Source organism: Mercenaria mercenaria, chromosome 1 (genome assembly GCF_021730395.1).
Source record: "Mercenaria mercenaria strain notata chromosome 1, MADL_Memer_1, whole genome shotgun sequence".
Taxonomy (NCBI): domain Eukaryota; kingdom Metazoa; phylum Mollusca; class Bivalvia; order Venerida; family Veneridae; genus Mercenaria; species Mercenaria mercenaria.
The window spans coordinates 77849245-77921333 of NC_069361.1; the positions used below are offsets into that span (position 1 = coordinate 77849245).

The 72089-nt window shown below is 35.7% G+C and overlaps 2 protein-coding genes across 2 annotated transcripts; one reads left to right on the forward strand and one right to left on the reverse strand.

The window, feature by feature from the left end:
* Positions 1-4846: 4846 nt before the first annotated feature.
* On the reverse strand, positions 4847-49228 carry LOC123533161 (ribosomal oxygenase 1-like). The gene is given in 21 exon segments (XM_053551684.1): positions 4847-6673; positions 8872-8971; positions 13325-13448; positions 15892-16036; positions 18543-18629; positions 18632-18649; positions 19459-19542; positions 20071-20170; positions 23719-23757; positions 24549-24656; positions 25658-25764; positions 27286-27399; positions 27951-28050; positions 28317-28441; positions 28740-28990; positions 32796-32888; positions 34734-34796; positions 40204-40354; positions 42019-42135; positions 43318-43417; positions 49149-49228. Coding segments are annotated over 20 exon segments (2172 nt in total). The 5' UTR covers positions 43360-43417; positions 49149-49228; the 3' UTR covers positions 4847-6469.
* A 345-nt stretch (positions 49229-49573) lies between these two features.
* LOC128547350 (KICSTOR complex protein kaptin-like) lies at positions 49574-57573 on the forward strand. The gene is made up of 6 exons (XM_053519869.1): positions 49574-49790; positions 52894-52976; positions 53469-53553; positions 55101-55155; positions 55459-55534; positions 57496-57573. The coding sequence occupies exons 1-6, from the start codon at positions 49574-49576 to the stop codon at positions 57571-57573; spliced, it is 594 nt and encodes a 197-aa protein (XP_053375844.1).
* The last annotated feature ends 14516 nt before the right edge of the window (positions 57574-72089 follow it).

A 72089-nucleotide genomic window follows, 5' to 3' on the forward strand; every position in this document is an offset into this window, starting at 1 on the left:
CCATTTGAACAAACTTAAGGGAGTTCTGTGCAAAGATGCTACAGGCTAATTCTGGTGATGATTCATCTAGAAGTTCCTGAGAATTTGCTTAGAAGCTTTTCAGTTTTGAGCTCTGGCTGCCCCTAAAAAAAATCATTGAACAAATCTGAAACAGGTCCATATCATGATGCTACCGGCAAGGTTTGGTGTTTTACTGGTTCATGAAACATTTTTCTAGTGCCTCTAACAGTCCAAGCAGAACCATCTGCGCGAAGACCATACAAAGTTGTCCATGTTATGATGCAATTATCACTTTCATTCATTCAGTTTAATCTTATGCCCAACCTGGCCACGACTGAAAATTAGTGATTCACAGCTAAGCAAAAATTGAAAGCTCAAAAATTTAAGAAACTGATGAAACTTTGAATTTGCTGCACGTATTTACATAGAGCATTAAGCAGAGTAAAATTGTGCTCAGTTTGTCAAAAAGTTATCCAGAACATTTGTAAAGGAACAGGCAAATGATAATTATAAGATACTGCACTAGATTTATACAGTACACAGAAGTGTCTATTGTATATTCTAAATGTTATGTGAATGTTACAAACTGCCTCAATACACTAAAACATGTCAGACATTATGCTTAACAGCTATTGCTATCTGCCACTAGCACAACACTAAATAAAATATGCCTACAGTGACTTATTTAGGCTGTAACTACGTCAATGGTGAAAATGAAAAAAAAACAAGAGCTGTCTCCATAGGATGACACATGCCCCCGATGGCACTTTGAATGAATAGTTATGGCCGATGTTAGAGTTTAGGACCTTTGACCTACGGACCTGGGTCTTGCGCGAGACACGTCGTCTTACTGTAGTACACATTCATGCCCAATAATTTCAAAATCCATGCATGAATGACAAAGATATGGACCGGACACGCCCATCAATGCACTATCATGAAATATGACCTTTAACGTCTAAGTGTGACCTTGACCTTTGAGCTACGGACCTGGGTCTTGCGCATGACACGTCGTCTTACTGTGGTACACATTCATGCCAAGTTATTTGAAAATCCATCCATGGATGACAAAGATATGGACCGGACATGAATGCACTACCATGAAAAATGACCTTTAACGTCTAAGTGTGACCTTGACCTTTGAGCTACGGACCTGGGTCTTGCGCGCGACACGTCATCTTACTGTGGTACACATTCATGCCAAGTTATTTGAAAATCCATCCATGGATGACAAAGATATGGACCGGACACGAATGCACTATCATGAAAAATGACCTTTAATGTCTAAGTGTGACCTTGACCTTTGAGCTACGGACCTGGGTCTTGCACGCGACACGTCGTCTTACTGTGGTACACATTCATGCCAAGTTATTTGAAAATCCATCCATCGATGACAAAGATATGGACCGGACACCAAAATTGCGGACAGACTGACAGACCGACAGACAGACTGACAGACCGACAGACCGACAGACGGTTCAAAAACTATATGCCTCCCTTCGGGGGCATAAAAAATTAATGAAACTGACCACAGCAGGACTTTCTACAGGTGCTGGGAAATTATTCATTTCATTATGTGACATATGTTGCATGAAGTCAAGCACAAGAAAAAAAAGTTATTTGGGAATATTTTCTGTATCCTATCGCTATTAAATTATCATTGTGTTAATCATCATGTCTGGGAGACTGACACTGATTCTTAAGGGACTTACAATTAAGAATGTAAAAGATCAAGTTTGTTGAAGGTCACAAATCATGAAAACAAGTTATTTAAAAAAATATTTTTAGCTATTGTGGCCCTAAAAAGAGTCAAAGGGGAACTATTTGAACAAACTTGAGTGAGGACTTTACAAAAAAAAAAAGAGTCAAAGGGGAACTCTTTGAACAAACTTGAGTGAGGACTTTACAAGAATTCTACAGACAAAGTTTGGAGAAGATCCAATCAGTGTAGTGTACTAGATGAACAAACCTGAGCTGGGTTCGTACATGGATGCTACAGACCAAGTTCAGTGGAGATCAAAGAGGTGGTTCATGAGAAGTCATTTAAAGGGTTTTCTATTCTTAGTTCCGGAAGTCCCTAAAATGGACAACACAGACCCATTTCAACAAATCTGTGTCAATACAAGGATGCTACAGACCAAGTTTGGTTAAGACCCATTTAGTGTTTAATGAGAAGCTGTGTTAAAGAGTTGTCTACTTTTAGCTCTGGTTTAGCTGAACCATTTGGATATATCTGAGAAAAGGTCAAAGTCAGTATGCTACATACTCAGGTTGGTGTAATTCTGACAGGCTGTTTCAGAGGGGAAGATGTTTAAATGTAACACATGATGGAAGATGGAGGAAAAAGAGGAGATGCCAGACCATCCAACTATATTTTTTGTTCACCCTGAACATTATTAACTTGAATTTGTTTGTTTTATTATCTCTTAAATTCTATGAAGATATTTGAATTTTTGCTACTTAACTGTAAATATCATTAATGGCTTTGAAAGTTTGTGTTTGGGTTTAGCATCTTGTGCTGAGACTGAAAAATGTTTTGTGAACACGGGGCCAAAGTTTATAGTGCTGCCTCACTGGAATATTATGCTGCCAACATGCGACATGATACCCCAACCAGTCATATTATACTGAGACAGGGCTTAACAGTCCTACAACTATCCTGTTAATGCTGACTGCCCAAGTGAGGAAGCTACTAGTTCATGTCATTGGTACGACTTGGTCAGGGTGCAACCCAAAACCTCCTGCACCCAAAGCAAGTGCTCTACCATTATACAGTCTACCCAGGCAGCAAGACGCTTCAAAATTACCTAATTAGATAAAATCCCTTATCTGCATTTGAATGATATATAATTCATAGAAAGTTTGTGACTAATATAATTATATGTAAAGAAAAAGGGTCATCTACCGACCATAAATTAATTGGCTAAGATGGTTGTAGCTTTAACCATTTTCAACTATACATCTTTAACACTTCTTAGTCTCAAGGTCAAAGACATTGACCTAAACACCACAAATAAAATATGTGTCATCTACTGTTTATAAACAATCATGCTCTGCTGTTTCATGGCCACATGTCAAAGCAATAAACATCTTTAGTTTTAAAGTGACTGTGGCTTCTGGCCACAGGTACTGTAAAGCTGGTTATATTCACGGAGATTTAATTTTCACTTTATTCACAGTCAACACTGACAGCGCGAAATCTAAACACCGCATTTTTTTGTTACCCGAACATACACATTTCCACATGGGAAAGCGATAACATGGTGATCTAGTATTTTATCAGTAATTGTTTCAAACCTATAAATATAGAAATTATGCACATGAGAAATAAAGTTGTGAAAAACATTGCATTGTTATATAGCAGTTGTCCTTGACAAATTGATTTTTGATAATTGTATTTGCCTTTTCACCATTATTTAATTTTGTTGGGTCCGAAAAAGTTATCAAAGGCGGCCTTTTAATACCGCACTTCTCTTTATGTAGCCAATTTCCCATAATATCCGATATTTTTGTAGACTACAATACAAGTAACACCAAGAACATAAGAACCAAATGTGACAAAAGTTATCAGCACAAACATGTTCATAAAAAAGACGGAAATTATATGTGTACAACTTGTCATGTGTATTGAATCAGTCAAATAATAAGCTTAGCAGACGCGGTGAGATAATGTTATTTCTATTCATTTTCATCGTAATTGCTGAAATAAATATAAACACTGGGATTGTATGTTTATTTATTTATTTATTTGGGTTTTACGGCGCACCAACACAGTATAGGTTATATGGTGCCAAACAGGACTACAAATTTTGGTTCCACATCTCATTTACATCAGGGGGATTGTATGAGTACATCATAAGGAGCTACTTACCATGTATTTCGATAGGTGATTAAATATTAGTAAAACAGCGGTTAGATTATTTCAATGCATTACAGAACTAAATTTCGCACAAGTGTTGAATTATTACAAGTATCATACGCTCTATTCAGACGACAGCGACAGACTTATTTGTGGCATGTCTAGGAAGAGTGACCTCCCTTTCTTTTGTCTACAACTAAGGTTTATAATTCGTGGTCGAAGTAGTTTCCGCAAAATAAAGATACCGTGAATTCAAAACTCTTAAAAAAACGCGAACATTTGGCACCGTGAATATATCCCACTATACAGTAGTCATCCAATGTAAGATAGTATTAAACTACAGCATTCTGTAATTGAACAGAAATTACATTTGACTTCCTGACTCCCTTAACAATATGGGTCACTAACTGACTGTAATAAATAATGCTATAAGTTTTGTTTTTCTAGCTAGTGTTAACAAACCACTTTAAGCCCAAATGTCCATGCGACCTTGACCATTTAGCTTACTGGCCCTAAAAACACAAGGGTCATCTTTTGACCATTTTCAGTCTTGAGGTCACTGTAACCTTGACCTTTGACCTACTGATGCTTAAAATAGTAGGGGTCATCTAGTGACCATGGGCAATCACCTCTTAGGACCAGTCTAGGCCCAAACATTCTCGGGTAATTGATCAGAAACTGTTTTCTGTCTCACTGTAGTGACATTGACCTTCAACTCTTAAATCAATATAGATCATTAATTTTTCCATAGGTTAACTGTCTTAAGGAGTTTTACTACTGCAGGCTCAGGCACTTCTTATTCAGAAATCAAATTGTCTACCAACAGACAGACCAACCGATATGAGCAAAACAGTATGCCCCTTCTTCAAACAATTAACATAATACTAGCCTCTTAATCTATTTACTTGTATAAAATAATAAAACCTGTTCCCCTGTCTAAGATGAAATGTAGGCTACTGAGTAACAAGACAACAAACACAATATATGTTCCTTTTCTATAAAACATAATTTATTCAAGAAAATTGTCAATTCCCACTCTTTAAAGTGGAAACAGCATGCTATTATAACATCACTTTGACAGATAAAATGAAGAGAAGATATATTCTAACTTTTCTTCACTGTCAATCAGGTTGTACCATAATCAACTATAGGATACCCTGTGTTAGGGGAGGTACACTTTGCTGGGATTTTGAACCTAAGGATATCCTGCAAGTTAGATTTTGTTTGATTTGTATGAATGCCCCTTTAAGGGTTCTACAGTATAGTTTATATGACAAACTTGCAGACCTGAACCTAACATTGCATTGATACATAGTACTTGGGTACTTCTAGCCTTAGAATGTACATTATTGTTCAGTAATTTTAATATATATGGAACTCAAGGGGATCTGATTATGTTATAATAACTGGAATAAACTAGTACAAGTTTGCATTCCTGACAACATTGTCATTCTCACATAACGGGTAATTTAACAGGGTAACCTGAAATTCAAATATTTTTTCATTTTTATTCTATATGCTGGTAACAGAATGCATCCAGCTTATAAGATGTGCGCTATCCAGAGGAAATTACAGTAACTGCGAGGGATTACTTAAGTACTGGTACAACCACTTTTAAAATAAACTTTATCGGACCAAGTGTCTTTTACAAATTTAAAATCATATTTTGTTGAATTAATTAAGAGATGCATTCAAAAATGAGACAGATAATTCATGTGAATCTAAAAAATAATGGAGTTTAAAAATCAGTATTTGGGACAAACATATTATTAAAGCACTTTGTAAGCATGCATTTTAAACAATAAAATGAACACATTTCTTCTAAACAGAGATGCAAGTTATTCAAATTAGAACATGTTTAAGAATGAAGTATCAATTCAATCTTTCCTTTGCAACGAACCTTTAAAACTGCACTCATCAACATTTCTGCTTTTCAATTTCATTAATTCATACACTATGTAATGGCATTTAGTAAAACAGTCTCAATGTTGTACCAAGTACATGACTGTGTAACAGATAATTTTGGTAGATACGAGGGTAAAATCCATCTTATCAAAGGGAATGTTTTTGATGCCTAAATTTCTCATTTGTCTCATAAATCTTATTCTTGCATGCACGACTTTCCAGTGTTTCAATGTAAATGTGCCAAGGCGGATTATATATCTATTAATAGTTCTTAAATTCATCATACAGTCGACTTTCTTTCACTTGAACTCGACGGGACAAGCAAAAATTTGTTCAAGTTATTGGTTGTCTGAGCCATCGAAAAAATATACATCCAACAGATACTTTTGCTAGGACCTGACGATGAGTTCGAGCAAAGGCTGGTGTATGGATTATCTTAGTTCCAGCGAAAGAAGTTTGTATATAGGTGTACTGCCAATAAAGAGATGTGCCCTATTGTCAAGCTATTACAGTAAGCAAATATTTTATTGCATGGACAAATGTGGACAGCTGCCAACCACGATTTGGCCAAATATTACCAAGAAAATCCTAAGTAGTAAATATTAAGCGAAGCGTAAAATACAAATCATTCTTTCCACTGAACTTGACTGTGTAAAAAAGATTATCGGAAAACTTGCATCTCCGTTAGATATCGCCATGACAACTTCAACTGTTATCATCACAATTTTCATCGCTACTCGAATCATTATCTCCATGAATAGAGTCTAGAGGTTCACCGGTTATCAATAGTCCTTTGTCATACAGCAGGCTTGCTATCTCGACCCTCTCCTCGACTGACGCTGCTGGGAGACTATCCACACTCACATATTCTGGGTAACTGTGTATAAGGAACTCGACAGCTGGAGCAAGCTGCAAAAACATCGAATTTCAAACTAAGTATATATGAAAGCTTGCACATCTTTTATTTTGTTCAATAATTTGAAAGAATCTTTCTGTATACTGTAATGAAAAATCATTCAAAAGTTAAACAATAAACTTTCAGAATCTTTGACTCAACCCTTAGCCTGCTAAATTTCTAAAATGGACTGGTTCATCATTCAATTTGGACAATATCACTTATTACTCAAAGGGGTGTTCACTGAAAATTTACTGACTGAAAAGCAGACAGTGCAGACCATGATCAGCCTGCACGGATTTGCAGGCTGATCTTGGTCTGCACTGGTAGCAAAGGCAGAATCACTCACCGCCAGCAGGCTAAGGGATAAACAGGAGTACAGTTGAATGCTAAATGGGGAAAAATACTTCATCATTTTTGTGTTTTCTGTAGGATTTTATGTCAAACCCATTTTTGAGTTATCTTTGGTACTGATGTGCATAAAATTGTTTAGAAGTCTGATCTTTATCTCATATTATTTTATTTATTGTTAAAGTCATAGCCGTGTTAAAATGGTAAATCTATAATATGCTAAAATAATTCAATCTATCTACTAGCATAGTATTTTCTGACTTTCAATGGTAAAGAAATACCCTAGTTCCCCTCCAGACATTATTTACGACTGGGACCAAACCCTATGCAAAACCACCATCCTTCATCAATCAAGCTGATTTTGACGACCAAACAGGGCTCAAACCCACAGAGATGAGAGGCAAGTGATTCTAACACTTAGCCTTAACACTAAGCCATAGAGGCTTCTTAGTACTTGTTTAATTAATAAGAATTTATCATCATTATTTCAAAAATAACAAGAGTGCAAGAATGTCACAATATACGCCCGTCACAGCAAATTTCTTTACTCTAGCACCTGTATTTGCAAATGGAATTTTAATTTTGTGGTTGTTTAGTAATAACTAAGTGTTTTGTTTTTCTAAGTCCACAAAAAAACTCCTTACCAGGTAGAGATACCTTAAAATACACCTAAAATTGGAAAGTAACATCTATGTTGTACCACAGAAAAGTGGTCTTGGTTTTTCCCTACGGTCAATTATAAAAAAGTTACAATATAAGTTATTTATAGTAACAACTAAGGGAAGTTAATCTTAAAAAAAAAAAAAAAAAAAAAAAAAAAAAAAAATTGTAAGTCCACACAAAAATCTTTACCAGGTAGAGACTGGTCAAAATACACCTCAAAATTGGATGTAGCATGCATGTTGTACTACAGAAAAGTGGTCTCGATTTTTCCCTACGACTAGTAATGAAAAAGTTACAATATAAGCTATTTATAGTAACAACAAAGGGAAGTAATTCTAAAGAAGGGAACTGCGCATGACACTTTGTCTCATGATGGTGTATAATTGTGTCAAGTTACATCAAAATCCCTCCATGCATGAAGAAGAAATGCTTCGGACAAAGTCATTCTTGTATCTGACCTTTGGCCTCTAAGTGTGACCTTGACCTTAGACCTAGGGACCTGGTTCTTGCGCATGACACTACGTCTTGTGGTGGTGAACATTTGTGCCAAGTTATATCAAAATCCCTCTATGCATGAAGAAGAAATGCTCCGGACAAGGTTTTCATTCTTGTATCCTTTGACCTCTAAGTGTGACCTTGACCTTAGACCTAGAGACCTGGTTCTTGCGCATGACACTCCGCCTCATGGTGGTGAACATTTGTGCCAAGTTATATCAAAATCCCTCTATGCATGAAGAAGAAATGCTCCGGACAAAGTTTTCATTCTTGTATCCTTTGACCTCTAAGTGTGACTTGACCTTAGACCTAGGGACCTGGTTCTTGCGCATGACACTCCTTCTCATGATGATGAACAATTGTGCCAACTTTCATCAAAATCCCTCTATGCATGAAGAAGATATGCTCCGGACAAAGTCATTCTTGAATTTGACCTTTGACCTCCAAGTGTGACCTTGACCTTAGACCTAGGGACCTGGTTCTTGCGCATGACACTCCGTCTCATGATGGTGAACAACTGTGCCAAGTTTCATCAAAATCCCTTCATGCATGTAGAAGATATGCTCCGGACAAGGTCTGTGGACGCCGCCCGCCCGCCCGCCCGCCAGGGGCGTTCCCATAATACGTCCCGTTTTTCAAACGGGCGTATAAAAACCTCAGATATAACATTTAACATTTTCTCATAATTGCTATTTTTACATACGTCTGCTATGATATCTATAAACTGTGGGTCTCTGCCATGATAAACTCGTGCATTCTCTATATTGTGGTACACTCTAACAGCATCATCCTCTGTGACCAGTCTGAAATGATAGGAAACCAGTCTGAGACTAGCAGAAGGTAAATTTGTAAACCAGTCAATGACAATATGACAACGACAATTTCTTTATTGATATATAGGCCACCAGCCCGAAACAACATAATGTTTACCAGACATCCCAACTTTTTCTGAATGCCAAGTGGGAGTTTTTGCTTTCCAAAGTGGGAGATTGAGGTGTTCAAGTGGGAGATTTTATACCGCGGTAATAATGTTCAAGATAACGAAGCTTTTAACAAATCTAATGATAATATAAACTTATTTGCCCTTATAAAATCACTAGTCTTAAAAAAATTCACTTATCTATATCTTATTATTCATGCATTTTTAATGTTTTGGAACAATAATACATGAAGCCTTCTGTGCAAAATTAAATAGTTACAGACATCCCAACTCTCCCGATCCGATCGGGTTTCTCCCGATTCTGGTTGTAAAACCCGATCACCCCGATCAGAAGTCTCAATCTCCCGATTAAAAACAACAACAACAAAACAACATAAACAACAACAAGAGGACCATGATGGTCCTGAATCGCTCACCTCTTCCCACATGACCCAGTTTTGAGTATGACGTCGTTTTCTCTATTATTTGACATAGTGACCTAGTTTTTGAGCTCATGTGACCCAGTTTTGAACTTGACCTAGATATTATCAAGATAAAAATTCTGACCAATTTTCATGAAGATCCATTGAAAAATATGGTCTCTAGAGAGGTCACAAGGTTTTTCTATTATTTGACCTGTTGACCTAGTTTTCGAAGGTACGTGACCCTGTTTTGAATTTTACCTAGATATTATCAAGGTGAACATTCTCACTAATTTTCATGAAGATCTCATGAAAAATATGGCCTCTAGAGAGGTCACAAGGTTTTTCTATTTTTATACCACTGGCCTACTGACCTAGTTTTTTAAGGCATGTGACCCTGTTTCAAACTTGACCTAGATATCATCAAGGTGAACATTCTGACCAATTTTTATGGAGATCCATTCACAAGTATGGCCTCTAGAGAGGTCACAAGGTTTTTCTATTTTTAGACCTACTGACCTAGTTTTTGACCACACATGACCCTGTTTCAAACTTGACCTAGATATCATCAAGATGAACATTCAGACCAATTTTCATACAGATCCCATGAAAAATATGGCCTTTAGAGAGGTCACAATGTTTTTCTATTATTTGACCTACTGACCTAGTTTTTGAAGGCATGTGACCCAGTTTCGAACCTAACCTAGATATCATCAAGATGAACATTCAGACCAACTCTCATACAGATCCCATGAAAAATATGGCCTCTAGAGAGGTCACAAGGTTTTTCTATTATTTGACCTACTGACCTAGTTTTTGGTGGCAGGTGACCCACTTTCGAACCTGACCTAGATATCATCAAGATGAACATTTTGACCAATTTTCATGAAGATCTCATGAAATATATGGCCTCTAGAGAGATCACGATTTTTTTCTATTTTTAGACCTACTGACCTAGTTTTTGACTGCACGTGACCCAGTTTCGAACCTGACCTAGATATCATCAAGATGAACATTCAGACCAACTTTCATACAGATCCCATGAAAAATATGGCCTTTAGAGAGGTCACAAGGTTTTTCTATTATTTGACCTACTGACCTAGTTTTTGACGGCACGTGACCCAGTTTCGAACTTGACCTAGATATCATCAAGATGAACGTTCTGACCAATTTTCATGAAGATCTTGTGAAATATATGGCCTCTAGAGAGGTCACAAGGTTTTTCTATTTTTAGACCTACTGACCTAGTTTTTGAAGGCACGTGACCCAGTTTCGAACTTGACCTAGATATCATCAAGATGAACATTCTGATGAATTTCCATGAAGATCTTGTGAAATATATGGCCTCTAGAGAGGTCACAAGGTTTTTCTATTTTTAGACCTACTGACCTAGTTTTTGATGGCACGTGACCCAGTTTCGAACTTGACCTAGATATCATCAAGATGAACATTCTGACCAACTTTCATAAAGATCCCATGAAAAATGTGACCTCTAGAGTGGTCACAAGCAAAAGTTTACGGACGCACGCACGCACGGACGACGACACCGCACGATCACAAAAGCTCACCTTGTCACTTTGTGACAGGTGAGCTAAAAAAACCCACAAAAATTATGAAATAATCCACTTCCTTGCACCTATCTGATACTGTATCACTACTGACGAGTCTGTAAACAACAGCTTTCAGATATTTTCGCACTTTATTCTACCCGTGCTGATTATTGTTTATTTCACGATTTAACAAAGCCAGGTGTTGATTAATGTGTCACAATTGAAATTAAAATCCAGACATTAGATATCTAATTAAATTCAATCAAATTTAGATTAGAAATTATACTGGCTTTACCTTTTTCTGTAACTTTTTGAAATCGAAAGTAGATGGTCGCCGAGTCAACCTGCTAGGTTTTAAAAAACATTTCTCTTAAATTATTTTGATGAGAGGAAATGTCATGGTAAATTTTAATATCACTTACTATCAAATGCTGTTAAACTGTCTTTGCATCATAACAATTTATCAAACACATCCTTTTAACTGGAGATTTAGGCAAATCTACGAAAGTGTAACAACACCCGGACAGTCAATTTTGGATAACAGAATTTTGATCAATAAAAGTATTTGAGCCAGGGGTTTTAAATACTGGTTGACAGGGATGAGAATCAAACAGTAAATTTTCTTTGCTTGAACTTTTATTCTTTTAGCTATATACATTTTGTTTTTACAGTTCTAACAGCTGTACTGTTTGTCATGTAAAATTCACATGGGGAGTCTTCTTTCCAACAAAAGAAATAAAAGTGCAGGTTTAATTCTCAGTGGTGTTTTGAATTTAGACATAGTGCTTAAAGTGCCATAACTATTTAATTTTGCACAGAAGGCTTCATGTATTATTGTTCCAAAACATTAAAAATGCATGAATAATAAGATATAGACAAGTGAATTTTTTTAAGACTAGTGATTTTATAAGGGCAAATAAGTTTATATTATCATTAGATTTGTTAAAAGCTTCGTTATCATGAACATAATTACCACGGTATAAAATCTCCCACTTGAACACCTCAATCTCCCACTTCGGAAAGCAAAAACTCCCACTTGACATTCAGAACAAGTTGGGATGTCTGTAGTTATGGCACTTTAAGCACTATGTCTAAATTCAAAACACCACTGAGAATTAAACCTGCACTTTTATTTCTTTTGTTGGAAAGACTCCCCAGGTGAATTTTACATGACAAACAGTACAGCTGTTAGAACTGTAAAAACAAAATGTATATAGCTAAAAGAATAAAAGTTCGAGCAATAGAAAATTTACTGTTTGATTCTCATCCCTGTCAACCAGTATTTAAAACCCCTGGCTCAAATGCTTTTACTGATCAAAATCCTGTTAATCCAAAATTGAATGTCCGGGTATTGTTACACTTTCGTAGATTTGCCTAAATCTCCAGTTAAAAGGATGTGTATGACAAATTGTTATGATGCAAAGACAGTTTAACAGCATTTGATAGTAAGTGATATTAAAATTTACCATGACATTTCCTCTTATCAAAATGATTTTAAGAGAAATGTTTTTTAAAACCTAGCAGGTTGACTCGGCAACCATGTACTTTCGATTTCAAAAAGTTACAGAAAAAGGTAAAGCCAGTATAATTTCTAATCTAAATTTGATTGAATTTAATTAGTTATCTAATGTCTGGATTTTAATTTCAACTTTGACACATTAATCAACACCTGGCTTTGTTAAATCGTGTAATAAACAATAATCAGCACGGGTAGAATAAGGTGCGAAAATATCCGAAAGCTGTTGTTTACAGACTCGTCAGTAGTGATACAGTATCAGATAGGCGCAAAGAAGCGGATTATTTCATAATTTTTATGTGTTTATGTTGTTTTTTTTTTTTGTTTTTTTTAATCGGGAGATTGAGACTTCTGATCGGGGTGATCGGGTTTTACAACCAGAATCGGGAGAAACCCGATCGGATCGGGAGAGTTGGGATGTCTGGTTTACACAAGTGTAATTATGCTAATGTACAGTCAGAAATTAGTAAATAGGTATTCCATTGTACCAAGTACTATGAACATGTTCATTTATTCAACTCGTTTAATAAATCAATATGAAAAGTCACTCATGTAATATCCTCTTTTTATTTTTCCCACTTGACACACAAGAATGGGTTCAAACTGCCCTTAATCTTTTTACTATTTCAGCTTCATATTCGGTTGATGACCTGGCTGGTATTCTATTACTACAGAAATATTTATGTTCTATACTGTAGTACCTGAATGAAACATTTTCTTTTACAGAAGTGAGAAAAATTCTGTCTAACCTGAGACATCCTTTCCTGACCAGTTTAATCATGGTATCTGGCTCTACTTCAGTATTCCCTATAACTTTCTGACCCACTGGATCCCATTTCTCTCCATGTCCATGCACACTACATGATTTTTCCACTGAAAGAGTTGTTTAATTATTAAGATATTCAGCAATCAAATTTTCTGTATATGTTTTCCCCCTGAAGAAACTTACTGGTATATAACTGTTTCTTGCCAATGTTTACACTGGAGCAAGGAGCTTTCTATTTTCTATTCAGGATCTAGCCCATTTACTGACACATTGCTTCAATGACTGAAACATTTCAGACAATTAAAAATGAAGGGCCTATACAAGCCAAAGTTACAGCACCACCAAGCTCTGACGGGACCTTTGACCAATTTAGTGTGACCTTGACCTTTGAGATATTCCACACAAAATCTCGTGCCTACAAAAGTGAATGATTTCACAAACTGTAACTGCTGTACTTTTTGATGTCTTTTGAACTGAACTAAACATAGAAAGTATAAAAAAATAGCTGACGATATGAATTCAATCAGCCCTGGTACTTGAGTCACTGATGTCCCAGTGAGTGGTGTTTCAGTGTATAAGATTTGGAGTTACCAAAAACAACTACTACTGAATATTTGCTTGCCATGGAAATCAGTATAAGCATTATGTCACTCAAAATAAACAAGAGCTGTCTGTTGACAGCGCGCTCGACTATTTGAAGAAGTGATGGAAGTATTGCACTATATGGCAATTGGTAAGCAAGTGTTCACAGTTTCAAAACCACATATCAGTTTAGACAAAATATGGAATGGTATTCAAAACTTAACTAATTTCTTTGTCAAACTAGAAATGTGTCACAGACACGGATGCCCCCACAACATGAGAAAGGTTACAGGCATGGTACTGCTCACAAACTAAAAGAAGGACCCTTGGCCCTATTATTACAAAAAAAAATATTGTAGGAAAACCAGAAAATTTAGTAATCTGTATATGTAGTAAAAATTGGCCAAGGACTGCGGCCTTGACCTTTGAGCTAGTGAAATGGTTTTGTGCAAGACACATTGTCTATCCATGTCTATCACTTGTGTCAAATTATTTTGAAATCGGACCATGCATGTCAAAGTTATGGCCCAGACACGAAGACCACTTATGTAGTGAAAATTGGCTAAGTTCAACCATAGACTGTGACCTTGACCTTTGACCTAGTGAAATGGTTTTGCGCATGACAATTGTCTATCCATGCTTATCATTTGTGTCAAGTTATTTGAAACGACCATGCATGTCAAAGTAATGGACCGCCACAAAGACCACTTACATAGTGAAAATTGGCTAAGTTCAACCATGGACTGTGACTTTGACCTTTGACCTAGTGAAATGGTTGTTGCGCAAGACATATCGTCTATCCATGCTGATCATTTGTGTGAAATTTTTCTGAAATTGGACCATGCATGTCAAAGTTATGGCCTGGACATGAACACCACCCTTTCCCTAACAATAAACACACACACACACACACACACACACACACGCACGCACACACAAACAAATACACACACATGACATGGGTAACCCTATCTGCGTTCCCCCACCCCCAACTTGTATGACGGGGGCATAAAAAGGGCCAAACTGAGCTAAAGTCTGTGTCCTCAGTTATGTAGTCATGCTCCATAATAGACTATGATGGGTAAACAAGTGGTCAAAATTTCCAAAGCCACATGACAAACAGGTTAGGCAAAATATGGACTGGTATGAAAAATATAACTCATTTCAAAGTCCAAAAGGGCCATAGTTCAGCCAAAAATACTTGACAGAGTTATGTACTCTTGCCTACAGATGGAAATCATAATCATAATAAACAAGTGTTAAAAGTTTCAAAACCACATGTCAAATAGTTTTGACAAAACAATGACTTGTTCGAAAACTAACCTATTTCCAAGTCCAAAAAGGGCCATAATTCAGCCAAAATATTTGACAGAGTTATGTATTCTTGCCTAAATATGGAAATCATGATGATAAGCAAGTGTGTTCAAAGTTTCAAAGCCACATGTTAAATAGTCTTTTGACAAAACATGGAACTTGCACAGAAATTGTACCAATTTCAAGTCAAAAAGGGCCATAATTCCGGCCAATATAGTTGACTGAGTTTATGTACTCTTGCCTACAGATAGAGACTGTTATAATAAACAAGTAATAAAAGTTTCAAAGCCATACATCAAACACTTTACATAAAATGCGAACTGGTAAGAAAAACTTAACCAAGAATTCCAAGTTAAAAGGGGCCATAATTCAGCCAAAATTCTTGATGCAGTTATGTACTCTTCCCTAAAACTGGACATGGTAATGGTACATAAATTTTGAAAGTTTCAAAGCTTTATCTAAAAAGACTTTGTCAAAATGTGGACTGGTATGAGAAACTTTACCAAGGTGTGACGCCGACTCTGTGGTGAGTAGGATAGCCCTACTTATTCTTTGAATAGTCGAGCTAAAAAAACATGAAAATAATTTGAAATGTAGGCAGCAGAAGAAGTCACATTCAAAACACAGCATACAGAAAATGGCTTATTGCAATACCTTCCGAGAAGACCGGTGGTAAACTATCACGTATAAACTGCTTCCCTAACTGATCACATGCTGAATCTATAGGACAATAGTTCTGTATCATCTTTGTTAATAAGCTCGAAATCTTTTGGGTAAATGCGTCTCTTTTGGGGCTTTCCTGTGAAAAAAGACAAAGAAATGATTAAATTTGTGGATAACAAATTATGATCCAGTTATCTGATATAAAATCTGGGGTGAAACAGTTTTATCTTTTAACATGAATAACTTTATGAGACTTTAAAACAAATAATGATGAAAAGCTTTAAAAGAAGCAGTGATTTTCACTGACTTCTTTTGGCAGTTCCTGGCACCAGTCCTTGAACATCAACTCTCTTGTACTTAATAATTCCAATTGTTCTTTCAAACATTTATGGTAAGTTGAACATAGAATATTAAATTCAGGAAGAGCTCTACTATTAAATCATTTAATATCATGGGTATAAAAGTGTATATTTTCAGTAAAAAAAGATTACTTGTATTCATGGGGACATAGATAAACAATCTTAGCCAATCACATGTTCAAACTTCTAGAATATAAGGATCTTTAATGCCTGCCTGTGTAAAACCGATTTTTCCCTACCCGAGGGACAGTGTGGAATGGAAAACCGAGCGTTAGCGAGGTTTTTTATCATAACTGTCCCGAGGGTTGGGAAAATGGCTGTCTTACACAGGCAGACAGGTAAGATCAATTTTCTTGCCTATCACGTTCAAAACAAATCTTTGCATTATTTTCATAGTATTTCCTTGCATTATTTTCATAGTTTACATCATAATAGTTCCAGTACTATGTGACGTCACCTAAGTGCACGCTATTTTAGACAAGATTTTTCCCTAGGGAAAGACCAGAATATCTATCCCTGGCGCATGCTCAGACAAATGTATTCTTTGCCCGCCAGGTAGGCTAGAATGCTCTGCCTTTACCTGACGTCACAGCTTTGTGAGTCCACTGGAAACTGTTAACATGCGGAGCATGTAAGTTTATTGATGAATATGAAGAAAAACTGTATATACAGAATATTACAGGCAATACATCCAGTGCTTTGGTCAGAGTGATGAACAAACTAACTACAGACAGTGTGATTACTATATGCCATCTTTCAGGCTCAAAAAAATAAACTAGAGATGCTTTTGAGAAACAGCGCATGTCACCCACACTGCCCCTATGACAAATATAAGTTTCCATCTCTAGATGTTTTTAGACTAGTGGATCCAATAGGATGGTCTGGATGAAGGATCCAATCAGTAATACAAGGGCCCTAAATCAAAAGTGCCTGAGCGGAAAAATTCGGCTATTTATCGAACTTGGGTAAGCTCTTATGGCTCAAACACAATTTTGTTCAGTTGAGTGAAGATCAGATGAGAAAATGATCGACTTAGAAGTGTGGACAAGAGTAAAGAGACTAAATTTATTCAGAAATACAAGGGCCGTAACTCTAAAAAGCTGAACACGATTTGGCTATTTATCGAACTTGCTGAGGTCTCATGGTCAAACACCATTTTTTTCAATTTGGTGAAGATTCTGATGATAAATGATTGACTTAGAGTGCGGACAAAAGAGTAAAAAGCCGATTTTTTCGATAATTCCAGGTGCCGTCACTCAAAATGCCTGAACCGATTTAGGCTATTATCGAACTTGGCTGAGGTCTCATGGTCCAAACTCATTTTGTTCAAGTTTGGTGAAGTAACGATGAGAAAATGTTATGATTAAGAATGCGGACATGAGTAAAAAAGGCCAATTTTTTTGAATAATCAAGGGCACGTATCTCCAAAAATGCTGGACCGATTTGGTCGTACACATACTGATATGAGGTCTCATGGTCAAACCCATTTTATGTTTAAGTTTTGGTGAACGATCGGATGAGAAATGTTTGATTAAGAGTGCGGACCTGAGGAAAAAAAAAGGCCAATTTTTGATAATTCAAGGGCCGTACTCCAAAATGCCTGGACCCATTTGGCTTAGTTATCATATCCGGCTGAGGTCTCATGGTCCAAACCCATTTTGTTCAACTTTGGTGAAGATCGATGAGGAAATGTTTGATTAAGAGAGCGGACAAGAGTAAAAAGGCCAATTTTTTGATAATAATCAAGGGTCCGTAACTCAAAATATGTCTGGATCCGATTTGGCTATTATCGAACTTTGTATTGCCGATGGTCTCCAATGGTCCAACACATTTTTTTGTTTAGTTTGGTGAAGATTGGATGAGAAATATTCGAATTAGAGTGGCGGACAAGAGTATAGTAAGACCGGATTATGGTAATTCAAGGGCCATAACTCCAAACGCCTGGACCGATTTTTGGCTGTTAAATCGAACTGGCCTGAGGTCATATGGTCGAAATACATTTTTTTTCAATCGGCTAGAAAATACGGATGAGAAAAGTACGACTTAAGAGTGCGAGACCAGCTTAGTGACAGACACACACATCAGACTGGAGTAAATCAATACGTCCTACCGATACCACTGTGTGGTGGGAGACATAATAAGTGCCCCCTCATTGCAAAATGCCATGTTTCCTTGGGACCTTTAAACAGAAATATACAGTATAAGTTTAAAACTCACAAAATACTCTAAATACCTATGCTGGAGTACAACACAAGCCCAGAAATAATAAGAAACTATATTTACTTGATCAGAATTGACAACACCAGTGTATTGTAGGTAATCTATCGGAAGGCCTTCTCTAAATTCAACATCCTCTTCTATTGCTATCTCCTAATGCACCGAGGAACAAGCTACATGTACATCAAAATAAATTTGTGGTAAATTTAGATGTTTAAGGTAAATTTGTTCAGGGGGGGGGGGGAGGGGGGGGGGGGGGGGGGCATAATGTGCCACATAGTGAGAATTTTAGAGGAGGGGGGGGGGGGGGGATTTGTTTTGTGGAGGGTAGGGTCAAAGGGGGGAGTTGGTGGGGTAGGGGGGGGTTAACGTGGGGGTGGGGTGTGGGGGGGGGGGGCGGATTGGTGATTGGGTTACATATAAAAGTGAGACATACAATTCTTTTTTGTTCCTTGGGACGAAATAGAATTTTTAACCATAGTGTATCAATGTCTTTAAAAAAAAAAAGATCATGGCTCTTAAGAAAAATTCTATAGCAGAAACTGAACACACATTGGTAAGGGGCAACCGATTCAAAGTCAGCAACCTCAATCACTCGGCCACACAGCCCCTATAGTAACTTAGTAGAGAAAGTTCAAGAACATGTAAAGGTCTCAAGTTATGGTGAGTTTCTGCAAAATTATTTGAATATCCATGCATGCATAAAAAGGTTATAGAGAGGAAAAGATAAATAACCATAAATCTTTGACCTTTAAGTGTGACCTTGACCTTTGAACTGGGGGTTCCGATTTTGTATGCATTTTATGTTATTTGTGCCATATTACTTCAACATCCAGAAATGCACCAGTTATAACAGTGATTTTATGCAAACACAAATGTACACACACACACACACATGCATACACATACAGACCGGGGCTAATACTAAATGCCACTCCCCCCACTTTTAATGGTGGGGCATAAAAACATTTTGACTACTGACCTTTTGAAAGAGATCACCCCATGTGTTTTTCTGGTAGCAGGAGAAAGTTATGTGTAAAGAATGAGCATCTTCTAACGCATAGCCCTGAAAATAAGATGTCATAACAGAATTAGGTTTTTTCCAAGGAAAGACAACTTATCTGGCAAAACTGTAAAATCACAAACAGTGTAATTTCCTACTAACATCTTGACGTGGGTTATCCTAGGCTGGAACAAATACACCTGCACACTGACAAGAGCAGATAGTATCATAAAAATTTTATGCCACATTGAGTCTTTCAATGATGCTGACTTGCCTGTTGGTGATCTATATGATTTGCGAAGTCTAAATTAATCATTTACAATACTTAACGACTGTGAATCTTTTACATGTTCTTTTATCATTGTTATATGGAGGTGATGGTTATTTAAAGGAATAAACAATAATTGACAAAAGTTTCATCCATAACTATCATTATGTCTTCAAGCATGTTTAGTGTATAAGGTCTAAAGCCAGTCATATCGTCAAAGGCATTCTGTATGTGCTCACAAACAAATCATTTTTATTCATCTATGTTTAAGTTCAAAAATTAGATATAAAATCCGTGCCATGTAACATGAAATCCAAACCAACCTGGTGGATGGTTCCTCGTGGGAAATACAGAAGATCACCTGCTTGTAGAGTCACATCCAATATAGGGGAACCAATCTCTGAGAGCTGCCACTGAAAATACCTGTAACAAGATGGACCTATTGTCCTTAATCTCTCTCCCCTATCTCCACATGACCCGGAGACCCAGTGTTCAAGCTGAGTATGACAACTAGTTAATTTTTCGTATTTTGACATAGTGAACCTTAGTTTTGAGCACAATTTGACCTCGATATAATCACGATAAAAAAATTCTGACCAACTTTCATGTAAGAACCATTGAAAAATATGCCCTTCTAGAGGAGTCCACTAAGGTTTGTTCTATTATTCAACCTAATGACGCCTAACAAGTTTTGAAGGCACGTGACCCACTTTTTAACCTTGACCTAGATATCATCAAGTGCGGAACATTCACACAATTTTCATGAAGATCTCGTTGAAAAATATGGCCTCTAGAGGAGTTCACAAGGTTTTTCTATATTTCGACCTACTGACCTAAGTTTTTGACCGCACATGACCCAATTAACGAACCCTGACATTAGATAACAATCAAGCACGAACATCACAAACCAATTTTCATGAAGATGCACCAGCGAGACAATATGGCCTCTTAAGAGAGGTCCACAATGTTTTTCTATTTTAGACCTACTGACCTATTTTTGACCACCACGTGACTCCAGTTTCGAACTTGACAAATATCATCAAATGACATTCTGACGCAATATTCATGAAGATCTCATGAAAAATATGGCCCCAAAAGTGTGTGTGTGTGGGGGGGGCCCTCTAGAGAGGTCACATCAAGGTTTTTCATATTTTGTAGATCTACTGACCTAGTTTTTACCACGTGACCCCAGTTTCAACTTGACCTAGAATATCCTCATGGTAAGCACATTCTGACCATTTTCATGACAAGATCCATGTGAGAAAATATGGCCCTAGAGAGGTAACAAGGTTTTTCTATTTATAGAATCTTACTGACCTAGTTTTTGGACCCCAATGACCCAGTTTTCGAACTTGATCTAGATATCATCAAGTGAACATTCTGACAATATTCATGAAGATATTGTGAACAATATGGCCTCTAGGAGGCACAGTTTTTCTATTTTTTGATTACTGACCCCAGTTTTTTTAACCCCACGGACCCCGTTTCGAACTTACCTAGATATCATAAGAGAACATTCTGACCAATTTTTTCATGAAGATGCTTTTGAGAAATTTTTGGCCTCTGAGGGTAACAAGGTTTTTCTTTTTTTTGACCTTATGCCCTATTTTTTTGACCCAAAGTAAACCCATTTTCGAATTTTGCCCCTAGAAAATCATCAAGGTGAACTTTTCTGCCAATTTCTTAAAGTTCTCATGAAAATATGGCCTCTAGAGGGGTCACGGGGGTTTTTTTCTATTTTTTGCCCTTTAATGACCTAGTGTTCGACCCCACGTGCCCAATTTGAATTGGGACCTAGAAATCATAAAGGTAAACCCTTTCAAAACCAATTTTCTTTGAAGTTTTTTGGAATATATGGCCTCTAGAGAGGCCCACAATTTTTTTTCCCTATTTTTAGACCTACTGCCCTAGTTTTTGATGGAAACGTGCCCCCAGTTTCGAATTTTGACCAAATATCATCAATGAACATTTGACCAACTTTCATAAAGATCCCATAAAAAAAGGGAAACCTCTAGATTGGTCACAAGCAAAAGTTTAGGGACGAAACGCAAAGGACGGACGCACGGGAAAGGACGCGGACGACGGACAAAGCCGGGGATTTACAAAAGCTCACCTTGTCACTTTGTGACAGGTGAGCTAAAAATAGTAGAACATTTTTTCAGCAACTGAAGAAGTTAAAAATATAATAATTTGCTGAGGATAAATAGCTGTCTGTCAGAACTATCTCTGTTTGATTTCTTCTAGAATAGAAATATATCCATTTCTTTGATTCTTTTAACTAAACTTTGTCCTTTCAGTTTCAAACAGTGACAGCAGCAGAGGTCTAGTGGTTAAGGTGCCGGCCTCTCAACCAGGAGGTTACGCTTTTTCATATGACACTAGTACTGGTTTTTCTAGGAAGCAGGAAGTATAACAAGAATTTATTTTAACAAGAGCTGTCCGTAAGACAGCCAAGCTCGACTATTCGAAATATTGTCCCAGAAGCAGGAAAATATTACCCAAAAAGGTTAAATATCAAAAGAGTTTTAAGTTCAAAAGGGGGAATAATTTGACCAAAATGCATATCAGTTATGGGACTTGCTGCTATCAACTAGATTTATAACCCCGAAGACACATGTGAAGTTTCAAATCAATATCTGCATTAGTTTTGGAGATAGTAACTTGCATGTAAAACTTTAACCAAAATTTTCTAAGTCTAAAAGGGGGCATAATTTGCTCAAAATACATGTCAGAGTTATGGGTCTTGACCCAATGAGGTTGGTAATTGATCTAGAAAAGAAAAAATAAGTTCAAATCTATATGCCTTTTAGAAATAGCTGTATGTACTTGCACGCAAAACTTTAACCAGAATTTTCTAAGTCCAAAAGGGGACATAATTTGGCCAAAATGAAGGTCAGAGTTATGGGACTTGCTGCTATCAACTAGTTTTATAACCCCGAAGACACATGTGAAGTTTCAAATCAATATCTGCATTAGTTTTGGAGATAATAACTTGCATGTAAACTTTAACCAAAATTTTCTAAGTCTAAAAGGGGGCATAATTTGCTGAAAAAATATGTCAGAGTTATGGGACTTGACCCAGTGAGGTCGGTAATTGATCTAGAAAAAGAAAAAAATAAGTTTCAAATCTATATGCCTTTTAGAAATAGCTGTATGTACTTGCACGCAAAACTTTAACCAGAATTTTCTAAGTCCAAAGGGGGCATAATTTGGCCAAAATGAAGATCAGAGTTATGGGACTTGCTGCTATCAACTAGATTTATAACCCCGAAGACACATGTGAAGTTTCAAATCAATATCTGCATTAGTTTTGGAGATAGTAACTTGCATGTAAAACTTTAACCAAAATTTTCTAAGTCTAAAGGGGGCATAATTTGCTCAAAATACATGTCAGAGTTATGGGTCTTGACCAATGAGGTTGGTAATTGATCTAGAAAAAGAAAAAATAAGTTTCAAAATCTATATGCCTTTTAGAATAGCTGTATGTACTTGCACGCAAACTTTAACCAGAATTTTCTAAGTCCAAAAGGGGGCATAATTTGGCCAAATGAAAGTCAGAGTTATGGGACTTGCTGCTATCAACTAGTTTTATAACCCCGAAGACACATGTGAAGTTTCAAATCAATATCTGCATTAGTTTTGGAGATAGTAACTTGCATGTAAAACTTTAACCAAAATTTTCTAAGTCCAAAAGGGGGCATAATTTGCTCAAAATACATGTCAGAGTTATGGGACTTGACCCAGAGAGGTTGGTTATTGACCTAGAAAAAGAAAAAATAAGTTTCAAAGCTATATGCCTTTAATTGATGGCTGTATGTACTTGCATGCAAAAACTTAACCAAGGTGTGACGCCGACGCCGACGCCGACGCCAGGGTGAGTAGAATAGCTAGACTATTCTTCGAATAGTCGAGCTAAAAATATATATTTTTTTAATGTATATATAATTCTATCTGGTTCCTTGAATTAAGACTCACCACTGGAATCTCTGGGAAGTGTTTCTTGCTCTGACCTATAGGAAATTAAGACAACAAAGCTAGTTAATAATTAAGTATATAATAAACAATTTACATCCCACTCTTGTTTATTGCACTGCCTACTATCGTTGCCTTTGTCCCTTTAACCCTCTGGGTTCAAATTTTCTCTTGAGGCATAGCAATTACATATTTCTAGGAGTATCTAGCATGGATACAGGATGTGGTTCTACCCTGTTACTGCCCAAAACTAAAATAATGTCCAGCAGGGCACCTGTGTAGAAATGGCCACTAGTCCTGCCAAAAACAATTTTGAATCAGCCCTATGAATTTAATGCATATTTCCCAATTTTCTCTACTCAATACATATCCATACACTGAAAGAAATACTCTGTACTAAGGACATAGCTACCATTCCAAACTGATGTATTCAAATATTTAGTTGGAACTATGGTACCATTCATTTCAAATAAAAACACTGCCTATTTGTGCCAAGGTCCATCAGCAAGTGCTTGACATTAGGCAATATGCAAGACAGAGTAACAATTCCCCTTTTTAACTTTTGGGTTTAACATCGTATCAACACAATGATAGGTCATATGGCGACTTTCCAGCTTCGATGGTGGAGGACTCCAGGTGCCCCTCCCTGCTTTATTTCATCAAGGGTGGGCACCTGGGTAGAACCACCGACCTTCCATAAGCCAGCTGGAGAGTAATGGTTTTTGACCTACCGGTACTTACTCATGTAATGATGATAAACAAATGCACATATTTTCATAATGTTTTCAAGAAAAGAATACAATTCATATATATATATATCTTATATTACCTTGGGTTATAAAGTCTCCAGTGTTTTTTGCCTTCAAGTTGTAGAATAAATGCCTCAATGTCATCATAGTGTGGTGCAAAACCCTGTGTCCCTGGGGGTGTCAGATATCTAAAGAGATAAATATTAGAAATTAAAGGGGCGCAACCCAGATTTACGTAAAACTGTTCGAGAACTTAAAAAATCGTCTTTCATCGATTAGATAAAACGTAAAGAAAATCAAAGCGGTCTAAGCTGTATTTTGTTGAGAACGAATCAGTACAGAAAAACACCAAATGGGGACCACATAAACTGCTCCAGTGAGTCCAATTGCTCAAGCAACTGATACTCCAACAAGCTATATTTCACAACACTACTCTAGCAGTAACAATTTGATGCAATACAATTGGTACCTAGCTGTAACTCGTACAAACTTACTAATGCACTTCCAATTCATGGCAGATTAATTTTCAAAATTTCTGCTATTGAGCCAATCCATGAAATTAAATACCAACAAACAAAACTAATTTCCATTCATTTTATGTTGAAAATATGAAATCCATCAATCCATATCCATGTATAATACCGGTAGTCACTTTGGCCAAAATTATGAAATTTCGTGCATAGAAAATTAAATGATTTTACATTATACATTGACCAACAAATGAGAAGTGAGAAGTTTTACATCAAAATATAGGCCCCTTTATTTCAATATTAACTTCAATACTGAGAAAATCTTTAATGGTATAAACTGATTACTTCTACAACAAATATTTGTCTTTAAAAATAATTTTAACTGTTATAGACAAAAATGTAACAAACTCCATAATTATTATACATTTCAGCAATGCTACAGTTATTTTATACGTGTTTCAACACTTTTGGAGAGCAATATATATGGTTACTCTGATGTTTATCTGGATTACAGTCCCTTTAAATGTTCATATATAGTACAGGGGGAGGAGGGGGGGAACATTACACATTAGCTATATATACGTATAACTATGTAAACATGGCATGTATTCTCTTACACATTAGCTCTATATATGTATAACTATGTAAACATGGCATGTATTCTCTTACACATTAGCTATGTACACGTATAACTATGTAAACATGGCATGTATTCTTACACATTAGCTCCGACACAGCAGCCAAAGTATTCTTGCAGGGTAGACAACATCTTCCATACATTCTTCGAGTAAGTCTGTGGATTCAACATACGCACTGAACATCCATTCTACAGGTAGAAAATCAATATTTTACTTTCTTAACATATACTACAACAAGAGCACCGCCTTGCGGGTGCTGAAGCTCATCTGATTTTTTTGTAAAATAGAAAAGTTGTTCTACCCATGATTTTCTGAGTCCAAAAAGAACCATAATTCTTGCAAAAAGCAGGATGGAGCTATGTTTCTTGATGTACAGAGTCAGCTTATGATGGTGAACAACTGTTGCAAGTTTCAAAGCAATAGCTTTGATAGTTTAGGAGGAAAGTTTACCTAAACATAAAACTTAACCAATAAATCTGATATTTTCCAAGTCCAAAAGGGGCAATAATTCTTGAAAAAAGCAGGATGGACTTGTTTCTTGATGTACAGGGTCAGCTATTGATGATGAACAAGTGTTGCAAGTTTCAAAGCAATACCTTTGATAGTTCAGGAGAAAAAGTTGACCTAAACATAAAACTTAACCAAGAAATCTGATATTTTCTAAGTCCAAAAGGGGCCATAATTCTTGCAAAAAGCAGGATGGAGTTATGTTTCTTGCTGTACAGAGTCAGCTAATGATGGTGGACAAGCGTTGCAATTTTCAAAGCAATACCTTTGACAGTTTAAGAGAAAAGCTGACCTAAACATAAAACTTAACCAGGCGACGCCGACACTGATCAAGTGATGACAATAACTCATCATTTTTTTTTCAAAAAATCAGATGAGCTAAAAACATACTGATTCACTGAAACAAGGCTTTTTTAAGAGCTTGATAAAACAAACTTCATTAACCTCATGATTTTTTTTTGAGCACCTTCTCATTTCCCTTTAACCCTTATCATGCTGGATACGACTGGTTCTGCCTTTGCGACCAATGTAGACCATGATCAGCTTGCACATCCATGCAGTCTGATCATGATCTGCACTGTTTGCCATTCAGTCAGTATCTTTTTGGTAAGCACCCCTTTTAACAGTTAATGGAACTGTCCAAATTGAAAGATGGACAAGTTCATTATAGAAATTTAGCAGGGTAAGGGTTATATCCTTCTCATCCCATTACCACCAAAACTCAACAAAATGGCCATCATAGATCTGTGGCGCTCACCCAATCTTGACCTTAATTTCATATATGTATCCTGATACAATGTATCATATTACTTTGGGTTAGAGATGTGAGGGTACAGGGTGAGGGTGTATGGGTACTACAAAAGATCAAGAAAAAAAAATAATGTGAAATAAAAGAAACTGAGAATATAAAAGCATTTTACTTATTCATTTACTTTTTAAAGTGGGATGGGAAAAGAATGGGGTTGCATGAGGGAATCCTAAATAAAACCCCAGGTGCTAAACTTCACATGCTAAACAATATTCCTACATAACAAAGTTCCATGACTCCAGGTAATATATTTTTGAGGTATGTGCCACGCAAACTTTTAGACCCGTAATGCATATTTTTGGCGAGGTCAAGAACCATAAGCCAGGTGCACTACCTCACATGCTAAATTATCAGATGAGTTAAAAAATCAAGTAATAAGATACTTTTTCCATACCTGATAATAGTCCCAGACAACAGATCTGTACGCTCTACCTGGTGGATTGTGGGTCTCTCTCTTACCATCTTGATATGATGTAACATCCAAGTTTACTCCAAACTCTATATGCTCCTGAAGTAATAGAGTTAAGACATTCCTTCCTTGTACAAGTTAACAGACAACTAAATACATGTCTTAAAGTTTTGTCAAGATTGAACAGCATTTGATATTGGTTAAAACTGCATGTAAATGCATTCTAAAGATTTTGTTCTTGATGAGCGAACTTTTCAACAACACACATGTATATGATCCATCAGGAATTCCTATCACATATTATTACAATAACTACTCTATACGATATATATTTGTTTGATTTTTATTTGTTTAGAATCACACTGACACTTATTAGATCATTTATCAACCTTTCCCAGCTTTCTGATGATGGAGAAAGATGCCAGGGGCCTCTCACAGCATTGTTTCAGGCACAAGCGGGCATGTGGGTAGAACCATCGACCTTCCCGAAGTCAATGACTTCCTCATATGAAAAATTCTACACCTCGAGCCATGTTTCAAACCCGCATCTTTGAGAGACAATTCAAAGTCTGCAACCTAACCTAACCTAACCTAGGTCCCCCAATAAACGATACATATAAAAATGAGATAGCAACACTATAAAATCATACTTTTTCTAGTATTTTATTGAGCTCCTCAGTACTAAACCAGCCGTCATTATAATTACTGATGTGTCTTCGTACCAACAGTGGTTTCTTCTGCCATAACTCTCTGAAATTAAAGCAAACTACACTCAAAACATGTTACCGGCAAATAATGTAAATTAAGAAACCTTGCAACAGTTTTTTTACTAATTTCATGTATTTTTCTTTCTTTCTTACAAAAATTAGTACTTACGAAAACTATATCAAAGTTGACACACACAAAATCATATTATCCCAAATATACCCTTGTACTCTTCACGTCTATTAAAAATACAAATTTAAATGAAAGTTTGTCTATCTTAAGAGGTTTAAGCATAAATGAATCACACTCACTTGAAGAATTTGTCTGTCTGTACTGGATGTATCATACATTCAAACAGTTTCCGTGCCTCTTCAGTGGAATCATACACTGTCTCCAGTACTGCATTAGGCATCAACTTCCTCTTGTTTACTTTATCCTGTAAGGATGTATCATGATGTCAAGATATAGTATCAAGCACATTTACTTCATACCTGTACCATGATTGCACTTCAATTAATTGTGATATACATTGATCTTTTGGGGGTGGGGTGGGGTCTGGGGGGATGGTATTCATTCAGTTACCTGTCACTTGTCTTTCATCTGAAGTAAAGTTTCCATTTCTTATTAGTTTTATTTTACTTACTGGCAACTTTTTGCTGAATAAACCTGGATTTCAGGAGCCATCATGAATTGATACTATCCTGATAAACTGAAAACAATGAAATATTTCAAACCTTTCTCTGTGGATTAACTGGTTGAACAGGTGTTTGTTTGGGAGATTCCACTCTTTTCTTTTTGCTCGATGAGGAGCTTGGAGACGCATCATCAAGCTCCCGCTTGCCCTTCTTTTTTGAAGCAGATGCAGCTTCCCCATTGGTTACTTGTGTGCTGGTTCTCGGTGTCTCAGTGAAATCAGCAACAGGAAGTGGTGGGAGAGCCTTCTTTTGTTTGCTAGATTTTGAAGTATCTGCTTGCTTTGGTGAGGCTGCAATGTTTGACATAAATGGTGAGGAAACTGGGCTTTATCAAAATGTACTACAAATTCAGTGAATGATTAGAGCTAAATCTAGTATTATGCTTGTATTGTATTTAAATGACATTAAATTAATGAACATATTAAACAGCATTCCCACTGACTTTTTGAAAAGTGGGTACATGTACCCACATACTTTAGAAAATGTGGGTACATGATAAAAAAGTTGGGCACAAACCATACAAATTGAAAAAAATGTTCCAACTGAAACAAAATTATAAAGAAGTATATGGGAAGTGACACTTTTATTCAGCCTGTGTTAATGACAGTGGTTTGTTTTACACATGCACCACAGGGATACAGCTAAAAGTCACTTCTCCTTATAGAAAAGTGGAGAGACTTCTAGTTGAAAAATAGAAATTTATGAACATCATTTCTAACTCAGTATACACCCCCCCCACACACACACACACACTCCCCACCACCACCACCACACACACCCAGCAAGTTTGTGAAGCAATTTGAAAAGATGGCTATAATTTTCTTGTTTCAATATGGATAAAAACTATTGATGTGACCATTCATTTTCTTAGATACTTCATTTTCCATGCAAAGAGTTTTTCTTTATTCCATAATTCTGAAGAAAAAACACCTGTTTTCAAAAATTCAAGCAGACGCTGATAAGTATCACCCGCTGAGTTTTTATTACATTTTTTTGCTGCTATATCTTGCTGCGACATTACAGCAACAACAAGAGTGCCAGAATGTCACAATATACGCCCGTCACAGCAAATTTCTTTACACTAGCACCTGTATTTGCAAATGGAATTTTAATTTTCTAGTTGTTTACAATGTTTGTTTTTTTTAGAAATTATTGTAATTCTTTTATTTTTCTAAGTCCACAAAAAAAATCCTTACCAGGTAGAGATACCTTAAAATACACCAAAAATTTGAAAGTAACATCAATGTTGTACCACAGAAAAGTGGTCTTGGTTTTTCCCTACGGTCAATTATAAAAAAGTTACAATGTAAGTTATTTATAGTAACAACTAAGGGAAGTTAACCTTTAAAAAGAAAAAAAAAAAAAAAAAAAAAAATTACAAGTCCACACAAAAATCCTTACCAGGTAGAGATAGCTCAAAATACATCTCAGAATTGGATGTAACATGCATGTTGTACTACAGAAAAGTGGTCTCGATTTTTCCCTACGACTTGTAATGAAAAAGTTACAACATAAGCTATTTATAGTAACAGCAAAGGGAAGTAATTCAAAAGAAGGGGCCAGTGCATGACACTCCGTCTCATGATGGTGTACAATTGTGCCAAGTTACATCAAAATCCCTCCATGCATGAAGTAGAAATGCTCCGGACAAAGTCATTCTTGTATCTGACCTTTGGCCATTAAGTGTGACCTTGACCTTAGACCTAGGGACCTGGTTCTTGCGCATGACACTCCGTCTCATGCTTGTGAACATTTGTGCCAAGTTGTATCAAAATCCCTCAATGCATGAAGAAGAAATGCTCCGCACAAAGTTTTCATTCTTGTATCCTTGACCTCTAAGTGTGACCTTGACCTTACCCCTAGGGACCTGGTTCTTGCGCATGACACTCCATCTCATGATGGTGAACAATTGTGCCAAGCTACATAAAAGTCCTTTCATGCATGAAGAAGATATGCTCCTGACAAAGTTTTCATTCTTGTATCCTTTGACCTCTAAGTGTGACCTTGACCTTAGACCTACGGACCTGGTTCTTGCGCATGACACTCCCTCTCATTATGGTGAACAGCTGTGCCAAGCTACATCAAAATCCTTCCATGCATGAAGAAGACATGCTCCGGACAAAGTCATTCTTGAATTTTTCATTCTTGTATCCTTTGGCCTCTAAGTGTGACCTTGACCTTAGACCTAGGGACCTGGTTTTTGCGCATGACACTCTGTCTCATGATGATGAACAATTGTGCCAACTTTCATCAAAAACCCTCCATGCATGAAGAAGATATGCTCCGGACAAAGTCATTCTTGAATTTGACCTTTGACCTCTAAGTGTGACCTTGACCTTAGACCTAGGGACCTGGTTCTTGCGCATGACACTCCGTCTCATGATGGTGAACAACTGTGCCAAGTTTCATCAAAATCCCTCCATGCATGTAGAAGATATGCTCCGGACAAGGTCTGTGGACGCCGCCCACCCGCCAGGGGCGTTCCCATAATACGTCCCGTTTTTCAAACGGGCGTATAAAAAAAATGCTATAAAATAAAAACTTGGCGGGTAATACTTATTTAGCATGAACAGTATCAGACTCGAATAAAAATGAAAAATTGCCCGATGAAAGTCAGTCATTTTGTAAATATTAATAAACAAGCAGCTTACGAATCTTTCTTTTACAATGGAGACCAAATAATTGTGTAGTGGATGCCAGCTGACCACTTAATTATTATTCCTTCTCTTGAGAAGGAATATCTTAATTCAATAAGTCACACCTGACTGAGCTACTGATGTCGAAAGCTGTTGTAATTACAAGCTGGCCAATCAAACTCCGTGACCTTAGAAATAACCTCTGACGTTAAACTATTCTTTCTCAGTTGAGGCGACTCATGGATTAAACAATACTAAACCCGAGGATGATTAATTGAATCTTTTATTTCCTCCTGAACATAACATATGTACATTCACCAGATAGACATATATCAGCAAATTTAAATGTAAACAACCAAATATTATCGTTACCTTCAAATGCATGGTTAATATGTGAAAACAAACCCCATTGTGACCCTCTAATTATGTGCAATGAAATTCACACATCGAATCAGGTCAATGTCTTATTGCCGTATTTACTCCACTGAAAGAGGTAACAGATTTAATTTGTTGTTGGATTTAACAATTTATAATAAAAAACTAGCGTAAATACTTACCTGATAATTTTTTGGCAGTATAAAACAGACATTACAACCAAAATTTTACAAAATGGTCATTTTATATTTATATTGATGTGCCCTAGAAGGAACTTTTGGTATGCTTTAACTTGTTCAACAACTTGTTGAAAAAAATCCAAGATCGTTGTTTTTGCACTCGCACATGTTGACAATTATCGAAAGTGTCAAAGATGTAACTGCGTCGTTGCTTGGCTGAATACTATCACATCTAGTTTTACAAATTATTTGATTCGCTGTCACAGTTCTCGCGAAAATCTCACAAGTACCTGGAGTAGGCTGAGCTTAAATTATGCCATTGGCATGTAAATTCAACTCGTCTTGACATGTAGCAAATTGTCAACAGTGTGTATTGCAGTAATTTGCGTGTACGGATCAAAATAATGTCTGGTTACTTGAATTTTGGATCTTTATCGACGAACAATGTATTTTCTGTCAGATTTTTTACGCGTGCATTGTACCCGTGGAATTTTAAAACTTGCATGCAAGTGACTTTTTATGCGTGAATTACGCGGATTTTTGCATGAATGGGAATGCTGAATTAAATAAACTTCTTTATTTTTGTATGACTAACCAAAAACATATATACATTGTACTCTATGAACTGCCTGCAATAATTCCTCAATTCCCCAAAAATTCATATTGTATCTTTTCTTGATATTGAATCAGCGCAACTATAACAGTGAAACACAATTTGTTGGAGCAGCCATGGGTTCATCACCCAAGCTTGTTCAAGCAATTCATATGGTCAATGGCTATTTTCCATATATTTTCTATGTTTTGTTTCAACAAAACCCTTGATAACATAAGCATTTTGCTTATCCCCTTGTCACCTTGAATCTGTGTTTTACTGTAACTACTGTATCAAAATATTTACACAATACCTTGTTTCTTTGATTGTTTTTTTGTCTGTGAAATGCTCTGTTCTGTAGACGACAAGGGTTCTCCATTTAGGGACTCTGATGATACATTTGCTTCTATTCAAAAAAAAAAAAAGTTGTTTACTCTGCTATATGTCATAAGTCTTCTTTAAACAATTATGGTTTTATTATTATCCTACTAGAATTAATTGTTTGTGTTATTGTTTGGTTCAAGTAATGCTGACACGATTAGGTCATAATCATAATATTATAGTGACTTTTCCAGCTTTTGATGGTGGAAGAAGACCCTAGATGTATCTCCAGGTATGTTAAAGGCATCTTGGTAAAACCATCTACCTTTCTTCTCTAGATGAGCCGTGCCATGAGAAATTCAACATAGTGGCTTTGTGACCAGCATGGATCCAGACCAGCCTGCGCATCTGCGCAGTCTGGTCAGGATCCATGCTGTTCGCTTTCAAAGCCTATTGGAATTAGAGAAACTGTAAGCGAACAGCATGGATCCTGACCAGACTGCGCAGATGCGCAGGCTGGTCTGGATCCATGCTGGTCACAAAGCCACTATGTTGGTTTTCTCATGGCGTGGCTCAGATGGCTTCCTCACATAAAGGATTCTGCACAGTAAATGAGATTTTGAATAGTGCTGAGAGGGAATGGAATTACATTGCTACACCTACAAATCCCACCTGGTATACCAACATATGATTCTTTAACTTGAAAATTGGGTTACTTTTCTGAACTATATACTAAAAAAAATCCATGCAGGCAGCATACATCAAACAAGAGCTGTTGGAGGACAGCAACGCTCGACTATTCAACAGCCTTGTCAATTGAATTAATACAAAAGTTTAAAAAGGGGCATAATTTTGTAAAAATGCTAAACAGGGTTAGGGAACCTGCACAGTGCTTATCAGCTCATGACAGTGGACAAGTGTGTGAAGTTTCAACCCATTCCCATTAGTGGGTAATGAGATACCAGCTTACATATAAGAATTTAACCAAAAACTGCTAAGTTGAAAACAGAGTATAATTTTGTAAAATGCAAAGTAGAGTTATTGAACCTTTGCACTGTATGTCAAATCATGACAGTGAACAAATGTGTAAAGTTTCAATCCTTTCCCCATTAGTGGATACTGAGATACCAGCTTACATACAAAAACTTAACCCAAAACTGCTGAGTGAGTGGTAAAAGGGGCATAATTTTGAAAAAATGCAAAGTAGAGTTATGGGACCTGCACAGTGCATGTCAGATCAAGACATTGAACAATTGTGCAAAGTTTCAATCCATTCACATTATTATTAGTGGATACTGAGATACCAGCTTACACACAAAAACTTGACCAAAAACTGCTAAGTGGAAAAAGGGGCATACGGTAATTTTGAAAAATGCAAAGTAGAGTTATGGGACCTGCTTAGTACATGTCAGATCATGACAGTGAACAAGTGTGTGAAGTTTCAATCCATTCCCATTAGTGGGTACTGAGATGCCTGCTTACATACCAAACCTTAACCAAAAATTTCTAAGACGAAAAAGGGGCAAAATTTTGTAAAAAAGCAAAATAGAGTTATGGAACCTGTGCAATGTAAGTCAGTTTATCACAGTGAAAAAGTGTGTGAAGTTTCAATCTATTCCCACAAGTGGTTACTGAGATACCAGCTTACATACAAAAACTTACCCAAATTGGGACGCGGACACAGACGCACGGGTGAGTCCAACAGCTCTACTATTCCATTAATAGTCGAGCTAAAAACCTAAGCATAATTAAAACTGTATAAAAAATTTCTTTCACAAGCAAAATAGTCACAAATAATGGATTTTCATCTGGCACTGGCACCTTGGAAAATTATTTAATTACTTGCCGAACCAGATACCTCTGACTTTGAAAAATTTTCTACGTAACTGTGAAATTCAAGTTATACTTTTCAAAATTAAAAAGTACATACTAGACTGTCTACTTTTCTTTGGAAGAGCTGGGGTTCCATTGAGAGACGTGTTCACTGAATCCTCTGAAAATGTTCAAGCATACTTGTCACTTGTCTTGACTACATGTATTTCTTCAGAGTGTTTGCATGTTTGGCTGAAACAGCTTCTTTAGCAACAGTTAGTCATATAACAAAAGATTCTGAACTTTACAGTGCTGCATCACTCCAATATAATGCCATATATATATATATATATATATATATATAAGACTGAAAAAAACAAGTTCTAGAAACACCCGCTTAAACCCCTGAGCACCAAATGTGTAAGACATTTTAATAAAAAACAAGGGGCCATCATGGCCCTAGGTCGCTCACCAGAGTAACACAACATAACAAACATGTTTGACCTAGTGACCCAGTTTTTGAAACCACATGACCCAGTTTCAAACTCGTCTGAGTTTTCAAGGAGATAAACATTCCGACCAAGTTTCATGAAGATTGGAGCAAAAATGTGGTCTCTAGTGTTTTTTCTTTGATTTGGCCCAGTAACCTAGTTTTTCACCCAACCGGAGCTAACTTTTAACCTGTCCGAAATTTCATAGAGACAAATATTCCGACCAATTTTCATTAGGATTGGACCAAAAAATGTTGCCTGAGTGTAAACAAGCATTTTCTTTCATTTGACCTAGTGACCTAGTTTTTGACCCCACATGACCCACATTAAAACTCAGCCATGATTTCATAATAACAAATATCCTGACAAAGTTTCTTGAAGATTGGAGCAAAAATCTAGAATCATCAAGACAAACATTCTGACTAATTCTCATGAGTTTCAAACTTAAAATGTGGTCTCTAGTGTTAACAAGATTTTCCTTAGATCTGGCCTAGTGACCTAGTTTTTGACCCAACATGACCCAGATTTGACCTTGGCTTGAAGATCATCAAGATAAACATTCTGACCAAGTTTCATGGCGATAGGGTCATAAATGTGGCCTCTAGGGTGTTAACAAGCTTTTCCTTTAATTTGAATGGGTAAACTAGTTTTTGACCCCACAGGACCCAGATTCGAACTTGACCTAGAGGTCATCAAGGTTAACATTCTGACCAAGTTTCAGGAAGATAGGGTCTAAAATGTGGCCTCTAGAGTGTTAACACTGGTGACCTAGTTTTTGACCCCAAATGACTCAATATCAAACTCGTCCAAGACTTTATTGAATTTAACATTCTGACTAAGTTTCATTAAGATTGGGCCAAAATTGTGACCTCTAGAGTGTTAACAGTCAAATTGTTGACGAAGCCGGACGCCGGACACCGAACACCGGGCGATCACAAAAGCTCACCTTGAACACTATGAGAAAATGACCAGGATGAAGATTGAACATGACATCTCAAAGGAGGGATGAATAAACAGTTGCATAACTAAACTTAACTATTACTGAAAAGGTATTGTATCAGAACAGGATCAATATTTCCTAGCATAAATATGATCAACCTTTTCCTATGAACTCATTTCTGCTTACTTCAATAAGTTTACTATTTCGAACTCTAAAAAATAGTGAAAAGCAACAAAGTCATTATAGAGAACTGTTATGTTTGGGTTTTTATACTTAAGTCAAACTGGCAACATTCCCCTCTAAATTCTGAAGATGTGGAAATATTCAAGAAGGTTTATTTTTGCTAATACTCACACTGTACATAATGATGTCTGTATGATAATAATTAGAATCATTATAGAACAAGAGCTGTCCTTAAGACAGCCAAGCTCGACTATTCGAAATATTGTCCCAGAAGCAGGAAAATATTACCCAAAAAGGTTAAATATCAAAAGAGTTTTAAGTGCAAAAGGGGGCATAATTTGACCAAAATGCATATCAGTTATGGGACTTTCTGCTATCAACTAGTTTTATAACCCCGAAGGCACATGTGAAGCTTCAATTCAATATCTGCATTAGTTTTAGAGATAGAAACTCGCATGTAAAACTTTAACCAGAATTTTCAAAGTCCAAAAGGGGGCATAATTTGCCCAAAATACATGCCAGAGTTATGGGACTTGACCCAGTGAGGTTGGTAATTGATCTAGAAAAAGAAAAAATAAGTTTCAAATTTATATGCCTTTTAGTAATTGCTGTATGTACTTGCACGCAGAACTTTAACCAGGATTTTCTAAGTCAAAAAAGGGGAATAATTTGCTCAAAATACATGTAAGAGTTATGGGACTTGATCCAGTGAGGTTAGTAATTGTTCTAGAAAAAGAAAAAATAAGTTTCAAATCTATATGCCTTTTAGTAATAGCTATATGTACTTGCACGCAAAACTTTAACCAGAATTTGCTAAGTCCAAAAGGGGGCATAATTTGGCAAAAATGAAAGTCAGAGTTATGGGACTTGCTGCTATCAACTAGTTTTATAACCCCGAAGACACATGTGAAGTTTCAAATCAATATCTGCATTAGTTTTGGAGATAGTAACTTGCATGTAAAACTTTAACCAAAATTTTCTAAGTCTAAAAGGGGGCATAATTTGCCCAAAATACATGTCAGAGTTATGGGACTTGACCCAGTGAGGTTGGTAATTGATCTAGAAAAAGAAAAAATAAGTTTCAAATCTATATGCCTTTTAGAAATAGCTGTATGTACTTGCACACAAAACTTTAACCAGAATTTTCTAAGTCCAAAAGGGGGCATAATTTGGCCAAAATGAAGGTCAGAGTTATTGGACTTGCTGCTATCAACTAGTTTTATAACCCCGAAGACACATGTGAAGTTTCAAATCAATATCTGCATTAGTTTTGGAGATAGTAACTTGCATGTAAATCTTTAACCAAAATTTTCTAAGTCCAAAAGGGGGCATAATTTGGCCAAAATGAAGGTCAGAGTTATGGGACTTGCTGCTATCAACTAGTTTTATAACCCCGAAGACACATGCGAAGTTTCAAATCAATATCTGCATTAGTTTTGGAGATAGTAACTTGCATGTAAAACTTTAACTAAAATTTTCTAAGTCCAAAAGGGGGCATAATTTGGCCAAAATGAAGGTCAGAGTTATGGGACTTGCTGCTATCAACTAGTTTTATAACCCCGAAGACACATGTGAAGTTTCAAATCAATATCTGCATTAGTTTTGGAGATAGTAACTTGCATGTAAAACTTTAACCAAAATTTTCTAAGTCCAAAAGGGGGCATAATTTGCTCAAAATACATGTCAGAGTTATGGGACTTGACCCAGCGAGGTTGGTAATTGACCTAGAAAAAGAAAAAATAAGTTTCAAAGCTATATGCCTTTAATTGATGGCTGTATGTACTTGCATGCAAAAACTTAACCAAGGTGTGACGCCGACGCCGACGTGAGTAGAATAGCTAGACTATTCTTCGAATAGTCGAGCTAAAAAACTTTAAGGCATAATAAAACAAGAGCTCGTCGAACACGAAATTACCCCCTTGATGCATTCAGTAATTGCACAAGGAACAGAAATTATTTGGTCACTTTGCAATGGATGTTTGACCTCAAATAATTATGGGTCATTGACCAATCATAAGTAAACTCTGTATCAAATGTGATCTTAGACCAAAGCATTCTCCAGTTATCTGGCAAAAACAAGTTCTACTGTTCTGGGTCAATGTGATCTTGACCTACTGACCTCAAAATCCATAGTGGTCATCTGCTGGTCATGTTCAACATCCCTATAATGTTTCTTGATCCTAAGCCAAAGTATTCTTAAGTTATAGTCCGGAAACTGTGTTTTATATTTATGTATGTAAAAATATGATGATTATTGTGATGATGTTGGTGGTGATGGTGTTGATATAACACAATGATATGAATTTTACCGAAAATATCCAGTAAGGCATAAAAAAAAATTGTTTCCATATCCTGACCTATGCTCAATGTTTGGCCTGACCCTAAATCTCTTTATGGCCTTGGAGAATTATTTTTTTCAAATTTTTTAACAAAAAGTTGCAAAACTGCACTTTTTATGCTTTAAACATAATCAGTGATGTTAGAAATAAACTTACTGATGTTCAAAAGGCATAACCCTCTTATTTGTATCCATTTTTTTATACGAAAATAATTTCCAAAAGTCCCACTTAAAAAAAACTAGAAATGTGTCCATGGGACACAGATGCCCCCACTACATGACATTAAAATGACAATTTTTTCCCAGGCCAGAGGCCAAAAAATGACAATTTTTTTCCCAGGTCAGGGGCCAGAACTCCTACAATACTGAATTAATCCGGATGCGAAACCCCAGGTGCACAACTGCACATGCTGACCAACATTCCTGTTAACTTTGGTGACTCTAGGTCAAATACTTTTGGAGCTACGCACGACACAACATTAAAATGACCCATTTTTAACTAAGTCAGTGGCTATAACTCCTATACGACTGAATGAATCCGGACGCGAAACCCCAGGTGCACAACTGCATATGCTGACCAACATTCCTGTAAACTTTGGTGATTCTAGGTCAAATATTTTTGGAGCTATGCGCGACACAACATTAAAATGACCAATTTTTTACTAAGTCAGGGGCCATAACTCCTACATGACTGGATGAATCCGGACGCGAAACCCCAGGTGCACAACTGCACATGCTGACCAACATTCCTGTAAACTTTGGTGACTCTAGGTCAAATACTTTTGGAGCTATGCGCGACACAACATTAAAATGACCCATTTTTTACTAAGTCAGGGACCATAACTCCTACATGACTGGATGAATCCGGACGCGAAACCCCAGGTGCACAACTACACATGCTGACCAACATGCCTGTAAAGTTTTGTGAGTCTAGGTCATATACTTTTGGAGCTTGGCGCGACACAACATAAAAATGACCAATTTTTACAAAGTCAGGGGCCATAACTTCTACATGACTGAATGAATCTGGACGCAAAACCCCAGGTGCACAACTACACATGCTGACCAACATTGCTGTAAAGTTTTGTGACTCTACGTCAAATACTTTCAGAGCTACGCGCGACACAACATTTTCGAAGGACGGACGGACGGAAGGACGGACGGACAAGAGCAAATCTATATGCCCCCCTCAAAGTTGGATATAAAAATCCAAAACAAACAAGGAGCTGCGTTCAATAAACGCTTGATGCCCCCAGTGGCATCCTTGTCGATAGATTTTGCACTTAAGTCTAAAACGAGGTCAAGGTCAAACTGAGTTCAGGTGATGTTTGAAGATGAGGAATGGTCACAGGTTACATCTGTATTAGTATCAATTCATTCTTGTAAGGGGTATTGATGCTAGACGAAACAGTCCCATTTGGTTAATCAAGAGATGGCCCATATAAAGCAACCCAAGTCCAAAATGAGGTCAAGGTCAAACTGAGGTCAGGTGATGTGTGAAGATGAGGAATGGTCACAGGTTACATCTGCATTAGTATCAAGTCATTCTAGTAAAGTCAGTTGTTTAAATGCTAAAACAGGAATAAAGCCCAAGAACAAAATCAGAAAAGTAAAAAAAAATTCTATTAATATTCACCATTTTTATTTTTACCCTTGACAGCTGTCAATTTCACCTCTGAACTATCTCCAGCTACAAAAGGGCTGTTTCCTGTTCCATCAGCAAGGTTTGCTGGTCTATGTTTGTTGCCCCTTACTGTGTTTCTAAAACTACCTCCTTTGATTGCCCTCTGAAATACCAACCAAAGTCAGGAAAACATGATCAAACACTGTGACAGTACTTTTTCAAGCTTCTCGTAAAGGACTAGCCTCTGAAGATTTGGTATAAAGCTACAGTCATTTTATTATCTGCCTTTAAATAATATAACTGGTTTTTAAAAAAAAAGAAGCTTTAACATTAAGCTGGTTTGTAAAAATCAAAAACATGCCAACACAGTTCAGGTCACATGCAGCTAGACTAGCCACTAGACCGATAATAAATATATTTCTACGTTTTTACCCTTTTTGCCGAATTCAATTTCACAGAGACAAAAGCCAGTCTATTTTAGAGATTTTCACAAAGGAATGATGATATTGGACATAGGATATAGACTGGCTCAGTTCACTACATTCAATCATAAAATGTAACAAGGCAGTCTGAAAGACAGCTAAATCCCCCGCCACTGTTATGGATAGTGAAAGGGTAAACCTTTGACCTTTAGTTGTGACCTTGACCTTTAACTGATATGGCTGACTCATGAATTCTGCACAACGTCTTGATGAGGTGATCATTTGACCCAAGTTTCATGAAAATCCTTTAAGGGGTTTAGGAGATACAGAGCTAAAACCTTTGACCTTGAGTTGTGACCTTGACCTTGAGTTAACATGGCTGACTTATGAGCTCTTGATGAGGTGATCATTTAACCAAAGTTTGATGAAAATCCTTCAAGGGGTTTAGGAGATACAGAGTGGACACAAAATGGAAGGCTCAAACCTTTGACCCTCAGTTGTGACCTAGACCTTGAGCCGGCATGGCTGACTCATGGGTTCTGCACATCCTCTTGATGAGGTGATCATTTGACCCAAGTTTGATGAAAATCCTTCAAGGGGTTTAGGAGATATACAGTGGACACGAAATGGTAGGCTCAAACCTTTGACCTTGAGTTGTGACCTTGACCTTGAGCCGACATGGCTGGCTCATGAGTTCTGCACATCGTCTTGATGAGGTGATCATTTAATCCAAGTTTCATTATTATCCTTCAAGAGGTTTAAGAGATACAGAGCGGACATGAAATGGTAGGCTCAAACCTTTGACCTTGAGTCTTGACCTTGACCTTGAGCCGACATGGCTGACTCATGGGTTCTGCACATTGTCTTGACGAGGTGATCATTTGATTGACAGAAGGATGGAAGGACGGACAGAGACCATTCCTATAACCCCCCACCATTTGTGGCGGGGGATTAAAAAGATATATCATAGTCTAGGAGCTAGTCTAACATGCAGCCTATCCAGCTTTACTGGTTGAGGAAGACCCCAGGAGTCCTGCCAGGCAATATTTCAGAGATCTGCTGGCACCAACCACCAACCTTCTATAAGCCTGCTGGATGGCTTTTTTACATAACCAGAGCAGGGCTCAAACCTAGAGAGGTGTCGGAGGGGACAATGATTAGAAGTTACCATAACCACTCATCAAGGGGGTCTCTTTCATTTTTGAACTCCCTACAATATTGAATATTTTAATCCTCAACCATAACACAATACATGTACTTATAAATGACTTCCTAATTTCTTCTCCTCTTTTCAACAGCTAGTGGTCACCCCTTTCCTCATGAAACTCAAGCTTCATGATTTAAGATGACCAAATTATACTTCAGGTATATTTTTTTTTTGTTCTAAATAAAAGCACCCACTTACCAGAAGTTTTTTGGACTTGGAATCATCCTCCCCATTGATAACTGGTTCGCTTGATGCTTTCTTAATTGACCCCCTCTTGCTACTGTTTCTTTCAATAGTTGGGGTATCACCTTTGTCCTGAAATGACGAATAATACATCATTACATGTGTACTTTGATGTCTGCAACTATCGTGCTATTTGTAATTTTTTATATTGTAACTTTGATAAATAACATATATAGAATCTGTTTCATTTATTTTGAGTTATAATTTGATGTTATTCTTTATTCTCAGAGCTCAATGTGAAAATCTCCCCATTCTGCCTGAGACAGGTAAATGCTGAGTTGGGGCAGGTAAACACTGAAGCAACTTTGAACAGCATGAAAAAGTAGCCTTTATGCAAATCTTTGTAATTTCTTCTAAACTATGAAACTGGATCTAAAATTTAATCAATTAAACACTTCAACTGAATGATAGTAGAATAACTACTATGTGCTTCTCATATACATGATACTGAAGAAAGCGTAAATATGACAAAAAGAATAAAAAAGAGCTGTCCGTAAGACAGCCAATGCTCGTCTATTCGAATTGTTGTCCCAGAAGCAGAAATATTACCCAAAATGTTAAAATATCTATAGAGTTTCAATCCAGTACCTGCGTTAGTTTTGGAGATAGTAACTTGCATGCAAAACTTTAACCAGAAGTTTTAAGTTAAAAAGGGGACATAATTTGGCCAAAATGCATGTCAGAGCTATGGGACTTGATGCTATCCCCTAGTTTTATAACCCTAAAAACAGGTGTGACGCTGATGTCAACATGAGTAGAATAGCTAGACTATTCTTTGAATAGTCAAGCTAAAAACTAGAATAAACTAGAGATGCTTTTTAAAAAAGCCCATGTCTCCCACAACTGCCTAATCATCTAAATAGTAAGTCAGTCTTTATATACTGTTTACTTAGAGCATGTGTGCATGCGCATTTTTGACACCAAAAGGACCCCTATACTACCTTTGAAAGTAGTATAGGCGCCGGTTTGGGGGCAAAAATGCGCAAGAAAATCTAAGTGTTTTTTTGGTAATTCAAGGGCCATAATTCTGAAGTGCCTGGGTCAATTTGGCTAGTTATCGAACTTGGCCGAGCACTTATTGGCAAACACATTTTGTTCAAATTTGGTGTAGATCGGATGAGAAATGTTTGAATTAGAGTGCGGACAAGCTTTGTGACAGACACACAGACAGACACACACACAGACTGGAGTAAATCAATATGTCTCCCACACCACTGTGTGGTGGGAGACATAATAAGTATCTAAGAAACCTACCTTTTTCCCTTTAAATACTGAGAATGCTGACACTTTCTTCATTGTGTGTGATCTCCTTTGACCTCCTAAAATCTAATGCACCTCCTCTATCAATTTACAACTGAAAAGCAAATAAAATACAAACTAGAAATTGTGACCATAGGACACGGATGCCCCCACATATTGTGCAATCCTCTATATAGCAAAAACTATCGAAGGGCAATAACTGCAGTAAAAATATTCACAGAAAAAAATCCTTCCTTTTATAGTAATCTGCACATCAAGCTTAATCGTTTGTAAAGCAAATCAGGCTAATAGTGTGGGAAGAATTGGAAACACAAGATTTTTTTCTATATTCCATATAAAAACAAGAGCTGTCGGAGGACAACAACGGTCAACTATTCAACAGTTTTGTCAATTGAATGAATATTAATGTCGAAAAATGGGCATAATGACAATGGACAATGGTGTGAAGTTTCAATCCATTCCCATTAGTGGGTACTGAGAGACCAACTTACATACAAAAACTTAACCAAAAACAGCCAAGTCTAAAAAAAGGGGCATAATGTTGTAAAATGCAAAGTTAAGTTATGGAACCTATGCACTGCATGTCAGATCATCACAGTGAACAAGTGTGTGAAGTTTCGATCTATTCCCATTAGTAGGTACTGAGATACAAGTTTACATATAAAACCTTAACCAAAAATTTCTAAGTCGAAAAAGGGGCATAATTTTGTAAAAAAACAAAATAGAGTTAAAGAACCTGTGCAATGTAAGTCAGTTTATCACAGAAATAAGTGTGTGAAGTTTCAATCCATTCCGACAAGTAGTTACTGAGATACCAGCTTACATACAAAAACTTAACCAAATCGGGACGCAGACGCGAATGTGGACTGGACGCGGATGCGGACGCATGGGTGAGTCCAATAGCTCCTCTACCTATTCTTTAAATAGTCAAGCTTAAAACTATCAAAGGGCCATAACTGTAGTAAAAATAGTCACAGAAAAATTTTCTTCCTTTATGGTCATCTGCACATCAAGCTTGTTCATCTGTGAAAGTTTGAAGCAAATAAGGCTGTGGGAGAAGTTGGACACAAAATTTTTCTCTAGTCTTGACTACATATGTACAAATGTAGACAATGATGGTAAACAAGTGGTCCAAGTTTAAAAGCCATTATGACAAACAGGTTAGGCAAACTATGGACTGGTATGAAAAATTTAGTCCAAAGTCCAAGTCCAAAAAGGGCCATAATTCTGCCAAAACAGTTGACAGAGTTATGTACTCTTGCCAACAGATGGAGATCATTATGATAAACAAGAGTTCAAAGTTTCAAAGCCAAAAGTAAAATAGTTTTGACAAAACGTTGACTTGTACGAAAACTGTACCAATTTCCAAGTCTAAAAAGGGCCATAACTCCGCCAAAATTGTTGACAGAGTTATGTACTATGGCCTACAGATCATGATGATAAGCAAGTGTTCAAAGTTTCAAAGCCAAATAGTTGACAGAGTCATGTACTCTTGCCTACAGATGGAAATCATGATGATAAACAAGTGTTCAAAGTTTGACAAAACATGTACTTGTATGAAAATTGTACCAATTTTCAAGTGAAAAAAGGGCCATAATTCAGCCAAAACACTTGACAGAGTTATGTATTCTTGTCTACAAGTAGAGACTAATATAATAAACAAGTGTTCAAAGTCACATGGACTTGTACGAAATCTGAACCAATTTCCAAGTCCAAAAGGGCCATATTAATTCAGCCAAAATACTTGACAGAGTTATGTACTCTTGCCTACAGGTAGAGACTATTCTAATAAGAAGTGTTCCAAGTTTGAAGTATATATCTTTGCTGGAATACAGGATATTACCATTTCATAAAAATGCCAACGCCAGGGTGAGTAGTATAGCTCTCCATATTCTTCAAATAGTTGAGCTAATAAAATAATCATGAATGGTGATAATGGCGACCGACAGCATGAGCCCTGTATACTGCAAACAACAATGATTCTACATTATTTTGTATTTGAATTATCAGGTATTGTTACCCTTCTTCCTCCAACAATAATACTATCAATCACACTAAAATGCATATGCAATATAAATTTCAATGACATAAATTTATATTCTCTAATACATTTTTGTATCATAATGAGTATGAAATGATTTTGACTGGCATTTCACCTACAGTTTAATCTGATTTTATTTGAATCAGATATTTTTCTCTTTTGATTACATTCTTCTGGTCTACACCCAAGATAACAGTGGAAATGAGATTTTAATTATCCCAAATGACCAGTTTTTGGAGTAAAAGCATTGGCAGTAAAGAATCCAATTAGTGTGTCATCAAGCCTGCTAAATTTCTAAAATGGACTGGTCCATCATTCAGTCTTGGCAGTACCACTTACTATTCAAAGGGGTGTTCACTGAAAATTCACAGACTGAACAAGGAACATTGCAGACCATGATCAGCCTGCATGGATGTGCAGGCTGGTCTTGGTCTGCACAGGTCGCAAAGGCAAAATCACTTGCCACCAGCAAACTAAAGGTTAAGCTTGTTGGAAACATTTAACAGTAGTCTGGGAATTTTTTGGAAATTAATGAAAAATGGGTTGAACTGTCAACAGTTTTACCTTAAATATAAAGTACAAGTTATTGATAAAAAGTGCTATAATATGCTAATTAATCAATTCTGCAGTTTATGCTTTACTGGAAATGCATATGGCCAGAAATAAAACCAACAGTATATAGAGGTTACTACTTTTGAAGTCTGAAAGAGTGATTTCATGGGCAATGGCTCAGGTAACCAAGGACATGAAGGGAGTAACCACACTAACCTTACTCTATTTGCTTATCGCGATGCCTATTATGATCTGATATTTTATAGTTGTCATCCCTCTAAGCCTTACCTGTATCTGCATTTTACTGTTAGGAAAACGAAGACATTAAAAAATCCAAAAAAGTCATAATTACTGGTCAGACTTACTTGCTTTAATAAATTAAACATTATTATTATTTATTATTATACCAGATTTATGTAGCGCCCTTTTCATGATAAACACGTTCAAAGGCGCTTTACATATAGCAAATGCAGCCACACAGGGCGCGAAATTCATCCTCTACTAGTACAGACTTAGAGCGATCTGACCAGAGGGACAGAGTGAGATCAAGCCCACAGAACAGATAGAGAGAACAGATTTAGATACAGGCCTGTCTGGCTAACTTAGCCTAGCTCTTTGCAAATAGACAGTCTGGTTCTTTAATGTGTTCGGTGTATAGCACCGATACACAGGAAGCCGTCTTTCTTGGGAAGAACCAGTACAGGCCTCTTAGTTAGGTGGGAGACACTCAAGAGCAGACACTCAGAAATTTCCAGTACAATATTCATGTAGAAACTTTAAATGGGTTGAATTTAAATCATAATTTTAAATAAGACTTAAATCTTCGGAAATACTATGTGACAGGTGCGAGGAGATATCTACCCTGACACCAGTTTCAATAAACAGCAGACTGCCAATGACACTAAATCGCAGAAACAAAACACACAAGAGATCTTAGAACACGAAATGCCCCCCTTGATGCATTCAGTAATTGCACAAGGAATGGAAATTATTTGGTCATTGTATATAAAAGTTCTACTGTTCTGGGTAAATGTGACCTTGACCTTTGACCTATTGACCTTAAAATAAATAGAGGTCATCAGCTGGTCATGATCAACCTCCCTATTAAGTTTCATGATCCTACTGACCTAGGCCCAAGCGTTCTCGAGTTATCATCCAGAAACCGTTTAATTGTTCTGGGTCACTGTGACCTTGACCTTAGACCTACTGACCTCAACATCAATAGGGGTCATCTGCTGATCATGATCAACCTCCCTATCAAGTTTCATTATCCTAGGCCCAAGCATTCTCAAGTTATCATCCGAAAACCATATTTATAACTGTTCTGGGTCACTGTGACCTTGACCTTTGACCTCAAAATCAATACGGGTTATCTGCTGGTCACGATCAACCTCCCCATCAGTTTTCATGATCCTACGCCCAAGCGTTCTTGAGTTACCATTCAGAAACTGTTTACCTGTTCAGGGTCACTGTGACTTTGACCTCTGACCTACTGACCTTAAAATCAATATGGTCATCTGCTGGACATGATCAATCTCCCTGTCAACTTTCATGATCCTAGGCCAAAGCATTCTTGAGTTATCATCCGGACACCGTTTAACTGTTCCGTGTCACTGTGACCTTGACCTTAGACCTATTGATCTCAAAATCAGTAGGGGTCATCTGCTGGTCATGACGAACCTTCGTGTCAATTTTCATGATCCTAGGCTTAAGCATTCTTGAGTTATCATCATTTAACTGTTCTAGGTCACTGTGACCTTGACCTTTGACCTACTGATCTCAAAATCAATAGGGGTCATCTGCTGGTTATGACCAATCTCTCATTATCCTAGGCCCAAGCGTTCCTGACTGACTTTAGTTATCATCCGGAAACGGATTGGTCTACATACCGACCGACCGACCGACATCTGCAAAACAATATACCCCTCCTTCTTTGAAGGGGGGCATAAAAATATAGATTCATAAAATGTCAGCGAGGCAAGTTTATGCTTTAATGTCAACATAAATTCATTATCAGAAATGTATTCATTACAAATACTTTGTACATTTACCAGAAAGGTTCTGAACGGATTTCATTGGGGATTTCTGAAACAGAAATATGCGGGAGGGTCTTTTCACCCCGAGACACCTAAAAAAACAATAATTACCCTATATATTGTTTAGTATTAGAAAGTAAAAATAATCACAAATTTTAATGTTTTAGGTGATAATTTTCTTTTTATTCTGAGTCATAAAAAATAAAGTTCAGAACATAATAATTCAAGGGGAACAATCAAAAAAGCTTAACTATGATAATTAAAGCCTAAAGGAGATCCAGTTATTTCCCTTTCATTCAGAAATTATTGTGTTTCTAAAATATGTTAGTTAATTTGAGTAAAAAATAAAAATGTTTTTAACTGTAAGGGCGTCCGGGATCTGCAGCGACTATATCAAAGGGAAATAAATTAATATGTAATTTACATAGTAACGTTCGCTTTACCTCCCTTCACATTAATAACAAGTTTGTTTCAGCTGATGCTCTTAGATGCATTTCCTTGAACAAATATAATCTGAAGGTTATCTTAACTGTATTAGCATGTCTTTAAAATATATTTTTTTAATAAATGAAACAAATAAATTAATATTCTAGGTGTCTTGGGGTGTTTTGGGGTGTCTTTGTGTGTCTTGGGGTGAAAAGACCTTCCGGAAATATGCAGAATAAGTTTGGACGTTACAGCGACGGTCAAAAGTTATCACGCTGTCACGAAACGTCCTATATTATTTGGACAATAACCACACCTACCAAAGATATATCGAGGGTCGAGCGCAATAGTGCTGTAACTCCTATTTAAAGAAGGAGTTAAGGCAGTATTGCCCCCAACCCTCGACATAGAGGTTATCTATTTTGAAGTTTGTGCAGTACGTGGTGCACATTTTTGACTGGAAAGTCCTCTCAGGAATCCAAATTTTATTGGCTCTAAGAACAGTACAATGAGGCTCTGACTTATTCAAAATTTATAAGCATTCAAAAGTTTATTCATAAACCAAACATAAACTAACTGTCAGAAAGGCAAATTCATAGATTCATTGTATTTGTATTGAACATTCATTATTGTTCTACCGCGAAAACATATTACAATTTATTGTCCAAAATTTATTCACAGTAAAAGAAATTAGACACATTCAGGAATGGTTAAAAAACAACATTTGTCAATAATGGATTTATATTCTTATTAAATAGACATTCAAGTACCAAACTAGAGAACAAAACGTGTAAATTCAGTCACATGAAATCGGTCGCATTTTCCAACTATTCGTACGCATATATGTTCGCCCTTGTCTTTTTTTTATATGTCAAAGAATGACGAAATAAATTATGATTAAACAACCACAATCTGTTTTAAGTAGTTTTATTTCAAAAATAAAAATATTATTTCAGTGTTTACCGAAAGTTTACACAATATATCAAGTAATGTTCTTAAATGGTCGAAATTTACAGAGTACGTTTGATGCTCTTCTATTAAAAAGGTAGGATTGTCACATCCAATATTGCGGGAAATGTCAATTAAACAGATTGAGAGTTTTAGTGTTTAAAACATTAATTTTGCCTTACATTTTCAAGAACTCATCGTGACAGTTGTATGTACTAATGCTGTAGGTTATAAACATCCCCGCATTATGGAACAGCGATCATGGAAGTGGACAGATGCCCATTTCTGCAGTTTGCCATCCCAGACCTCAATATATGGGTGTACAAAAATTATGAACAATATTAATGGTACAAACAAGCTACTTGTTGCCTCTTTAGTTGGAAAGTTTTTCACTATTGATTACCAGAGAATATTTGACAAACTGACACCATCGACGAAAGAAGTGCAGTTTACATACATACCAGGTAGTCAGAATAATTTGACGTTTAGATTGTTTTTATATTTGTGACGGGGCAATCTAACGTCAAAACTTCAAAGGACCAAAATAATGGAGAATAAATCACAGTACACAGTCGTGTAAAGTTACTGGTTTTATCACTTGCGCACATATTGATATTTTACGTTGTCTACCTAGAGGTCTCAACCAGAAACAATCAAAACTGTGGTGGAAACTGTGGTCAATTGAAATTACGATTTATCAGTAGTCACGATTTTTCTTTAGCCCTAACTGCTTACCTGTTGTTTTAAATCATAAATAGTAAATAAAAAACATAAGAACACAACATATTTATCAAGAATTTCTGTTGTAAAAAATTTAAACCTCTAACGTTTCAATCATCTTCATGTAATGGCTTTCGGAGGCATGGTTGGGGTATGGGGGGTCACCCCAGAAAATTTTGTGTTACTACAACTCTTTTTGGTGCATTCTGGTGCATTTCAGAGTGAAAAACATAGTGGTATTTTCAGTGATTAATAAGCATCATTTACATGTACAACAAGAAAAGATATTAGGTGATAAAAATCCTATGGAGTTATTTGCTGAATGACAATTAAAAGTTCATCAATTTTAAGTTGCTAAAAATGTTCATTTACTATTTATTGTACATAAAACAACACAATTTTAGCACTGCACACAGATCTATTTGTATTTTAAAGTTTATGTCTTCTATAATTTCTGCAGAGTTTATTTGCTGAAAACTTATCTATTTTAAGTTTTTGAAAATGTCAACTGTTTGTTGTACATACATGTAAAACAACACAATCTGAGACTGTCATCCAGGGAAACGCTGGTTTCCATTTTGGACCAATGGCCATTTGGCGTGGCTGGGAGGGATTCTGAAATTGTGACCGGGACCTCCGTGGCCGAGTGGTTAAGGTCGGTGGCTTCAAATCACTTGCCCCTCATCGATGTGGGTTCGAGCCTCACTCGGGGCGTTGAATTCTTCATGTGAGGTAGCCATCCAGCTGGCTTACGGAAGATCGGTGGTTCTACCAAAGTGTCCGTTCGTGTTGAAATAATGCACGAAGGATATTTCAAACTTTTCTCTACAAGTTCTATTTTGAAAGTGACGACAGAAATTTGCATTGTCTTTTCGATATTCCGCCCGAGAAAACACATTTCATACATGTGAAAAACATTAATATTACGGCGATAATTGTTCAAAAGCATTTTACCGTGTTGCACAATTTTTGACTTAATTCCTTACATTGTCTTTCCTTGATTGCGAAAAACATTCTGACGATAATTGTTGAATCATCTGTCATTATATCTAATGACATGTATAATCTTAAAACTTGCGAAAACAGTCACTTTCATGTACACATCACAAGATGCCCCCTGTCAAAGGATTTAAAGGCGGAGCTACGATGAAATTTACGTCACACGTTCCACATATAGGAAGCTGTCATTGGTTTATCGGTTATCATAACTCGCATCGCTTTACCTAAACTATCGGGTAGCACGTGGAAGCTTTTCGAATACACTATCGGATTAATCGGGGTGTTTATTGGGATGATTTTATGACATGTCGCTTCGGCAATTAAGGGATGACGGGGGAAATAAGGGATGTCGAATATACAACTCAAAGTCTGAAGGCATGTCGCACGCGACAGGTGATAATAGCCTGGCGAGAACCCTGATATGAATTTAGTTGAATTATAAATATAGACATTTTCAACTAAATTCATGAAAAACGTACCATAAAAAGTACCTTGATCAGGTCTCAACCACAATGGTGGGACAAAATGTTGCAGACAGCAGTACCTATTTAAAACTTGTGTGTATAACTTGTCTTCAGATCATATTGAATAATGGTTAAAGTATATTTTAAAGTAAAAGTTGAGTCTGTGGCATTATTAATTATATGCAAGATGGAATTTTGCAGACAAGCTACTTGACATAAGATAAACTTGTGGCTGCAGATTCCAGTGTTGTTTATAACTATTTTGTTAGCTATCTCAGAGTGCCTGAAAGAGATGTGACAAAGATAATGGAGTCCAGTTCTGACTGAGCTGCTGTGATGGTTGGCAAACAATTACTATTATTATACCAGATTTATATAGCGCCCTTTTCATGATCAATTTCACGTTCAAAGGCGCTTTACATAGTTCAAATGCAACCACACAGGGCGCATAATTCATCCTCTACTAGTACAGACACAGAGCGATCTGACCAGAGGGACAGAGTGAGACAAAGCCCCCACGACAGAGAGATCAGAAATCAGATACAGGCGAATAGACAGCCTGGTTCTTTAACGTGACCAGTGTATAGCACTGATACACGCAAGGATTGCCTGGGTTCCTGCCCAGTACACCTCTAGTTGGGTGGGAAACACTGAAAAGCGTTTCTGAAAATTCCCGAATAGCTGCCGGGGATCGAACCCCCGACCTGAGGATTGGAAGGCCAGTGTGCAAACCACTGAGCTATCCGTCCACCCAATGGTGTTGCATTTAAATTGAAATCTGATAGTCCATATAATTATGTTAGATATGCACTGCATAGCGCACAGATAAGCACTCTCTAGCCTTGATGCTGCAAAGTCCATGAAAAAGCGTGATACTTTAAAAGTATATTGCATACACTGCATACTTATTTCATTTGATCAAGTAAAAGGCTTGAGCACTTGCGACGTGGCAGGATGTTTTAGAAGCTGCAAAGGTCTAGGTGTTGCGAGTTCACGTGAGATGGCTTAGTTTTGCAAACTGTGTAACAAACGTTCGCAGAACAATAGTACCATCACTCTTAAAATCTAAGGAAAGTGACTGTGATGATGACATCATGGCATCATCATTATTTAGTGCAATGACTATGTCAGCATATAAATTTCTGTTTTTGATGCACTTTTTTCAGTGACAACATCATGACAGGTATTGCTACCGTTTCAAGACAATCTTAAAAGCGTGATAAAAGTTGCGGAGGCTTGAAGCAATCAATGTCCCCTAAAGCAGCAGTATTTGGTAAAAAAGTCCAAATTACGGTATGCATTTACCTGAATTCCTAGATACTTCTAGAAAAATAAAAACAGTTGACATGAATCACTGTAACAAAATTTTTCTATGTTGTTTCAGGGGAATCTGAGATTGTATCTGTAGATGCTACAAATAAATGTCGCCATGGCAATGGTTTAACTATAGGAATCACTTTCTGGAAGGTAAATGGAAACACTAAAATTCTACTTTCAGCACTATGATTAAATCCAGAATTTCTTCTTTTAACACAAAGAACTTAAACTTGGTGGGCATTTGAGCTGATGATGATGACTGTAAGTGGACCAAAATTAAACTTGTTAATGCAGAGTGTGATTATTCAAGGATTAAATGATATTTTTCGCAAGCTTACATGTAGATAGGTACAAAACAGAGAGAGGCATCTGTGTTAACATTTAGGCTTCGAATCAATTGCCTCTAACCACTGTAGGTTCAAACCATACTAACAAGTTCTCCCATGTTACAAAACCATCATTCTGGACTGCAGGAGGTTAGGCGATAGCCCATGCCAGAAATAATACTCTTGACTTAGAGGTGCACCTTGGAAATCTCTAATATTTAAGATATAACAGTTTCAAGTGTTAGTGGTTTTGCAGTTTTGTGTTTCAACAGATCTCAAATGTTGTATGCAAAAGTTTAAAAAGATATGTTTTCAGCTTGAAGAGAATGAGAGTAAGCAGTTTCTACATACATATTACGCTGCACAGTCAGGAGAAGAATTCAACCTAGAAAGTGTAGCTCGTAAGTTGTTTTGTTCGATTGGATTATTATATGCCATAATTATTGGAAGCTAAGTCTTAACACTGCAAAGCTAACGCACCATGTTCAACCAGTAATGATGATTTACAGAAGTGACGACAGTTGTGATGATTTATTGTCATTTTTAACGGTGGAATCTGTACGTAATTTGCAGAAGATTATAACATACTCTTTACAATATCTTAGCGGGGCCTCTGTGGCTGAGTGGTTAAGGTCGCTGGCTTCAAATCACTTGCCCCCTCACTGTTTTGGGTTCGAGCCTCACTCAGGGTGCTGAATTCTTCATGCCAGGAAGCCATCCAGCTGGCTTACGGAAGGTCGGTGGTTCTACCCAGGTGTCCGCTTGTGATGAAATAATGCACGGAGGGGCATCTGGGGTCTTCCTCCACCATCAAAGCATGACCTATATTTGTGTCGGTGTGATGTTAAACCCAACAAAACAATATCTTAGCATATTTATAGCTCAGGAACAAAATCTATATGAGCACATGGCAGTGACGGGATAACACTAATGTATGGAAAAGGACGCTGGACTGGGGTATTTGCCATTTCATTTACTTGAAAATTTGTCAGTAAACTGGTGATGCCAGTTGAACATTGTGTAACTGATTGAATAATTGATTGACATTTTAAGATTGATGAAAGTTAGTCAAAACTTTTTATTCAAACTTGTATCTAAGTTCATGACATGGTCCTTTACATTATTGATGACCGATCCATTGTAAAGTTGGACAGAACTTGTAACTTCTACAAGGCTTACTGAATTTCACACAAACCGAGTTAAAGAATCAGTAAATTAATAGTAAAAAAACTGTTTAACAACTGGAGACTGGAAAGAAACCCACAGTGACATTGATACTGCTTAGTAATTGTGAATGCTTTTATGATTACATGCCTGATGTTGCATATTTTGATTATTTTACTAAAGACAGTCCCTAGATAGTTTAAAACTTCTGCCTACCATTACCCTCAATTCCTTGGGGGACTCTTAGATTTAAAAGTGTTATAGGTCTGTCTGTCAATCTGAACATATGTGTGTTTTGTGTATCTAAAAACATCATAGGATTTTTTCTGCATAAAAACTTGTGGTTTTTGGGTTTTGTCAGGGATTTCACTCAGTAAGACCAGAGTGATGGCCCTTGACTTAGACAAAAGTATGCATAAAGGGCCTAAAAGTTTGTGTAGCACATAATTCAAAAAGTGTTTGAACTACAAAATAAACTTAATAGGAATGTAGTTGAGCATGTGAAGTTGCCAAAACAAGGAAAAAGAACTTCTTTATACTATTTTAGTTCCTTTATCTTTATCTTATGTTTCTTGATGTTTTGTAGTGTTAACTTACCCCCCCCCCCCCCCAACCCTACCTCCACCACCACCCCTACACTACTGGCATTTGCACCTAAAGGTTGTATGAAAGTTCAATTAGATTTGCATTGTCAACAAGTAACATATGCAGTACAGCAACAGCAAGTGGGGACAGGCATCTAGTTGTAAATTTTGGTAACTTATTATTGTCATCTTTGTTTCAGAGGGCTGTCAGAGTTTGGAGTTAAATTTCATGCCATACCATTTAACACATACAGAGTAAGTTTGAAATACAACGAGATTTTTTGCAGAAAATATAAGAAAAAAGCAATATTTTGGATGATGTTATATTTACTTAAGGAGTGACATTACTTCTTGAAATATGTGAATACACCTTTACAAAGTGAAAAATAACATTACTTCTTGAAATATGTGAATACATACACCTTTACAAAGTGAAAAATAACATTACTTCTTAACCTTTCAGAATGAAGAGAAACTTTACTTCTTGAATGCTATCTGCTGTGTTGCTGTAAGTTATAGGAAAGAATGTTATTGATCACATTGAAGTCTTGATTTTAGGTTGATTGAAGGCAATAACACAGAGACGGTGTTTTTATTGAGTGGAAGTGACAGCAAAGTACACCTGTATAGAGAGGTATGTTAACTAAAATGTGATCTAGTTATGCCATTTGCTGATTATTGAAAACAAACAGCAGTACACGATGGATGCTGATTTCATTGTACCTTCCTGTTGTTAGCTGTACTATTCAAAGAACAGTCTGAGCTATTCTACTCACCCAGGCGTTGGCGTCAGGGTCCTTGGTAACCTTGGTTAAAGTTCTGCATGCAAGTACGTATAGCTATCATTTAAAGGCAGATGGCTTTGAAACTTATTTTTTCTTTTTCTAGGTCAATTATTAATTTCACTGGGTCAAGTCCCATAACTCTTGACATGTATTTTGGCCAAATTATGCCCTCATTTGGACTTAGAAAATCCAGGTTAAAGTTTTGCATGCAAGTTACTGTCCCCAAAACTAATGCAGATATTGAATTGAAACTTCACATCTGTTTAGGGGTTATAAAACTAGGAGATAGCGTCAAGTTCCATAACTCTGACATGCATTTTGGCCAAACTATACCCCCATTTGGACTTAGAAAATCCTGGTTAAAGTTTTGCATGCAAGTACGCACAGCTATTACTTAAAGGCATACAGCTTTGAAATTTTTTTTCTAGGTCATTAACCAACCTCACAATATTAAGTCCAATATCTCTGACTTATTTTGGTCAAATTATGCACCGTTTGGACTGGTTAAAGTTTATCATGCAACTTACTATTTTAAAAATTAATGCAAATATTGACTTGAAACTTCACTTTTTTTTTTCGGGTTTATAAAACTAGGTGATAGCATCAAGTCCCATAACTCTGACATTTAATTTGGCCAAATTTTACTCCCTTTTGGACTTAGAAAGTCCTGGTTAAAGTTTTGCATGCTAGTTACTATCTCAAAAACTAATGCAAATATTGAATTGAATCCTCACACGTTTCTTCGGGTTTATAAAACTAGGTCATAGCATTATGTCCACTTTTGAAATTGAACACGTCTGGTTGAAGTTTTGCATGCAAGTTACGCTCTCCAAAAGTAATGCAGATACTGGATTGAAACTCTATAGATATTTTATCATTTAGGATAATAGTCCTGCTTCTGGGGCAACAGTTGGAATAGTCAAGCATTGGCTGTCTTATTGGCAGCTCTTGTTTTATTGATCTATTCAGTTGAGAGAGTCTGTTCAAATCTTTAGTTTTTAGCTCATATGACTTTTTAGCTCTCCTGAGCACACAGCTTTTCAACATTTTTTCTTGGGTGACTCTCTACCAAATAATTTCATATTGGTCAAAAGTCAAGGTTACAGGGGTCCAAACCTTGAAAACAGTTCCTGCCCAATAACTTTAGACTCCCTTGACACAGCACCTTCAAACTTAGTAGCACGATTTGGCTTATGAAGAAGTTGACCTCTATTGTTTTTTGGATCAGCAGGTCAAAGGTCAAGGTCAAAGGGATCTGGACCTTGATAATGGTTTCTGCCCCTGATAACAGGAGAACCACTAGATGCATTGCCTTCAAATTTGGTAGGAAAATTGGGCTTATGAAGTAGATCAGCCGTATAATTTTGGGGTCAGTAGGTCAAAGGTCACAGGGACCTGAACCTTGACAACAGTTTCTGCCCAATAACATGAGAACCACTTGACCAAAAACCTTAGAATTTGGTTGCATGATTTATCTTACAAAGTAGATGACCTATTGTTTGGGATGAGTAGGTCAAAGGTCAACGTCTAAGAGGCCTGAATGTTGAAAATGGCTTCAGCCTGGTAAGTTGGGAAATGGTTGAACCAGCACCTTCAAACTTTGTATCATGATTGGGCTTAAGAAGTAGAAAAGAACTTTTATTGAATTGCAACTATAGATTTTATTATCATCTGTTAGCGAGTAAGGAGGCCAAGAACCATAACTCTTCTATAGATTGAGTTAAGTAAAGAAGTTATAGGTTCCATTCAGCCCTTCAGGTTTGTAAAAATGATAACTACAGTTTGAATTTTTCTTGTATTTTTTTTCCAGGTAAGCTACCAGCATAGTTTTAAAGAAGAAGACTGTGAAGAATTTTTTCCAGAATTCAAAAATTTCACTTCTGTGTAAGTACAACCATTATTTATTTTGTTATTGAAGATTATGTTTTGTCAGTCTAGAATGGAAGTCTCCATGGCTGAGTTGTTAAGCTGTCTTTAAATCAGCTGCCCCTTACTCAGGTTTATAGGTGGGCGGTGGTCTAGTGGTAACAGGTTTGACTGTCAATTCAGAAGTCCGGGGTTTGAATCCCGGTCCAGACACTGGAAATTTCCAGATGCTCCATAGTGTCACTCACCTAACTAAGAGGTCTGTATTGGTTCTTCCCAGGAAAGATGCTTCGCGTGTATCGGTGCTATACACTGGGTACATTTAAGAACCAGACTGTCTATTCACAGAGCTAGGAAGGCCTTATCTAAAAAGGATTAATCTACCTCTTCTGAGGGCTTTATCTAGCTCTGTGTCTGTACTAGTAGAGGATGAATTTCGTGCCCTGTCCGGCTGCATTTGCTATATGTAAGCACCTTTGAATGTGCGCTATATAAGGGCGCTATATAAATCTAGTAAAATAATAACTGATGTGGGTTTGATCGAAACCTTGCTTGCTATGTAGAATTCATCATTTGAGGAAACCATCTAACTAGATTATGGAAGGTCAGTGGTTCTAGCCAGGTGCCTGCATATGTCTGACATAATACCTGCAGGGGCACCTGGGGTCTTTACCAGCTAAGCTCAAGCTTGAAAAGTTGCTTTATGACCTAAATTATTTTGAGTTCTAATTATGTAGAAATTGTCATGAGAGCACAGTCCAAGTGATATTATGGTATGCAATTGAATGACAATGATTTTATTCTATGATAAAGTCACTCTTAAGTTTGGGATATATAATATCAATTCTAACATGACATCCACTAAAATAGATACCTATCTTGTGTAATATTCATTTTTGGCACACTGCTATGTAACAAAAATTTTACTCCATGACATAGACACAGTGATTTTATTTCTTGATAAATTCACACTTTCAGCCCACTTGAAAGGAAAATGATTCAGGCTATTTCAAACAATTAAGAAATAATTTGCTCAATTCTGAATATAAAAACCTCAAAATTTTAGTTTTTTTCTAACAAATGAATCAGTGTCTAAACAATAATTTAAAATTACCCCGACTTTTCTTTAATGTAATTTAAAAAAACTACATTAAATATTTTGAAAAATCTAGATCACATTCCAACATAACAAGGTTTTTTTAATAAAAAACTTTCTTTATTCATGAAACCAAAAAGGTTAGAGTTAAACTCTTGAACAACAAATGGGGTTTGGCATGATTTTAAAAAAAAATTTCACATGATTAATTTAATTTTAACCCCTTGCTAAATTCTCCATCGTCTTACCGAATACAGAATTGTTCATTAACTTAAAAAAGTCCTTTGCAAATGAATTTTTTGCTTTAGTCTTTTTTGATATTAAAATCAATATATTTTTTTAAAACCGGATTTTCTCAAAAGTTAAATTTTATGTATTTTTGTTTTTTTAAAACCCTAATTGTTAATAGTTAAAATTTTTTAAAATAAACACATAATTTTTTTTTTCATTAAAGTTGGAACCAATTCTTTACTTTCTTTTTCCTTTTTCAAATTCTGTTTTAATATTTTTACTATAATAAAAAACCCATTGATCGGTTTTTTTAATTTTTTTTCGGAGCAAAGTAATAAATTGGGGTTTTTGAAATTTTTTTGATTTCAATCACATTCAACTAAAAAGATTTTTTAAACCTTTTTGCAATTATTTTTTAATTGTTTTTGGGATTAAATTTAAAATTTCCAGGGGAAAAGGTTGACCATACCCAACCGAAAAGGTTTTTGGGCGTCGGGGTACATAATGTATTTGCTTTTTTTCTTTTGAATTTAATCCTTCATAATTTTTTTTTGCTTTACTTTCTTTTAAAAATATAACTTTTTCCCCTCTCACCCCTTTTCAAAAAAAGATACATACAAAAAACATTTTTAAAATCTAATTTAAATTCCATCATTTTAACATTGAAAACCCAACAAAAACCCGGCACTAAAAAATGACAAGGATCAAAATTTGTGTACTCTAAACTAATTTCAAAAATTTTTTCAAAACATCGCAAAAGAAATACATCATTTTTTTAAAATAGATCTGATATTCTCCCATTTTTTTAATTTTTAAATTTATTCCAAATTTTTTAGCATTTTCAATTCGTTGCAATATGTGTGTTTCTTTTAAAAATTTAATAAAACTCTTCTTTAGAAGGTAATTCTGTTTCTTTAAATTTTTTTAAATAAATCCATGTAATCAATGGATAAACCCCTTTTTGTTTTTAAAAATTAATGTTTTCAAAATCAAATTCTTGAATAAATATTTAAATTCGGAATATTTTTACAAAATTTTCCAATGTTGAGCATAAATTGGAATGAATCAAAAAAGCCAAGTCAGAAAAAAAAAATGCCATATATCTTTCCATATTTTTTGGGAAAAAATTTAAATTTCTTTTTTTAAAATTTTCCCTATTTGTTGCATAATAAAATGACCGTCATAACCTTTTAAATTATAAAAATAACGGAATTTTATGTGTTGGTTTTAAAAATTAATATACATTCTGAGTGAGCACTTCCTCGAATTTTCCTGTTAAAAGACAATGATCCTTATTTTTGATTGAATCTTCTTATATTCTTTTCACAATAGACAAAAATTTTTGTTTTTTAAATTGGTTTGATTCATTTTTAACATTCTGTCTTTGAAAAAGTTCTTTAAAAATTTCTTTCAATATTCCTTTTCCGCTTTTTTTTCAATAAACTTTAAACTGCTTTAGCCCCCTAAAATCGGGGGGGTTTATATTTTTTACGCTAACAAAAAACACTTTAACCGAACCACAATCTATATGATTTTGTAGGTTCAAAAATGAATTCTTTGATGGTAAGCTTTTAAAACTTTTTTAGTTATGATTAAAAATCAGCATAAATTAAAAAAGGTACTGCTACCTTTAGAAATTTTTTTAAATTTGTACTTTATTTCCCCCTTTTTTGGCATTTTTACCTTTTTGGTCCCCTTAATACAAACAATTTGGAATAGTTCATTTAAATTCTTTCTTGAGAAAAAATGTTGTAAGCAACTTTTACAAAAATGTTTTTTGTTTTGTATTTTTTTTTGTTATTCATTAACTTTTAAAAGTCTTTACCCAAAACATTGTTGACTACAGTTCTTGAGGGTTTACAGCACTCATTTTTTAAAACATTTTTTTTATCATTTTTTTAAACATTATTTTATCATTAGTAATTAGCAACATTCACAGTGTTCTCGAAGATATTTTTATATGTACAATGGGTAAATCTATTTTCTTCATAACCAAATATATTAAATGATATTTTATTTAAAACTTCTTTTTTAGGGATTTTATTTAAAGTAACAGAATTTAATTCCGATAAACAAGATCGTTTATATGTTTTTTATATTTTTAAATATTTTTTAGGATTTTTTTTAAAAGGAATTTTTAACTAAATGACACCATCTAAAACATTCGTTATCACATTCTTTTTATTTATTAAAAACCCTTTTATTGGATGTTGTAATGTTTTGGAAAACTTATAACTTGAAGAGCCAAGGCTATACTTATATCTATTTATAATGACATAACTGACTCTGGGGCCCCGTGGGCCCAGTGGGTTTAGTGTTACTTCAAACCTTTGCCCCCCTCGATGTGGGTTCGAAACCTCATTGGGGCGTAAATTCTTTACTGAGGAAGCCATCCACTGGCTTACGGGAAGGCGGTGGTTCTACCCAGGTGCCCGCTCGTATGAAATAGGGACGGGGGGGCACCTGGGGGGCTTCCTCCACCATTTAAAACTGGGAAAATCCCTATGCCTAAAATTGTTCGTGCGACGTTAAACCCAAAAAAATAAATAAAATAAATCAAATGACTCATCCCAAACCCTTTCCCTTTAAAAACCAATTCCCAATTCATTTTTTATTTCACAAACTTGATGTAAATTTTTTTTTTTCGTTTGTGTTAATAATTTTTTAAAGCCTTGATTGAAAAAAACTGATTTTTTATTTTACATTTTATCCATTTTTTTTTCAAAAATTATTTTTAAAACAACGTTTTTTTTTATACCTTTTTTAAAATTTTAAGTTCAATTTTAAAATTTTTATAAGTCTTTAAGTTTAAAAATAATTGATTTTTGGGTCTTGTCTATATTAATTTTATTCAAATTTTTCCCCCTTTAAAATTGTTTTGTGATCTCCGATTTCCATTTTATATTTTTTTAAAAAAAAAACCCCTAAGGGAAAAAAGGGTTAAAAAAATAATTAAAAAAAATAAAAAAAATAAAAAATAAATAAAATTTTAAATTTTCTTTAAAAATTAAAATTTAAATTTATATCTTTTTCCCCCCTGGTTTTTGATATTTCCCTTTTAACTTTGGTTTTTTCCTTTGCACACTTGTTATTAACCCGAATTAAAATTAATCTTTTTGGACGCATAAATGCTTTTTTATTTTTTTTTCCTTCATTTAAAAGGGGGGGGGGGGGGGGACAATCGGGTTTCAAAAAACTTTTTTTGGGTTGTTTCAATATTTTTGGTCTGGACAATCACTAATCTTTCCATTTTTTCTTTAGTTAATAAAACCACATCCCATTCAAATAAAATTCTTTTACGAAATAAGGTCTTAAATTTTTTAATTTATCATGAATGATTTTTTCATCGCTAAATATTTTTATTTAACCGATATTTTTAAAAAAATTTTTTTTTTTAAGAACTTTCTATATGAATTTTCATCGGGTTCATTTTTTCTCCTAAAGTGCAGATAATTTTTTTCATAAACTTCTTCTACCTTTCTATAACCTCTATATATAATAACTTAAGAAAAAAAACTTTAAAAAAAACACGAAATTTAATACAGCCTTTTTCTTTTTTACTTTATATCCGTTAATTTTAAATTCCTTCATATCATTTAAAAGGTTTGAAAAATTTTTTTTCTTTCTGCTTTCAATAGTATGTAAAAATATCCTGAAAACTTTTTGGATCTTTTTTATTTATTTTTCCAAATCCGTGCTTTGTTATAAGTTTTTTTATTTTATGATGATGTTTTAAAAATAAATTTTCTGTCGCAATTTTAGTCTGTTAGAAAAATATGGTAATTACGATGGAACACGCCAGCAACGCTAAAAATATGGGAAACTGGAACAAGTACTAACCCTGAGAACCCAAAAAATCCCTGCGTAATTATAATCCATTTTACTCTCCCCCCAAATTTAAAACTTTTCTGTAAGCGCAGCATTTATTTAAGTGAATTTTAATTGATCTTTTGTTTTCTTTTCCATTTTATTAGAAATAAAATTTTTTTACTCATTTAAAAATTTAAACTTTTTTTTCAAAAAAAAATTTTTTTTCAATCGCAAAGGACCCCTAAAAATTTTTTTTGTTTCCTTTTTATAAAGCTTGTTTTTCTTAAGCCCAATAATTTTTTCTATTCTAAAAACTTCTTGTGTAGGGGGAAAAAGTTCTTGTTCATAAAAAAACCTTTGGAACTATTCATTTTAAATCTTTAATGGTATTCTGGTTTTGTATTAAAAATTTTAAAATTATAAATTTTTCCCTCTGTCCTTTTGGGTAAAACCTTTTTTAAAAAGGGGGTTTTTAAAAGTTTACTAAGTGCCGCCCCAATTTTAAAGCAACCTTTTTGGTACAAAAACCCCAAATAAATTAAGAAACAGTATCTTTAAAGTTTTTCGCTTCGGTTGGTGTCATTTTTATACTAAATTTTTGTTTTTTTATTTTTATAAACCCATATCCGCAAATATCTAATAATTTAAAATATTTGCTGAAAAATTTTTCCCACATTATTTTTTTTAAAATTCTATTAAATCTTCTTTCACACCTTTTTCCCTTTATTAAAAGTATGGGACATATTAAACTTATTTTTTCAAAAATGATTCAAACTTTTTATTTAAAAATTTTTTTCCTTCACACCCAAAATTTTGGGAACCTTTCAGTCTTCGGGGACTTTTGCCCGAAATTTTACTTTAGAAATTTTTTTCAAACTTCGTAACAATTTCCCCAGTTTTACTTTAAAAAACCAAGCAAACAAATATACAAAACGGGAACAAAACACCCTTTTTTTATTTTTTAAAAAGCTTGCATGCAACAAACACGACCAAGATCACAAATCATTAACACACCCGCCAAACCTTTAAGGGGGGGGGGAACTCCAAACCCCCAATTTGTTCGGGGGGGAACCTACCCCCCCCGTTTTTTTTTTTTTGCCCCAACCCAATTTGATTTTGGATAGCTTTTTACAACTAAAGGCAACTTTTCCCAAATGTTTTTTATTATTTATTAAATTGGAAAGCATTTTTTTTTCACACACACAGCGAGCAACAAAAACAGGCCAACAACGCCCATTCGTTGACAGAGGCCTTTTTCTAAAGATTTCCCGGGCCACAAGTTTTTACCTGGGAAATGTTAAACCTTCTTAGGTAATAAAGGAAATTGCTTTTTGAAACAAAAAAACCTGCTTTAGTACTTTTTTTCAAATTTGATTTCATTTTTTCCCCCCCAAAAAGAACAAGTAGCCCTTTTCATTTTTCCCCTTTTTTGTTGTAACAAAGAGGGTTTAAAATTTTCGAAAAACTTCCTTTCAAACAAAATATTATTTTTTTAAAACCCCTAAAACAAAGTATTTAAAAATTTTTTAAAGACAAAATGGGAGTTATTAAAAAAAAATAAGATCAAAAGTTACTTTTTTTTAAAAAAAATAAACTCCCAAAAATTTTTCAAGTTGGCAGCGACTGCCACATTGCTGCCACTTGGCAGGATTTTGGCAAATATTTGGTGGAAGTGTTTAATCATATTTTACTATAGGTTTTAACAATAATTTGTTTAAATTTGTTTTAAATTTGTTGAAATTGGTCAGCATTGGTCGGTTTAGGTCAAGGGTTAAAATTAAGTTGGGTCAAAATCGGGCCAAAACAAACAATTACTATACTACTAACAGGCTTGAGGATTGACAAAGAAACATGAGATATCTTCCAGATTTGAATTGGTTTTACTATGTATGACGTACTTAGGTATTTACATTATGCAAGTCTTGGTATCTACATGCATATGTACCACCTCTCCTGTCGTACTTGGCATGAGGATCGAACCATTTAAGGTATCTGCCACCTCTCTATGTAAACAGGTCTGAGGATTAACAAAGGAACATGAGATAGCTTTCAGACTTGAATTAGTTTACTATGTTTGATGCACCTAGAATTGACATGCAAGTTTCAGTATTTACATGCATTTGTATGACCTCTCCTGTCCCACTTGGCATGAGAATCATACCATTTAAGGTATTCGCCACCTCTCCATGTAAAAAGGCCTGAAGATTTACAAAGAAACCTGACTTAGATTTCACACTAGAATGAGTCTATAATATGACCTTAGTACTGACATGCAAGTCTTCGTATCTACATACACGATTAAAAGTAAATCTGTAGTATGTATTCACACAAAGTTTTGTTTGCAGACGATATCGACATCTATATTTTTTCAGTAATAACTGGTATCATTACTTTATTCATTAGGAAATCTATACCGATGGTTAGAAAATCCTTGAGGATTTGCTAGCCGTCTGGTAAAGGATCTCAGATCGGCTAAATCTCAGACTAGGCATTCGGAAACCCGACGGCTAGACACATCCTGTGTTAATTTTATTAATTCAATCAGGTTTTCCTGAAAATTTATTTTCATAAGTACGCAGCTTATCTGAAGCTCTGATTTAATACTTAAATAGTTAAAAATATAAATATAATCTGAAAAGTAGATCCCTTGGAAGCACCCAGAAAAAAAACAATCTTAACAAACAGTGAAAATTGCAGACTCAGTTTGATTGAGTCTGTTCATGAGCAGTTATGGATAATGCAACACTGCCCACGCCCCCTATCACCAGCTTAAGCAGTATTCAATCTTCAAATCTAAATCAGTAAATGAGTTGAAATCAATGATCCCGAAGGACCTGAAAATATATCAACACTGAAATGAAGTTGGGGCAACTTTTTTATGGCCGCCACACAGCACTTAACAAATCAAATCAACATTTATTTTATTGTCTGTAGATAAAATAACATTGTGCTGTTGTGCTGTAAATATAATCTGAAAAGTAGATCCGGTGAAAGCACTGAAAGGCTTCGAAACAGAAATTAAATAGTTGCGGACGCATTGGTCGAAAGGGCTAAGACGCTTTCCTACGGAAGTGAAGGCCCCTGGTTCGAATCCTGGCTAATCCCACTGCGGTGTGTCCTTGGGCAAGGCACTTTTATCACGATTGCCTCTGTCGACCCGGCTGTAAATGGGTACCAGCAAATTGCAGGGGGTGAGGTATAATAATAATTGGTTTTAACTGTTCTTAATATAGGGTCGCAGAAAAGCTCTAGAGAGCTTATGTTAATTGTTTCACCAAGCGACGGTAATAAAACTTACCTTTACCAGTGCTGAATATATATGGAAAGTTTCTTGTTTAACAGAAGTCGGTGGGGGGGTAGGGCAGCAATTGCATCTTTTTTTTTCTTTACAGAAACTATACTTTAGGGTTTTTACTGAATAAATTTCATGTTGCTGTTAACGAACACATATGTAGGTTATTTGATCTGCAACAAAATCTAGACTTGGCCCAAATCTTGGGATAACTTAAATTTGCGCCAAAATGAATTTAAGAATTATCAAGATAGATCAGAGTAATTTATATGTACTTACCTCAGTCTTACGTAAAATACCAGATATATCGATAGTTAATTGAAAGGAGATTTTATTCAGTTGTTCTAATGTGTAAAAGTATCACCGAAAGACACCAAAAATAGGCTACTGGACATTCCTTTTGTAAACATCGGCGCGCATGCAGATATTCAGGTCTCAGTATATCCGAATTAACGTTTCTTTTTAAGAAGGAGATACTCAAGTAAATTTACGAAAAAAATTTAAGTTCAATGATATTACAGTATAATTCGACAACTTAAATTAAAATAAACGAAATTATAAATGCAAAATATAGATTCGAACCTATCGCTACGAAGTCAGCTTTACATAATGAAATACTACAACAACAACAACAACAACAACACAAAATATTGACACTAAAATAACCTAATTTATTTCAAGAAACAAGCTTTTTTTCAGAATTTGAAGTTCAGGTCATCAGTATTTCTGATGTACCCTCAAAATACATAATTTGCTTAAGCGTAGGTCCCAGTATGATAGGGCGGGGGTGGGGTGGGGGGCCGGGGCATATTCTTCTAAAAATTGACACTCCGCAGTAATATTCGGGAACTTGTACAGTATATTTCTCCTTTGAGCTGAACTGCTCTTTAGAAGAAGCTCAATTCTATCCGAAAATTTAAACATCTTTCGGTCAATAAATTTAATTAAAGATTTGGTGTATTTGATTCATGTATCGATATCTGATTTACAGTTAGTCAAAACTGCAGGGTTAAACTTAGAATGCATATGAAGGTTCTTTGTGTGATTTTTCTGTCAATATTGACAACTTTGAATTTTTGGAAAATGTGAAAAAAATAAAGTGATCCATCTGTATAAAATAATTTCTATGTTTTTAATCTAGATCTACATGCTAATGTAATGAGTGAAAAATTTCATTTAAACTTGCAGTTATGATTTAAATTGTAATTTTAACAGATCTCATACAACCAGTCTATATAAATTTATACTGAAAAATCTTCTGGACTTCAGATTTATATGGATTGTACATATATTACAGAATATCTATAAAAAAGGAGAAAATTCTAAGACCTGCATACAGCATATGCTGTACAACTTACCTATATAATTGCAATGTTTTGCGGCAGAAGGGGAGTGGTGTGTTGGAGACAAGGTGCCGGCTGCTTACCACGGAGACGTGGGTTTGAACCCTAAATAATGGGTCATGACATTAACGTCCTCATTAAACGCCATTCCAATGAAGGTTTTCCCGATACGGACTCAAAGCTTTATTCTTCACAATCGAGCGAAAAAAATTAGTATATAAGGGAGTAGCAAAGCAGTTCGTGTATGAGGCAGTTGACAGCTGCTGAGCAGGCGACCTCGGTAGCTCCACTAGTAGGCAGGCTTTTCTAGGTAACTGTCAGTTTTGAATATACTTTCATAACTACTCTTTCACTGAAAATTGGCAACATTGTAAAAACGTTAATATAACGTTACCTTAACAACGTTGTGATTCAAACTTGAGTAAAACGTTGTGACAACGTTACTTAACAACGTTGTGACAACGTTACAGCACTGTTACGTACACAACGTTGTAGCCCAACGTTTGCACAACGTTGTACTAACGTTGTAGATTTTACAAGATTCAGATAAAAACTCAGTGTGTCTTTTTATAGGGTCTTTTCAGTACATTCACACATCGCTTGCATAGGGCTTTCTCCTATACATTTCAAATCACTACTTTGAATAGTTCTCAACGTTGTTACAACGTTGTCACAACGTTGTAAAATAACACAACTAACATACAACTAAAACACAACGTTGTCTTAACGTTGTATGTTTGCTGGGCTAGTACCTCATGCAAACCATGCACTTTTTACCTCTTACCATGAAAAGAAAACATGCATAATTACTACAAGAATTAGCAGTCTGAAAAAAAAACTATGTAAAGATCTAATCAGTAAATGCCCTGGGGAATGTACATTTTTGTGGTAAAATTTGTCAACAAAAGGACTATTTGTTTGAAAAAGTAAAAACTAACAGAAATTCACAAGCTAAAATGTGTTGAAACAGCAACTGCTGGAAAGAAAACATTATCTGCTACCCATATATGAGCCGTGTCATGAGAAAACCAACATAGCGGCTTTGCGACCAGCATGGATCCAGACCAGCCTGCGTATCCGCGCAGTCTGGTCAGGATCCATGCTGTTCGCTAACGGTTTCTCTAATTGCTATAGGTTTTGAAAGCGAACAGCATGGATCCTGGTCTGGATCCATGCTGGTCGCAAAGCCACTATGTTGGTTTTCTCATGGTGCGGCTCATATATGCTTCAAAGTATGGGGAACGTATCTAGAGATATGAGAAAATCAAAGAAAACAATTTCTGGACTGTTTTTATACCTAAAGTGTTTGAAGTCCTTAGAGGATGTGCCGGTTGACGACATTAGAGTAGTTTTCTGTGGCTTCTAATACAAGAAACTGATAGCTGTTTTTGTGTTAATTCTGATGTTGCAGTTGTTGGCGTAATGGATTATCCACATCGAAGCTTTTCTGCTGTACTGAATAGAACTAAGGTGGTGATCTTGTCTTAGAATAACGAGTACATGTATGTATTGTATTAGCGACTAACAAACTCAATAATAACTAAAATTCATATTTTAGCCATTAAGAAATACATTTTATAACTGAATATTAATTGGAAATATATCTGTAATTTGTATTAATATTTTAACAGAAACAGTAAGGAAAATAGCCACACCAGACTATAGTATGAAAAACACTTTTGCCTTTCTTCAAACATGCTCGCATTCTATTTCTTATAACTCTGAAAGTGCTATGTAATTTCATTACAATAAAATAATATATCTTTTTATCAATGCAGTATTCGTTTTAATCATAATGCTTTCATACTTTAAAGGCCGGCTTTTACTTCCAAGAATTGTGGTAGTCTTGTATTAATTGCATAGGCATCGTTTACTATGCATTATTTCAGTTGAGATCCAAACTACTCTGCTGATATATTAAAATTATAGATAAATATTACACTTACTTTGAAATCTGGTACGAACCTAACTGGAAGCACGCCTGTTAGTATAGCTAATCAAGATAATATAGCTGATTTCATTCCTGGACACGGAAGAAGCATAAGCTTTCATTACCGTAACACACACGAGGTCTAACGAACACTGGTTCGACCAACTGACCGCCGTTGAACTGAAGACTGTTGAGAAAACGGTGGGCCAACCAGAACCAATCAGCTGTATGTTGTCTCCTCATTTAACTAGAATATGCATCATGCTTATTAGTTATCACCGTGTACTTAATTTTGCAATTATTTGTAGTAAGGTATTATTTTGACAATTGGTAAAGAAACCACCACATGTATATTTCTGTTTAGAAAAACGATTGATTTTAATGAATTAATAGTGTGTAAATATTTTAAACGTATGTCAGGCTACTAAGCAAACGTCTTTAATTCGTCAGTGTTCGCTAAATCATATACTTTAAAATGTTTCTGCAACCTGCGTATTCTAAACCATGTATGATAGTAATAGACACCTGTTTTGTTAGCACCTCAAGTGAGAAGTAATACTTGAATGGTATACACACGTGTAAGTACATATCATGTATGTCAATAATTAAATGTGGCTAAGAATAATTCATAGACACTCACGTAGTGTATTTTCCACGCATATGAACATACAATAACGCTCGATCACACCCATTTTTTTATATGTGAATGTTTGTCAGCTTGTTATGTCAGGAGTCTACACCCGTTTTTGTAGACCAGCCACTAGACTAATGATAAAGAATTTGTCGCAAAATTTCAGATTTTGGAAAGTTTTCTTTTATCTTATATAAAGTTGACAAAATTCCAGTCTATTGTACAGATATTCTCAGAGAACTGATCGCAATATTATTATTATATTGGACCTAGGATATAGACTGGTTATATTCACATCTTTTGGAAAAAAAAAGACTAGGAGCTAGTCTACCGTCTTTGTTAAACTATTATATTCTTATAAAATTTATTTCAATCTGATTCAGCTATCGAATACTCAATACCTTGCTAAAAGTATGAAAAAACTCGTGTCTCTATTCCTTAGGACATATTCAAAAGCTACAGATAAATAGAAAGTTCATCACTTTACATTTATAAGTGCGGACATCTATAAATCTAAAGCAAAACAATAATAGACTAAGTTTGATTGAGTTTTTCATGAGAAGTAATTAACTTAGCTTTGACTTAATCAGAAGACAATAATTGCACTTTATGATCTTCATGGTCTTATATTTTCTTTCCGGAAATGGTTCAACTCAGGTCATTTGGCTGCGGCGAAAATTTATTTCGTGGTATCGTTTTATTCTTGGAACTGTAGCTCTACCTACAGAAAATTTTTTCCCAAAATTTACACTACTGCCGGCTGCCGCAGACTTCATACTGAATGTGCTATCCCAAAATCTCTAAGGGATTATTCTACTTTTAAATAAGCCCTCTAATGACAGTGACGCCTTTTTTCCTCTTTGAAAACTTGCTGAATTCGAAATAGAGACATACGAGGGGTAAGCAGACTGGTGCTACAGATTTGTTCCAATTTTATGCAGTTTTGGGTAACTGGTACTGTTATAACCAGTAACATGTCTGCTAGCAACAGAATTTATTAAAACAAAATGACGTCACACAGTACAAAATTAGACGTATAGTAATCGTAGCATCGCGCTAGCGACCCAGTCAATTTCTCTTAACATGTGTAAATCTTATTAGGCCTGTTCTGGCATCAGTGCATCATTAAAGTATTTCGGATGATTATAAACTCGCTTTAATATATTATGTCTACAAATCTCACTAGTTGACGGTATTGAGTCGCGTGTAGATGATGGAACAGAAAACTAGAATCAGGCTTCGGGGACAGTTACACAATACATTACAGTAATATATTTAATTACCATTCCTATTACAAACACGTTTCGTATGTACATGTAATTGTATTACAATTACTTTGATAAAACTAAAAGTTATAATTTTCATTACAATTTACACTCATTATTGTCAAACAGATACATATTAACATACATTATATTGCAGAAAAATATACTTGCATAACTACTATGAATGTATAAAAATGTTCTAGAAGATCCGTTGGAAGGGAAGCAAAGAGCGCAACCAGTTGAAAAATAATAGCTGAGAGGTTATGAAATGTTCAATATCCTCATGCGCCTAGCAGAGATATATTGTCTGAACAATATCATGATGGATGATACATCTCGGTTTAACTGGCCTAATAACTAAATGCATACTGCATAGCAGGTAAAAGATCAATTTATTGAACATGTATTAAAACAGTTGCCATGAACAGTAAAGTAAGATAAGATATTGTTTATTATTGCGACATGTAGATACCATAACAACATATTCACAGTTGACAAAAATGCCATTCTGTCCATAGTTTTCAAAAGAAAAATGTAATTATATACAGTACATCCACAGGTTAACGTTGAAGTATAGATTTTTACTATGTACAGTTGTACAATGTTAACAGTTCATTACAAGGGTACGCACCTGCTGCATGTATCTCGCTTATACCGATTTTACACGGCTTCGAGCTCTGGTAAGAGGGTTTTCGGGTTATTTAGACCATCTTCTATGAAACAGATTAGCCCTATTGTATACTAGAGCTAACAAGGGTTGTTTCCTACGTTCAGTGTGCTCTACATGTTTTGATATTACCTCTGTACAGTGACGTTTCTTGCAAAGGTACAGTTTACATCCGACACAAAAGTATCAATAAAATGACCAATTTCGCCTTTATATAGAGGATATTACATGAGTGTCTTTTCATATTGAATTTATCAAACTCGTTGAATATAA

What these genes read in the sequence shown, in the direction of transcription:
- LOC128547350 (XM_053519869.1), top strand. Translation starts at nt 49,574, where the DNA reads ATGGAACAGCGATCATGGAAGTGGACAGATGCCCATTTCTGCAGTTTG. An exon ending in GCAGTTTACATACATACCAG is followed by an intron (nt 49,791 to 52,893) that starts GTAGTCAGAATA and finishes ATGTTGTTTCAG; the next exon opens with GGGAATCTGAGATTGTATCT. An exon ending in TAGGAATCACTTTCTGGAAG is followed by an intron (nt 52,977 to 53,468) that starts GTAAATGGAAAC and finishes ATATGTTTTCAG; the next exon opens with CTTGAAGAGAATGAGAGTAA.